This window comes from Pantherophis guttatus, chromosome 2, assembly GCF_059756535.1.
Source record: "Pantherophis guttatus breed Tessera chromosome 2, ASM5975653v1, whole genome shotgun sequence".
Lineage (NCBI taxonomy): Eukaryota > Metazoa > Chordata > Lepidosauria > Squamata > Colubridae > Pantherophis > Pantherophis guttatus.
In genome coordinates this window covers 159,674,450-159,735,203 of record NC_142064.1, presented here as the reverse complement: position 1 = coordinate 159,735,203, position 60,754 = coordinate 159,674,450, and the positions used below count along the sequence as shown (strand labels likewise).

At 37.7% G+C, this 60,754-nt stretch overlaps 3 protein-coding genes across 14 annotated transcripts; 1 reads left to right on the top strand and 2 right to left on the bottom strand.

The window, feature by feature from the left end:
* Nucleotides 1-473: 473 nt before the first annotated feature.
* Nucleotides 474-14,893, bottom strand: ANKRD40 (ankyrin repeat domain 40). Of its 3 annotated transcripts, XM_034412990.3 has the most exons (6): nucleotides 12,305-14,869; nucleotides 7,569-7,717; nucleotides 6,379-6,849; nucleotides 4,246-4,427; nucleotides 1,280-1,358; nucleotides 722-921 (listed from the first exon to the last, which is right to left on the bottom strand). In XM_034412990.3, coding segments are annotated over exons 1-6 (1,017 nt in total). In that variant the 5' UTR covers nucleotides 12,439-14,869; the 3' UTR covers nucleotides 722-919. The 3 variants fall into 3 exon arrangements, with proteins under 3 accessions (XP_034268880.2, XP_087743270.1, XP_034268881.2); XM_034412989.3 differs by lacking the exon at nucleotides 1,280-1,358 and having other exon boundaries at nucleotides 474-921; nucleotides 12,305-14,893; XM_087887144.1 differs by lacking the exons at nucleotides 1,280-1,358; nucleotides 7,569-7,717 and having other exon boundaries at nucleotides 474-921; nucleotides 12,305-12,679.
* Nucleotides 14,894-14,925: 32 nt separating this feature from the next.
* On the top strand, nucleotides 14,926-34,331 carry LUC7L3 (LUC7 like 3 pre-mRNA splicing factor). 9 transcript variants are annotated; one of them, XM_034412982.3, is made up of 11 exons: nucleotides 14,926-15,163; nucleotides 21,048-21,114; nucleotides 22,208-22,247; nucleotides 22,439-22,583; nucleotides 22,981-23,055; nucleotides 23,143-23,247; nucleotides 24,931-25,092; nucleotides 26,484-26,758; nucleotides 26,953-27,113; nucleotides 32,052-32,192; nucleotides 32,298-34,331. In XM_034412982.3, the coding sequence occupies exons 1-11, from the start codon at nucleotides 15,065-15,067 to the stop codon at nucleotides 32,477-32,479; spliced, it is 1,452 nt and encodes a 483-aa protein (XP_034268873.2). In that variant the 5' UTR covers nucleotides 14,926-15,064; the 3' UTR covers nucleotides 32,480-34,331. The 9 variants fall into 9 exon arrangements, with proteins under 9 accessions (XP_034268873.2, XP_087743268.1, XP_034268872.2 ...); XM_087887142.1 differs by having other exon boundaries at nucleotides 32,052-32,245; nucleotides 33,842-34,331; XM_034412981.3 differs by having other exon boundaries at nucleotides 22,978-23,055.
* A 4,910-nt stretch (nucleotides 34,332-39,241) lies between these two features.
* On the bottom strand, nucleotides 39,242-47,961 carry LOC117663071 (ankyrin repeat domain-containing protein 40-like). 2 transcript variants are annotated; one of them, XM_087887136.1, is made up of 5 exons: nucleotides 47,580-47,961; nucleotides 45,590-45,738; nucleotides 43,595-44,116; nucleotides 42,449-42,630; nucleotides 39,242-39,689 (listed from the first exon to the last, which is right to left on the bottom strand). In XM_087887136.1, exons 1-5 carry the CDS (start codon nucleotides 47,696-47,698, stop codon nucleotides 39,543-39,545), a joined length of 1,119 nt encoding a protein of 372 aa, XP_087743262.1. In that variant the 5' UTR covers nucleotides 47,699-47,961; the 3' UTR covers nucleotides 39,242-39,542. The 2 variants fall into 2 exon arrangements, with proteins under 2 accessions (XP_087743262.1, XP_034268869.2); XM_034412978.2 differs by having other exon boundaries at nucleotides 43,613-44,116.
* Between the last annotated feature and the right edge of the window lie 12,793 nt (nucleotides 47,962-60,754).

Below are 60,754 nucleotides of genomic sequence, written 5' to 3'. Positions count from 1 at the left end.
ATCCCTTGATGTACTGTATCAACAAGTGGAAGGAACCACTTCCTTAATTTCTAAATTGTACAGCCTCTGTCTCTTACAGAAGCTCTTCGATGCTTTACCCCAGGCAGGATCAGTAAAGGTAGCAAAATAGGTTTTTCTCTGGGATCACAAAATTAGCTGCTCCTCTTGCCATCAGCAATGGCAAGACACCTCACGGTATATATTTGCAAGGCGCTGCTGCAAAAAATATGTAAATGTGCATTAGTGAGATTACTGTAAAATTAATCTCGATTCAATAGGCCATTGTCCAAAGGTCCACATCTCTCCTTGCTCCTTCCTGTAAAATTCTCTGTTTCTCAAGTTGCACATTCAGATCTACTTAGACAACTAACTGCATTTGAAATATCTTGTTACCAGCATTAAATGTGTTACATATTCAGTCTTTCAATGTAGTGTGCCTCCTTTTTACTAGTAGCAATTATTAGAACAATTAATTTATTTCCCTGAGAACTTTTATTTTGTTGTACTCCAAGAAGAAACAATTTCCTTTTAAGAAAGGTCATTCATGGGTTAGGGTATTCCACTTGTCAGTTTATGAAATGCAAGTATGATATCATCACCTTTAGCATATTAAATTAAAAACAAGTCCAATTGTTTCAACTGATCTTGTTTTCAAAGATATATGTTCAGTCGTTTAATTATACTTTCCACGGTACAGTAGAAGTTAATGATATAGCCCTTAGAGCGTTCTAGGTTTAATAGTTAAATACTAGAATGAAACTTTTAATTCAATATTTAGTAAGTTAGTTTTGATGCTTTCTTGTTATAACAAGGCCTTTCGGTCAGTGCTGGTGCTGCATTTTTAAACATAAAGTCATTATCACTCATCATTAGGACAAGCTCCAGTTCTTGGAAATCTTGAAGCCTTGAGATGTCTTTGTCCTTAAAGAAATAAACAAAGAAAATTAGAAGCAATGCCTATAGTCACCACAAGGCATACAGTACCAAAACATTTGACCATTTTTTCCATGAACTGCTTGGCTGGAACAGACATTTTGCCCCTCTTTAAATTCTTTAAATTCCACAGTTCTTAATTAGATTTTTAATTATACTTCTATGTATAATTAAAGAGGTTTAAACTTTATTTTAATTGGAAAACTATAAATCTCTGGGAGTCTTGTTGGAGTGCAGCAATCTAGAACAGTGGTTATCAATCTTTGCTTCAACAACTCCCTTTAAATACTTTTGGTGCTCAAGGACCATGGCCATGGACCCCCAAGACTTAAGATTGAAATCATACATTTCTTCAGGCCTTCGCGGACCTCCTGTGACAACATTGCAGCTCCCCAGAGCTCCACGGACCACAGGTAACAACTGATCTAGAACAATATTAAGTAATTAGAAAAACATTGCTTGTTGCTTTCTTCTTTCTGTCCCCTTCTCCTTTTGCAAGTCTGCGAACTAGATTTTTCCAATTTTTAGTATATGTGCAGTTTTTGTGATAAGTTTAGGTTCTTTATAAATAGAAAGATTAGGTCTTCAGGAATTTACACTTAGATCCTCCTGAGATCAATATGAAAAACTTAGTTGGGATTAAATGAATTTCTGGGAAGTTTTCAGCGAAATTAATTTGGAGTCAAACAAATGGCAAACTTAACCTATGGTATAAGCTTAAAGTTCGAAAGAAATAAGTGAAGCAAGATTTTGGTGGTAAAGCATTAGAACGTAACCAAAAAAGGATAGTTATGCAGATATGCACTAGTTATCGTGAATGCCTTTGGGGCTCAGTTTCAGCTCTTTGATATGTTGTTCTTACAAGTTATGAGCTTTATCTGGAAGTAGATGCTTGCAAAATCTAAAAAGAGCCCTGTACTGTAAGTATCATCATGTACAATAACTCCAGATACTGCTGAAGGACAACATTTCTTTAAAAGGTGGGTGCATTGTATACAGCTTAGTCTGCACTGAGTAAAGGACAATACAGAACAAACATTATTATTCACATGACAATATTTCTCCCATGTCTGCGAATTTTTCAGCATTTGCACATGTCAGTCTGGGAATAATTGCCCAGAATTTTCATGCCCACAGGTTGCAGCATTTCGCTGCACAAATCCCTTACAGAGTTCATTGAAAATAAAACAGAGCTTGAGCAGAGAAAAAGAATGTAATATTGATGCTTAACAAATCCACTCATAAAAAAAGGAATGTTTACTGAGACTGCATCCCAATCTTTCAGCTTTTAGTCACTTTTATGGGAGAATTCCATTTCTAGACTTTATAAACTGAGGTTCAATGTGTATCACAGTCTTTTGGACAGTGACATTTGGCATTATCACCAAACATTATGAACTCCAAAGTGGCCAGTGATCACTAAAGAAGAAATTAGGTTCATGAGTAATCCATTACATTGGTATTTAATTAATCCATTTCTGTGTAGGAAATGCCTCACTACATGCAATTAATTAGGCAATCTTTGAAATACTGATTTGTTTTCCATAGCAGCAACTATCTATAAAATTCAACTTTAGGCTCCTTGTAATGACAAAGTGCAGTGTTATCTATTGTGAGACTGACAAAAAGACCAATAGAGCAGTCCTATACAAGTAGTTCATGACTTACAACCAGTTGTTTAATGACCATTCACAATCATACCAGCATCAGAACAGGTGGTTTTCTGTCCATAAAAGCATTCAGAATGGGTGCTCCACAGCTTGTAACACTTCTAGCTATTGCAAAATGTCACGCCAGGCCCTCCTTTCCGTCACAAACCACAGTTTGGGTGTTTGGCAACCTATTCACATTTAGGACCAGTTGTCAAGTGGCCTGCAATCATGTGATTGTCATTTGCAATCTTCTCTGCCAGCTTCCCCAGAAAATCATTGGGGAAGCCGGCAGGGAAAGTTGTGAGCATAAGGAACAGTGGAATGCCAAAGGATTAACACGCCTCTGTGCAGGGAGAGGATATATTCTCATGCACTGGAGGAACAGAGCTCAGATCTGGTGAAAATGCTAGCTAATGCCATTATTCTGGAAGACTCAGAATGCTGGGGTTCACTAGCATTTTCTCTTCTGGAGGTGCAGAGGCGAGAGCATTCACCAAAGCACTAGCCTTCCAAAACAATGGCATTTCACCAGCATTTTTGTCAGATTTGAGGTCCATTCCTCCAGCAGACTGCAATTTCCTCACCCTTCATCCCAATGAAAGAACTGATCTTAAATCTGTCAAAAATGCTAGTGAATGTGTTTCACTCCGAATGCTCAGAATTCTGGCATTCACTAGAAGGCAAAATGTCAGCAAATGCTATAGTTTGAAAAGCTCAGAAAACTAACATTTCCTAGCATCTGAGCAAATGCCATTGTCTTCACCCTCATGAACTTCTCATGATCCGTGGTGGTTCAGTGGTTAGCATGCAGTACTGCAGGCTACTTCTGCTGACTGCTGGCTGCCTGCAATTTGGCAATTCGAATCTCACCAGGCTCAAGGTTGACTCAGCCTTCCGGGGTCAGTAAAATGAGGACCCAGATTGTTGGGGGCAATATGCTAACTCTGTAAACCATTTAGAGAGGGCTGTAAAGCACTGTGAAGCGGTATGTAAGTCTAAGTGCTGTTGCTATTGCTATGATCATTCCCCTGTGAGCAAGGAGAGCCCAGATCTCTCAGGTGTGATTGGAGGCCTAGGTCCTCTTCCCCCTTCACCATGCCCGGGAGGCTGGGGCTCTCTCCTGCGCACTCTGTTTAACAACCTGCATGGTCACTTAATGACCACAACTGGGAAAGTCACGATTGTGGTTGCTGAGCAAAGTGATCATGTAGGATCCTATTTAACAACCCTTTCACTCAACAATCAAATTCTGGGCCCAACTGTGGTCATAAGTGGAGGTCTACTTGCACTTATATTATTGAAAAGATCTTAATAAATAAATAATTCAGAGAGATTTCCCCTCACATAAAGGAGGAATGAAATCGCTGTACCGATTCATACATTCAGACTCACATATATATTTAATGTAGCCCTTAAATATATAACAAAGGCTGCCAAATGAGATTCACTAAGTGAAATGCAGCCCCCCAGCCCCCCCCCCCAGCTAGACGTTTTGGCTAGACTAGCCAAATGCTCCTAGGTTTGTGCAATCCTCTTGAGATTTCTAAAGCAAGGCAGTTGTGAAACACTAAACAGACCAAAATGCATATCTGCTGGATTTGACTTAGAAAGTCATAAATTCTCCAAGCCACTCATAAATAGCTGAAATAAAACAAAGTACCTTTCTTAACACTGTATTTGGAAGCTTCCTGATTTTCTCCACATGTTCAGGGTTAACCCCCAATTCACAGCAGCTCACCCTAAGCAGTTCTTTGTACGTCAATTCTTGTCGATCCAATTCAATTTCAATGAAGTCATTCTCCTTCAGGGTACGATTTTGAATTCTGACCTTAAGTACCAATTCTAATTAAAATACACAAATAGAAAGACTGTCGTTAGTATCCAGTAATTAGTAGTAGTTAGACATGTAGCAGTTTTCTAACTCTGTTCTTAGTGTATAAAAAAAGGTTGCACTTCAGAAATGTGACTCAAATTTAAACAACAGTAATAAAGACTTGTGAGCTTTGCTCTTTGGAGAAATGGAAAATCACTGCAATGAATCATTGGCACCTTGACAGTCTTCAATTTAGAAGTTGGCCATAAATGTTTTATTAAAAGCCCTGAAAATTGAGTTCCTACAAAGGATGATAGCTATCTTAAATGAACAGCATTTAATACTAAGATCTTATCTATCAAATACACAATAGTACAAGTGGCTTATCTTCGATAACAAAAATCATGTCACATTCGTGCTCAGACTTTAGAATGAACTTCCCAAAGAGATTGAATTTTAACTCAAACTTTTTTCAGTACTAGCTTTTTATGAGATTGTATTGCTTGTATAATTTTTGTAAAGAAACCTGGATTTTAATATTACATTTTTAAATGTTTTAAATTATTGTAAATCTTGTAGCACAATAAAAAAAAAGTAAGCTAAAATATTTTCTATTTCTCCCCTTTGTCCCTGGCTACCTGTTGGGAGCAGATTTTAGATTAAGTATATTTAAAAGCAGTAAGCTGGATTCCTTTTTTCCTTTCTGCTATGGGATCCAATTCATAAATAAATTGCTGTGGTGCAGCAATTAAAGAATCTGATTGTGACTGGGAAGGCCCAGGTTCAAATCACCCTTAGTGATGTATATTCAATGGATGACTTGGAAATTAATCACTCCCTCTCAGTCCAAACTGCCTCCCAGAATTGCTATTATAGGAATAAAATAAAGGGAGCTCCTCACAGTAGCTGCTATGACCTTTTGTAGCAGGTAAATGAAAAAATAAACTTTAAATAAATATAACCAAATTTATTTCTACCTTCTATCAGGAATGCATCCAGCATTTTTTTTTAAAGTATGGCTTATTTTTTTGACCAAAAATCAGGGACATGCATTGAAATGACAAAAGCAATAAAATAGAATAAATAGCACACCATAAATAGACTCTGATTAATTTGAGAGGTCCAGAACCAATTCTGATATGAAGCTGAAGAGTGACATCTCATGCTAAAAGAAGATTACATTAAAGTGCTAGGCAAAGTGTCTGAAAAAAATATTTCGCAACACTAAGCAGCTGGTTTCCTGTGCACCAACCATATATACATTTCAAAGCAACCAGGCTAGCCTTGCAAAAACAATATAGATCCTCTTTGAAGAGAAGTACTTATTAATACTTAAATGTGTTATGCAGCATTTCTTTTAAATGTTTCCCACAGCCCTCTTATATAGAGCTGCTGATCTAACAAAAGAGATGTTCTGTAAATCTAAAGTAGCCATATCACTCTGTGGACACACATACACACACTTGAGCTAGTAGTATCCCAGGAAAAAGATGTTCTGAGGTGGAGCCTGTGATCGATTTCCATGTGCATTTAATATAACCCCTGAAAAAAATCTGAATGACAGATTCTGCTCACGTTGGCCTGTTCAACGGGTTCCCAATCATACAAACAGAGCTCACATACTAAGTTTTTTTTTACTTTCTAAGCTCTTTCAAGCATCATGTGAATATACGCAAAAATCAGAATTAGAAGTTGTGCGCATCACAATCTTCTTGCCTGTCACGCACATTCAGATCAATGTATGAATAGATGAATGATTTCGAAGTGAATGTTTTCTCAGCGTGTCACCAAAAAAAAGGAACCAGAAACTCTACTGGATTTTACTCACAGTTACCTAAAAGATCTTCTTACCCTGATTACAACAGCAACAAAAGTTCTAAATGAAGAAAAAAAAAATTTCTACAGTTTTGTGAAATTGTGATAATGATGCCTGTACTTAAATTGTCTGGAAACCATACAATTTTTCTACATAAGTGTTACCTTGCATATTACTGAAGGGAATTGCTCCAGTAAAGAAGAACGGCTGAAATGTTGGGACAGCTCCCGTGTAAGGGCCACTGGGTTGCTGGGTTTCTGGTTGTATAGATCCAGCTGGGGAACAGTGTGTCCTGCTTGGAGGAACAGAGAGCTGATGAGCATGGCCATTCTGAACAACGGGCTCCAGGCATTCTATAGCAATTGCCTTTGTCACGTCTCCATCACATCCTACAGAAGCCTTTCCATGTTGCAATACTGACGTGCCAGATGTTTGTACTGGAGACAAAGATATTGGAGTGTCCATGTTGTGTTTTTGTAAAGGAGGAGAAAGTCTTCCATTCAAAGAGGAAGTTGATGTGCTGGTAGTGCTGTTACTCATGGAGTTATACACATAAGGAAAAGGCGGGTTAGATAAATAATTTGGGATAATTGGCAAGTCTTTCTTCACATCCAAAAGCTCATCATCATCTTCCACTAAGGAAGGAAAAAAAAAAGGTTTGGTTACAATATGTACATAAAAATATATGTAGTTATTTATGTTTAGCAACAAAGGTTACGATATAATCAAACCCTTTTGAGAAAATAGGTATTAAATATACAGCACACATAGTATGTAATATATTTGTATGTAATACAGGGCTTCATTTTCAGCAAATTAAAATTCAGCAGTCTGATTCTTTTATTAAACATTTGAAAGGTTCAAATATAGGAAGTCCTTGACTTACGACCACAACTGAGCCTGAAATTTCCATTGCTAAGCAAGACAGTTAAGTGAATTTTGCTCCATTTTTCAACCTTTCTTGCCACAATTACATGAATTGCAGTTAACACCATTGTTAAGTGAATCTGGCTTCCCCGTTGACTTTGCTTATCAGAAGGTAACAAAAGGTGATCACATCACCTCATCAGAAATACGTATCAGTTGCCGAACATCCGAATTTTGATAATGTGGTAGTGGGGAGGCTACAATGGTCACAAGTTACTTTTTCCCATCCCATTGTAACTTACAAGAATCAGTAAATGAATTATTGTAAGTTGAGGACTACCTGTAGCCACATTACTAATAATTCTAATTCAAGATCACAAAATAAAAAGACCCCAAGAGATCACTTAGGGTTTCAATAGAGATTCAAACCACTTCCTTAGCATTCTAATTTTCTATAATATATTAGACCTGTCAAATTATATTTTACCTCCCAGCATCTTCCTAATTTCCCTTTTGGATGTTAACTGGAATGCTTTTTCTTCTTTAACAGTGAGAATGTCTTTATCTGCGCCAGCCTCTAGAAGGTATGCCACGACCTGGGCATGGTTTCGTTTACAGGCCCAGTGTAAGCAAGTCCTGTACAAGAAAAAGATACAGACTTATTGAGAAGTTTTATTAAGGGAAAAGGGAAGGACTACCACTTCCCTTCCACTAAGCAATTGTGTCACAATTTAGATATCCTTATAGTGACATCTACTGGACACCTCTCAGAAAACAAAAAGACAGTGCTAGAAATGTCATGCTTTCAGCTTAGGTCTTCAAGTAGCAAGAATAATATATTTTACGTTTTCCAATATCTGAGGCACACACACCTCATTTTCATCCCACCCCAAATGAAGATTAAAAGCACACTTCACCCCAGAAGGTTTGTTTTTATTTTGACCAATCAAAGAGTTACGGTAGTTCTGTTCACAATGTGAAACTTTCACTTGTAAAGTTATATTTTACCAATAAAACTCACTTATTAGAATGCAATTTGTTTTCAGAATAGATATCTTCCTCACAGCAAATCAATCATTCTCAGTTCAACAATCTCAAATTACGTTGGATAGCAAAATGTTATACTGCTAGGGGAAATTCCCTTTGCCAATTTAAATCCTCAATGTTTGAGCTAACTGCTAATACATACGTTGGTCTTATTTCAAAATGTTTTAAAGTAAAATGAATGACTTTCAGCATTCTCTTTCCTTAATCTTTTTTCTAAAATTATTTGGATTTAGAGTTCTTCCATGAAAACCAGTACCTTACTGGTAGACACAGATGCTACTTCAGCTAGACAATAGTTTGGAAACAAAAGGACTAAAGATAATTACAATTTCTGTCAGTCTGACGCAATAATCCCTCCAGCAACTTTGCTCCCTTTCAATCAGCCTCCACCAAAGACTAGTGGAAGAAAACATCTGTGACTCAGAACTGGATTGTGGGGTTCTTGGTGCTCTCTGAGCTTAGTTGTTTGCTTGCAGACTTTTCATTACCCAACCAGGGAATATCATCAGTGCTAGTGTCTGTGAGTTTTGCATCCTGTACACAGTACAGATAGTAGTTTGCCTTGTTGTTCTAATACTATTTTGATTGTTTCTGATCTGCTCTTGATGTATTGTAGTGTTATCCTTTTCATAGTTGGTGTTAATTGCATTATAGCAGGTTGAGTGGTCAGGCACTTTTTGATAAAAGTAGTTGGGGTATCCATTTTGTTGGAAGATTTGTTCGGGGTCTGTTTCCTTTTTTTTTTTTTTTTTTTTTTTTTTTGATGTTCTGGGTGCTGTAGTACATTTGTACTAATTTAAATAATGTTCTTACACAGCTCCCCCTGTAGGAAATTTGGCTGTTACTTTTTGTAATGGAGCATTTGGTGAGTGTGGATTGTTTTTGATAGCCTTGCATTTCTAATTTGCCCTTTTTACTCTGCTGATGACAATATCCAGAAAGGGCACAGTATTATTGTTTTCTTCTTCCCTTCTGAATTTTATTCCTCTAAAGATGTTTCATGTGTCTTCTCTAGCTGTTCCTTTATAATATGACAAAGGTGTTGTCTACATACCAAATCCATACTTTTGGTTGTAGGTGTGAGAGTGCTAGAGTTTCTAGATGCTGAATTACAGTCCCGGCTATAAGTCCTGAGAGTGGTGATTACATGGGTGTTCGTCTGATTTATAATTCCCTCAACACTGTCAAACTATTTACTAAGTCTGCACTATTATTAATCTTCTCATCGTTCCCATCACCCTTCTCCTTCCACTTATGACTGTATGACTGCAACTTTGTTGCTTGTATCCTTACGATTGATATTGATATTATTTCCTGATTGCTTATTTGTACCCTATGGCTATCATTAAGTGTTGTACCTTATGATTCTTGATGAATGTATCTTTTCTTTTATGTACTCCGAGAGCGTATGCACCAAGACAAATTCCTTGTGTGTCCAATCACACTTGGCCAATAAAAAATTCTATTCTATTCTATTCGTTGTTATATTTGTCTATCAAACTGAAATTTAAGTAGTGAGGTCCATGATTCTAGATATTTAAATCTTATTGTATTTGGCTAGATCAGGTGTGTTGTGTAGTAGTGCTGCCAAGGATATTTTCCCTAATTCTGGATCTATGGGTGTAAAGAGTGCTATGACATAAAAAATATAACTTCAACTTCTATTTTTAAGTTTTTGGTTTTCTGGAGGCACTTTAGTGAGGAATTAATAGAATATCTGTTCCCCACTGTAGGATGTCTAAGCTCTTTAGTAAGTTCTTTGGCTATGGTGTATGTTGGGGAGCCTTGTAACAATACACCTGGACAAAGAGGTATATCAGGTTTGTGTATTTTTGTGTGTACATAGACGAGTGAGCAGAGAGGTCCATTGCTTTTCTTCTGCTACTGTTCTTCTTTTGACAGGTGGCCTTTGAGGAAATTGTGGGCATCCTACATCAAGCTAAATCCAAAACAAAACAACCATATTTACATATCATTCAAAAGAAACAATAAAATGGCTAAGAAAAAAACTGGAACACACCTTCTTCAGCAGCCAATGCCTACATAAGCAGAAATTAACACCAGACAAACAAGCAAGCAGAAAAGAATACTCTGATCAAAGAACTACCAAACAGAAAACCACACCCCCACCAAAACTGGCAGAGCAAGCTACTGCGTATAAACAGAGAGCAAACCCACACTCAGTTGCACAGATGATGCTATCTAGTTGGTTGCTAAAAGCTCTGCATACATACAACCAAGCTCAGAGAGCACAAGTAATTATGCAATATCTGGCTGATGTAGCTGGTGGAATGGAATCACTGAGCTGAGACACAACAGAATGTCTTCTCTAATATTATCACCATGTTATCCTGAAAAATTATTTCTTTCTGAATCATGTGTACCCTTTGTCTCTCTGGAAGCTATACCACATATATTCAATTCAACAAAATTAAGATAATAGTGCTAAATGACAGCCAGGAAGTGAACTTGCTAGACAAACAGGTATTTGAATGCAATTATGTCTGATCAAAACTTAACCCTCTTTCTTGTTTACCATTACTGTATTTAAAGGGTTTTTTTGTTATTCAGCAAGAAAATGGTAAAATATAAGCTAAGAGCATTGTATATAAAAAGTTTCAAATATAAAGCTACTGTTTCATAGCAATAGGGTTTCCTTTGAGACTACCAAAAATTTACATCAACTTTTATAAAACACTAGATAAAACCATAAATGTCTAACTAATTATGTGTTTTGTAAGGAATTTGCAGTGTTATCCTTATTGTTAAATTATTAACAATTTCATATCAGAACTATTGTGCAAGGATCTCATTTTAAGGAACTCTAGGTAATAATGATATAAATGAAGATGATTAGCAGCAAGATGGATGAACTTGATTGCAGTGGCAGGTTGGAACATTTAAAGGACCAAGTTGGGAACAGATCGTCCTGGAAGAATATCGATTCAGTTGCTAAAAGTTGATTTGACAGCACATAATCAATTTATAAAGAATTACTTAATCTATCATAAAGTTTTCCAACACTTTTGATGTAATCAAAATTATCTCGGAATATTTTGTAACATATACAAATCTCCTTGTTATTTGTTCCTTCCTTTTCCACAGCTATTTGGCAATATATTACTAACACAGAACATTCTGAAATCAGCTCTCCATATATATATATATATATTTTTTAATTTGATTTATATGCCGCCCTTCTCCGAAGACTCAGGGCGGCTTACAATGTGCTCAGCAATAGCCTTCATCCTTTTGTATATTTATACAAAGTCAGCTTATTGCCCCCACAACTGGGTCCTCATTTCACCTACCTTAGAAAGGATGGAAGGCTGAGTCAACCTTGAGCCTTTGGCGAGATTCGAACCCTGCAGAATTGCAGGCAGCTGGTCTTAATCAGCTTAATAACAGGGTGCCTTAAACCCCTGTACTACCAAGGCTCCTATTACATTACAAAACTGTCACAATAAATGCAATGTATTAATTATATAAAAGACACACCGACCGAATATAGAATAGCAAAAATAGAATATATTATCTTCACATTTTCTAGCATCAAGATATTATTAAAATCAACAGAATATCAGATTCACCCACAAAACCTAACAACAGAAATCCTAACAGATTTATCTTTTAAAGTTAAGATTAGTTTTGTAAATCTAGATCTGAAACATATCAGGCACGTCTAAAAAACTCGAAAATAATTTTAAGAGCAATAAAATAAACCTGAAAATATATTTTAAAATTTCTAACAATTACTTCATAGTTTTCCATAACAATGAAAATATATAAATGATTGGATCTTACATATAACTCTTAAATAATAACAACAACAACAACCTATTATCAACAACAATCTATTATTCTAATATGGTAATATAGGATTACAACCAAATGTAAGAAACCAATTTAAATAGAATAAATTAAAACAATATTTAAATATAACATGCCAAGTTTATAAACCAGCAAAAGGCTTAATCGTTTTTTTCAACAAGTTATGCATGTTTAACATGGCAAAACTGAGCAATAATAAAAAAAAATTAATTTACTGTTAACAACTGAAACGAATTGGATGAAAATACTTCCGAAATGTGTTTTTTGGAGCAAGATTACCATAAAATAATGTTTTAAAAGACATGAACGGGAAACTTGTCAGGTAATTACTGGTCAAATACTTACCAGCCGTTGACTTCATTCTGAGAGTTCACACTCGCTCCAAAATCCACCAATCGCCGAACTTCCTCAATATCCCCCAAAGCAGCAGCTTCTCTCAGTCTCTCTTGTAGCTCCTTTTCCTCTATTGCAGAAGTCATGTTACGAAATTCTCTCCCCAGTCAACTTCAGGATTATCAACTGCCCGCCTACCTGCCTACTTAACTACTGTAGATGATGGATCATTTTATCGCGCTAGTCAATCAGAGGCCGGCTGAATCCGTCAGTTCTCCAAAAAGAAGACTCGGGTTTTATTCTTTTAATTGTAAACACGTCGGTAATTTTTTTCTATCTACTGCTCATAAATCAGCCTGACACTTCTGAAGGCCATTTTCCCTAATTGCATAGTTAGACTACATCTCGGTCGTTTCTGCTTCCGTTTTCTCTGGGGGACTCTATTAAATGAGACAACAGCGACCTGCACATTTCGTTCCCACCAGTCGTCCGACGCGTAGACCGTCGACACACAGCAAAAAGGAAAAGAAAAAAAAAAGGAAAGGAAATGGTTTCATTCTCCGTTGGAAAAACCGAATGATTGTTTAAAATGTATCCACTTTGCCACAATCAATCCTGTATATTATTGGCAAAGGAGCTTTTGCAGTTATGCATTTGTGCTTTTACTGAGACAGTAAATTGCTCAGCAGCTTCCATTTGATCTTTTACAAACTGCTTCCAGCAGTCTTAAATTGATATCGGGCAGGCTGAAATGTAAAACAGACTGGATAAATTAACAGAAAGCCATCTCTTTTGAAACAGTGTGGTAACCTTAAAAATACGTTTCCACCAACCTAGATACTGTAGTGAATTTTTCCGGGATTGTTTCCAATGCAATCAATAGAAAGAAGGAAGCTGCAGCTCACAAAAAATTATCCTTTTGTTAGTCTAAAAGAGTGCACCGTGTTCCTTTGGACTTTTGCAAGCAGAACAATTTAGAATTCCCCTCTTTATATAGATCTCTTAATGTTTTTGTTAACTGTAGATATTTCAATCTAATTTTAAATAGGTATCTCCACAATTAGCATTTTGTGCATTCAGTTTTCGGTTTTTCAGAAAAAGATCACCCAGTTTTATTGCCATTGTAAGCCCAGAGCAAAGTAGGTAATTTTAGTATGTTAATAACCTTTTCAAGAAATTATTGGAAAGAAGTCCCAGGAGTACAAGTGACTGACATATAATGATTAATTTTAGTCTTCTGATACAACATTTAACACAGTGTTTCCCAAACCTGAGTAAATTACCCAAAATTGTGATAAATTACTCAAAGTAAATTACCCAAAGTTCACAATTTTGGGATATTTACCCAGGTTTGGGAAACACTGTGTTAAATGTTGTACCAGAAGACTAAAATTAATCATTATATGTCAGTCACTTGTACTCCTGGGACTTCTTTCCAATAATTTCTTGAAAAGGTTATTAACACACTAAAATTACCTTTAAAAAATTTTCTTTGGAATATAACATAATTACCCAATCACAACTCAGGAATTTAAATAATGACTTTGTGATAAGTAGTTTTGGGTAATGAAGGAAAGTTTGAGAAGCACTAATCTTAACATTTATTGTATCGTGAAGATGCAGTTTTTATACCATTCCGGAGCAATACAGGGACAGGCAAGGAAGCATTTTCTTGGCCAAGTAGAGGGATGGGTATTAAAACCTACTTGAAAAGTGTTTTCCCTATTATAGAAAATTAAGTGTGCTTATTACCATGTTTACTCAAAAATAAATTCTATGGAATTCAGTGACACTAACATCATGGTATTTAGGACTTATAGCCTGCATCTGTAATGTACTTCGCTGAGACAATTTCTAGCAGTTCCAAGCCAAAAACAAATTGCAAGTTTTATTTTCTTCTTAATAAGGGAAAACACAAGACAAAGGCCTCAAAAATGGAAGGCAATTAAATCTATACCACTGTAAAGAATCATGAACAAGACAGGGCAATTACACACCTCTGTGAAAGCAAGGGTCACTAGTTTTATGATTTAAAAAGGCTGAATGTAAGTTAATAGTTAATAAATGTATTCAGATTCTGACACAGTTCTTTCTTTTCAAACTTTTGCTTTACTATTTATGCGGTGGTGATGCTAATTATATGCCTCTTTCTTATTTTGAACTCTTCTGGATTGAACCTTGGTGATCTCATGGGGCAAATTATTTCTTGAGTTTTATGTGAATCAGTGTAGGATTTTTCTATAAAGATCTGAAGAACGTGCGATACAAAAGGACGAAAGCTACACTGTGTATTTTTCAAGATCCCGGTAAAGTTTTGAAATGGAAGATTTGATTTTTCTAAATAACCCCAAATCCACAAATATAGTGTAGGCGGAAGGGTATGACTAATCAGCATTAAAACCTTGTTTGCAATATTTAAACTTCTTGCTGGGCAATCTGCGTTGCAAGACTCCGCAGAGAACTTGTTTGGGCAAATCTGTGATATGGTAAACAGCTGCCGGTTTCTTCTTGCCCTGCAGATGAGAAGGGAAAGTAACAGAAGACCGACCGCGCCTCTTCCATAGCGACGCGGACTGCCTTACAGACGCCTCGCGAGCCCTTGACGACAAGCCCCGGGGGCCGATTATGCGAGGGAAGCGCAGTGCATTGTGGGAAACGCCCGGGCTCGACGGTGCCGCCATTTTGTCTCTGTCACTCTCGGAGCGGCGAGGCTGCAGCGTTTTGTAAGGGAGTGGAAGCAGTCGAGGCGTTAATAATTGGGGCGACGGCACCATGATGTCGGCAGCCCAGCTTTTGGACGAGCTTATGGGCCGGGATAGAAACCTCGCCCCAGATGAAAAGCGCAGTAACGTGCGGTGGGACCATGAAAGCGTGAGTGTTGCTGAGCTTGGGCCTCCCTCTGTCCTCTCAGGTCTCCTTGTTCTCAGCCGTTTTCGGTGGTTGGGGGTGGGAAGAAGAAAACGCGGCATAGTCCGAAGTTTGCCTGGGCGAGCCTAAGCTAGGAGGAACGAGGAGCCGGACCCTGGGAAGCGTAGCGTCGGAAGAAGGCGATTGCGCGGGTTGGAAGGCGTTAGGCCTTTCGAAGGGAGAAAAGAGGGTGGGAAAACTCGAAGGGGGGTTGTGCAAGACGACGTGGGCCTGAAGATGGAGGACAAGCCAGGCCACGAGGCCCGTCGCGCGCCGTATATATTGAATCGCTGTATATTGAATTATTGTACTTAATGTCTGGAAATGTGGCGCCTAAGAACGGGGGGGTGGAGAGAGAGTGGGGGGGGTGTAGGTGCGCGCGGGAAAGGGAAGCGAAGGTTTTGAAGTCTGCGAGTCAAAAGAGTTTTCAACCCTAACCGTTTTCTTATATTGAGGAGCGGATGTTATTTCACAGTCGTAAATCTTTTTTTTTTTATCATTCTGCGTGAATTTGTACCACATTTTTAGTTCAGAGCAGAACTCTATACGGTTTGCAGAGAGTAGGAAGGACAGAGAATCATAAAGCGCATTGAATAGGGTTAAAGGGGGAGGGGGGGACGAGACTATTATAGCTAAGTTTAAAAAAAGAAAGAAAGATAAAATAAGTGGGTAATCAAACAAGACCAGAATTTCGAAGACTCGCATTAAAGAGGAGCACAGCATTTTCTCCTATCCATTATATGCCACTGTGAGGTTACCTCAGAAAACTCAGATGAGTAAAATGTTTCTGAATTAGAGATGTTCATAAGGTTATAGGCTGCCATGGAGTAAATATATTATAGTTCCTTAAGATAATGGAAAAAAGATAGCTTGTTTCACTTCAGAAATAATAACCCATGCATTTATTTTGGCGTATATTGAAAAAATGAGGTATCTTGCATTGGAGTGATTGATTTATTGATTCGATTTATATGCCACACTTTTCCGGAGACTCAGGGCGGTTTACAATGCGTTAAGCAATAGCCTTCATACTTTTGTATATCTTAATAGGCAGTGAAATACTTGCATAAACACTTGTAGTAGCACTTCTCTGGTTAAGAGTGTTGATTAAATTAGATTAATTAAATTTAAATTAGTTAAGTTATCTAAACCTAGTAGTTTTGAAGAAATTTACATGGTTTTAACTCCCCACTTTAGGCTTAAAACACTACTTTAGACTGGATAAAGGGATGGGTTTTGCTTTTTTTAAAAATCAGTACCTGGAATTAGTTCTAATGCACATTAAAAAAATTTAAAAGTCGTGTTTGCTTGTAACTGCTTTACTGTACTACCTATCCCATTCTCTTTTCCATCAAGTAAGAGGGAATGCTGTGGTGCCTGTTTATTTTAAATCTTAAATGCTAAATGTGTCATTTTATAAGTTTTGACTTTAAAACTGTGCTATCAAGTTTATCAGTATATCAAATAATCAAAACCTCAAAAATATGGAAATATTACAAATAGCTTGTTCACAGAAGTATAGAGTTGGAGGGAACTTTAGGTCATCTCTCGGAATCTAGATAGGGATGAACAAACTTCAGTTCAACTGTAGCAATATGGAGTAACTTTGATTCTTCCTTGGATTCATGGCTCCTGTTCAAAGTGCTGGGGGGCTTTACATACTATATACCTTCATGTGGTGTACCAATTTTGCCCTTTCCTGGATCAGGAGGCACTGTGATCAGTCATGCTTTGGTCACCTCCTGAGTGGGTTATTATAATGCATTCTACATGGGGCTGCCCACAAAGAACATCCAAAAGCTTGTGTTAGTCCAGAATGCAGTAGCATAGGCAATTGTATGTCTTCATTTTTTCCACCTTCTACCTTTGCTTCCCAAACTACACTGGCTTTCAGCTTGCTTCTGGGTGTAATTTGGGGTATTGGCTGTTACCTCGAAAGCCCTAATGGCATAGTACCAGGGTATTTGAGGGAATTGCCTCATTTCCATCATTTGTACCTTTCCCATTAGGTTGGGCAGGGGGGACATGCTCTGGGTCCCATCTACTAGGGATTCTCACAGGATCCAGAAAGCAATTCTTTTCCATAGTGGGCCCTGCGTTCTGGAACGCCACACTGCTCAGAATTCATCTAACCCTGACACAGCTCACCTTAAAATCCTTGACAATCTTGGCTGCTTTCACAGGCATGGGAACCAGGAGAGTGATTGATTCCATGCTACTAGTATCTTCCAGAGCCACTTTGTATTAGTCATCTGGGAACTCTGAGAGTTTTTTTTTTTTTTAAAAATAAACAGTGTTCTTATAATGTACAGGTATTTTCCCCTTGAGCATTTGTTTACCAACCATTCAAAGATTCAGGTAGTCCTCGGCTTACTATCATAATTAAGCCTGGAATTTAGGTTGTAAATTGTGATCATTAAGCAAAATGCCCACCAATGACTGCAATCTCAGTTCTCCTTATTGCAATTGTTAAGTGACTGTGAATTGTTAATCAGACAACAAAACTGACAGTCAAAGATGAGGATGCGCAGAATGGAACTCCAGTGCTGGATTGGAGTTCCCCTTCCCTCTGTGTACAGAAGGGAACTCCATCCCAAAATCTAAGTGAGAGTCTCAGCCAAGCACACTTTTGCTGTCAAGGAGATTGAGTGAAAAGTTCTTCCTGAAATTTAAGCAGAATTTCCTGCTTCTATTTCATAATGAACTTTTTTCATCCAACTTCCAGAAACAAAAGGGAGTCCTTTGAGCAGGCTACAGCAGTTTGTAACCCCCTACTGGCCTCCCCATTGACTTTCTGGAGAAGCCAGCAGGGAGATTGCACATGGCAGTCACATGATTACAGGGCTCTCCACTGTAAGTGCATAAAGTTGCCAAGTACCCAGATCACAGTTACACGACTACAGGACTGCTGCAATAATAAGTCCAGGCATAGGTTGTAAGTCCATTCAGCACTGTTGCAATTTTGAACAGTCACTAAACAAATGGTTGTTATTTAAGGACAGGTGTGATAGCACTGAACAGTCCCTAAAGTTACAGTGCCCACATGTTCAAAATTCAGGCACCTGGCAGCCCACCCACATTTAAGACTGCAGATGGACTTCAGCTCCTCTCCCCTCTCCGTTTGGTGCCCTGCACATCACTCTTTAGCAGCACTGGAACTGAAGTAGAGGCTTGGGCCTTCAGCAGTTTCAGCCAGCCACTACTGTCCCTGAGCCTTTACTTTAGCCCCAGTGCCACTGCCTGTTCTCTTAATGCATTGGCTTTTTTAGCAGCTGTCCTGCACTATGTGCTCCTATTAAACTTGTGGTTGATAAACATATCCAGATTCCTTTCTCAGTTGCTACTTCTCAGCCAGATCTCCCTTATCTAATATTTAGGCTTTACATTCCTATCCAATACTTAGGCCTTATATTTCTCCCTTTCAAATTCCATTTACTTTTTAGCCCATGTGAAACATCACTGTTTTATCTAAGCTTTTGTTGGTCTATCTGTTTACTTAATATGATTATTTGGCTTTTATACCACTAGTCATACTTGACACTGGGTGGTTTAATGACCTAACAATAATAAAATTAAAACAATGTAAAATACCCTTTATAACACCAGTAATGTTGTGAGGCTGTTTGGTATAATGAGCTGGGCTTGAACTGCCAGAGAGCGACCATTTCTGGCTGGCAATTCCAGCATCACTAAGCCACTGTGGCACCACATCCCCTGAATCCATGGTGACTTTGAACCAGTCACACACACTCACCCAGCTCATCTCACAGGGTTGTGTTTTGGGGGAAAATAGACAATAATTATATATTAAAAAGGAGGAATAAAATAATCACCTTGGGTGCAATCCCAAAATATCTGGAGCACCAGTTGAACATGATCTGTGTTGACAAAATCACCAGTCAATTGCAAAAGGCAGCTTTACTTGGAACAGTATATATCCTGCGACAACACGTTTAACACCCATCAAACAACATCTGCCTATCCCTGGTCTTTTGAAGGACTCAGTAGGTGAATAAAAATGCCAAGTTCAGTCTAAACATCTGGCTGACTGTGCCAACAGTCATACTAATAAGAACAAATGCATATAATCCAGAATTGAGAAGACAGCAATAGATAGCAAATGCTGCCTCTGCAAAAAAGCTAAAGAAACAGTGGACCATTTAATTAGTTGCTGCAAAAATATTGTACCCACTGACTACAAACAACATGACAAAGTAGCAACAACGCTGCACATTGCAATATCTGCAAGAGATACCATTTGCCTACAAGCAAGAACTGCTGGGACCACAAAATAGCAAAGTAATAGAAAATAAAACTAAAGTGCCCTAGGATTTTAAAATTCAAACAGACAAGCACTTCTCACATAACACCCATAACATAACATAGCAATTGTTGATTTTTTTTAAAAGACAAAAATGTCTAGATAGTGAATGTGGCAGTACCTAGAAGAAAAGAGAAAGAACTGGGGGAAATCACAAAATACAAAGATCTACAAATAGAAGTAGTACAGCTTTGGCAAAAGAAAGCAAAGATAGTGCCAATAGTGATAGGTGCCTTGGGTGCAGTTCCAAAACAAGTGATGCACTACTTGAATCATCATCAGTCAATTTCCAAGGACAGCTTTACTTGGAACAGCTTGCACCCTGCAACAATACTTCAACACCATCAAACAACAATATCTTTGGGAAGGATTCAATAAGTGTAGAAAAATGCCAAATCTAGTCTAAACATCTACATAACTGAGTATGTGGCAAACCATAATGATGAAATCCAGTCATTGGCAAACAGTATAAGAATTATTAGCACAGATATAGTAATGGAAGTTGGCCTAGTGAAATGAACTACAGTTGCAATAAACCAGGGTAAAATCACAAACAGCAATGGAATGAAAATGCTGAATGGCCAAATTATCAGGAGACATTAGGATGAATTTACAAATATCTGGGCATTTTATAGTTGGGTAACATCAAGCATGGACAAGTTAAAAATGTGTGTAATAAAGAATACATCCAAAGAATGAGAAAATTGTCAGAGATGAAATTAAACTATGGAAACACCATCAAAGCCCATAATACATAATACACTGCTGGAATTATTAACTGGACATAAGCTGAATTGGAAAAAAATGGAACAAAAAGCATGATAATCTATGACTATGCATTACATCCCCATAGTTATATTGCTAGATTGTACTTGCAGTTCAAAAAATGGATGCAGAGGTTTACTTCAAGTCAAACTGTTAAAGTAGAAAAGTATGAATTGGCTGATAAAGACAGCCAAGAACAAGCATTGATGCAAGTTAAAAATTAGAACTTAATGTACAGGACAGAAGCTTGAATATCAGAATTATGTAATAAATAAGATAGAATCCTGGCAAGAAAAAGCATTAATTTCTACAAAATATCTAGGGGAAAATAGACAAAAATAAAACCAATGAGTTAAAAGTGGAATAATACCTTCCATTTCCATGTGGGACAGAGCCCAGTAGGTGCTTCTATTCAGTAACATGAGCTTCTATAGAATTTAGAAAGTTGTTTCTGTCACATATATGTGGGTATATGCATAAGTTTTTATTTATTTATTTTGTCATACTGAAGTAATGTATATTGGAGATGGTGACCTTTTGAGAGCTGTATGCAACAAATTTTCATTTTAATGTATGCCAGTTAGTGAACATTTAAAGTGACAATACAGTTATTCTAAGTTTTCTAATAGTATCTTCTTAGAAAATGAGAGCAGCTCTCAGTGCAAAAGGGGAGGGGTGTGGCACTGGTACATTGTTGATATTTTTATTTGAGTAAATTTAATATTGGCAAAAAATAATTATAATCTTATTCTTACGTTTCAGGTTTGTAAATACTATCTTTGTGGATTTTGTCCAGCTGAATTATTCACAAATACTCGTTCTGATTTAGGTGAGTGTTCCCTTTATGCAGTAATTTGTTTAAAATTTAATGATAGGTATAATTTCTCTATCTCTTTAGAATATTTTAAATGTTACTTTAAAATTGATTAAACTCTTAATTATGCAAATGTTCTTAATTATATTCTAAGCTTTTTGTTTATTTTTAACATGCATATTAGGTTTCAGAATAACAAAATGTAGTTTTTTTAGTTTTGCAAATACCATTTAGCATTAGCTTTTCAATCTCTCTTTCATAACCTTTCTCCATGTACACTATGTTCTGATAGATTGCCCTATTCTTTGAATCATGCTTTAGATCTAACAGCCACAAAATTATATCCCAGTCTTAAGATTTGATTCATCAGTATAATAATTTGTAATATGGAGATGCACACAGCTGTTTTAATAAATTTGTTGATTAATTTATTTAAGAAGCTGTTTATTATATAATAAAAATAAATATTAACTATAAAATATAATAAATGACTCAGTATAATAATTAGAACTAAGACATTGAAAAATATCTATTTCTGTATATATTCACAACTATAGCTTTATCATTCTCATAATGATACTACCTTTATTATAGGTAGTCCTCAATTTGCAACAATTCCTTTATTGACCATTCGAAGTTACAATAGCAGTGAAAAAAGAGACTTAAGATCATTTTTAACTCTTACAATGCTTGCAGCATCCCCCTGGTCACATTATCAAAATTCATATACTTGGCAACTGATTCATATTTATGAGGCTTGCAGTGTACCGGGGTCATGTGATTGCCTTTTGTGACCTGACAAAGTCAATGGGGAAACCAGATTCACTTAAATGTGGCAAGAAAGGTTATAAAATGGAGCAAATTCACTTAACTGTCTTGCTTAGCAACAGAAATCTTGGGCTCAATTGTGGTCGTAAATTGAGGACTACGTGTATTGTTTAAACATTGTGCTACCAAAAATGTAACATTGCTTAAGGAAGAATTTTTTGAAATTTTGTTGGTTTTTGTTTTGCACAGTATTAACACTTTCCTATTAATAATAATAATAATAATAATAATAATAATAATAATAATAATAATAATAATAATAATAATAATTTTTTTTCAGGTCCATGTGAAAAGATTCATGATGAAAACCTAAGAAAACAGTAAGTATATGTGTAATTTTGCTTAAAAAGTTTCTAATAGGTATAGCTAAAAATAATTTCAATACAAAAGACCCATCCAATATTAATTGAAATTGAATAGCTCATAGTTTCTTTATGTATCTGCCATGTATTTTGGTTAAACATACACTGTCTTTATTATTAACCTTCAGATACATTTTGGACATTGATAGGTATGAGAAGAGTTCTCGATTCATGAAAGTAGGCTATGAAAGAGAGTTCCTTCGCTATTTACAGAGCTTGCTTGCTGAAGTTGAACGTCGAATTAGAAGAGGCCATGCCCGTTTAGCATTATCTCAAACCCAGCAGTCCTCGGGTGTAAGTATAAAAATAATACTTTTATTTTTATAAAATAAAAAATTTTTAATTCACATTTTTTCACAAGTTTAAGGTAGCATTATGTTACATTCAATACAGTACATATAGACTTGCCTGAGGCTAAAGCATAATTATGAAAAATCATTTAATTTATTTATATGACTTCCTTCTAATTGTGTTGAATTTATTAGAAACAGATTAATATGAAAGTTTCAATTAAAATACTTATGCTCATCTATAATCATTATCCCCGGCACCTCTCATTTTTGAATAGATATAAATAAATCTATTTTTATTGTTTTCAGTTTATGGCAGCTTTGTATTGCAATAGATATAGGAATCAATAAAGCAAAGGACTGTTTTATTTGGATAATAATTACCTTTTTATATTTAGCAGGCAGCAGGACCTACTGGCAAAAATGAAGAAAAGATTCAAGTCTTAACTGATAAAATTGATGTACTTCTGCAACAGGTAGAATTATCTTAACTATATGTTTAAAATAAAAGTAATATGTAGGAACCTAAATTAAAACTTAAAAACATTTTTGCTTTCTAATAGATTGAAGAACTAGGTTCTGAAGGAAAAGTAGAGGAGGCTCAAGGCATGATGAAACTTGTTGAACAGTTAAAAGAGGAGAGAGAACTGCTCAGATCTACAACTTCAGTAAGTAAGAGTCACAAAAAACTTTTGCTTTAAGGTTAAAAACCATTATCAGATGAAATCAAATCTTAGTTATTTGATAAAAAAGTTTTTTTCCTGCATTTTTGTAAAATGTTTATGTGTGCGTTTCATATAAATATTTTTATTCTTCACAAGTCACACTATGTATTCTGTAGTGGGTGGGCATAGAAAGACAATATAAAAGTAATTTAAATTCTGTGATAAGTAATAATTCATAGATAGAATAAAGAAAAATGGAATCATTTTAAAGATTTAGTATTTCAAATCCCACTGAACCTACTCACATTAGTGACAGCATTTCCTTCCAAAATATTCTGGAATTTTTTTCCAAGTTCAAATCGTTTCTTTTTTACTTGGTTTTCTTCTCAGACTTAGCCAAGCCATGTTATTTTTGTTTTTAATATAAAAAGGTAGTCCTCAACTTACACTTGAGCCCAAATTTATGTTGCTGAGCCAGACAGTTGCTAAGTGAATTTTGCCCCATTTTATGATGTTTCTTGTATTTGTTAAGTGAATCACTACAGATGTTAAGTTAGTAACATGGTTGTGAAGTGAATCTGTCTTCCCTGTTGACATTGCTTATCAGAAGGTTGCAGTAGGGGATCACATGAACCCAGAACACTGTCATAAACATGAATCAGTTTGCTGTTCTAATTATTAAATTGTCAAATTTGGAAGAAGGCCAGTGAAGTAGAATTTGTGTAGATTGCAAGTGCAACATGTCAGGTTTTTCACAGCACTAGTACACAAAGCCCATTTCTCCTTCAATTATTGTCTCATAATTGAGTTTTCTGGCATCTTTGCAGGAGCTTAGCCCAGTTTGCTATGATTGGACTTGGATTGTCTCAAATCCTAGTGCTTTTCAAAAAAACTCCTGACTCCAAGACATCCAATCTCTTTCAGTGCTATTATTGCTGTGTTTTTTTCCTTCCAAGTCTCTTGACAGTCTGCTAATTCTTTGCCCTCATTATTGCTGATCTTGAATTTAGGTCCTTACAATTTCCTTTGGGGGGGGGGCATTTTAAGCATATGGGAAAACTAATGCCTAGCCTTTGGTTACCATACTTTGAAACCCATGAATTTTAAACTGATACAATATATATTTATATTGTGGAGATTGATTCTTGAATGAAGAATCAAGTACCTACTGATATTGTGTGGCTCTTGAAATTAATGCCTGGGTGTTTCTGATTTCATGAGACTAAAAATAATATATATTCTATATTGAGCTAAGAACTGCTGAAAATATTTATTTCCATGTCCTTTACCTGTATTCTTCTGGACATCTTCATCAAATGGTCTATAATATATCTTCAAAAATGCTTTGGAATTGGCTCACATAGCCTAGTAGAATTGAACATGAAGAAACTTCTTCATGTTAAAATACCTGTTGTAAGGGAGAATTATTATGGAATTAAATTTCTTATGTTTGGGGCCAGCAAGCCCCAATAATATGCTGGTCATGTTCTTAGGGAAATTATGTTCAATAACTTCTGATTTAAATTTTTAATGTAAAATTTTAATTTTGAATTCAAATATCAGTTCATAAATAGGACACCTGTTTTGTTGTAATTTTAGAGCACAGAAATGAAAAAAACTGAACTCTATGCTTGAAATAATTTGAAATGTCTTTGCATTTATTTAAAAAAAATCTTTATTTTCCAGACCATTGAAAGTTTTGCAGCCCAGGAAAAGCAAATGGAAGTTTGTGAAGTCTGTGGAGCCTTTTTAATTGTAGGAGATGCACAGTCCAGAGTTGATGATCACTTGATGGGGAAACAACATATGGGTTATGCTAAAATTAAAGCTACTGTAGAAGAATTAAAAGTATGTTGTGCTATTTTTTCATAGATATACAAACAATGTGTTTATATATATATGAATATATGAAACTGTGCTGTTCAGTGAAAATTGTGTTTGGACTAGTCACTATTGCTAATATCTAGTATTTCCAATATATTCAGGTAATCCTCAATACCAGTTGGGACTAGAATTTCTATTATTAAGTGATGCATTTGTAAAGTGCATCACTTAGTGATGATAATCTCTGCAGGCCCAGTTGCCTTTGTTAATTGAAACCCACTGTTGTTAGGCAAGGAACTTTCTGCCAGTTTCCCACTACCAGGGTCAGTGAGGAAGCCAGTAGGAAGCTCCAAGTTCCAGTCCCTCAAGCAGCTAATTAGCTTCTGCTGGGTGGAGGGGAGAGCATGGGGATGCAGGGGAGGGCCAGGGAGTGTAAGGGGATGTGGCCAGTACATCACGAGTGCAGAGGGGTTGAGGTAGGATGCATGGGTGTGGGAGACATAACCGAGCAACCTGCCCTGCCAGCATCCCTATTGGCTTTCTTGGGAACCCAACGGGGAAGGTTGTAAATGATGATCATGCTTGGCAACCAGTCATAAGTGCAAATGGGTTGCCAAGCACTCAGATCGCTAATCATATTGGCTGCAGGGTTGCAAAGATAGCTGAGGACTTGTAATCACCGTTCATTTGATGCCTTAGTCACTGAATGTTTGTAGGTTGAGGACTATCTATGGGAATACCATTAGAAAAATAGTTTTAGCATACACTATTTTGAATATTGAACCTCAGGTCCTTGTAATAGGTGAATTGGTGTTTCTGTATTCTGTACTATACATAGAAAAATTTGTTATTTCTATTTTAATCATAATCTAGAAAAGCTGAAATATCCAGCATTGGAACTGTTTTGAAATTTTGAACATAAAAATAAAGCGTACCCTGCATAAGTTGTGAAAATCAGTCCAATAGAAATCACTGGGTAGATATATATTTTTGTTCTTCAGGAGCAACTGTTTACTAAACTAACAACAAAAGTTCACACTATTCTATGAAAATTTGTGTGCATCTTATTTTGATTATGAAATATAATATAAGTCTTAACTCTGTATTATTAGAGTTGTAAATCTGATAATGGAATATTCTGGGTTTGTATTTCATACACAATCTTGCACAGTGCTAGAATAATGGTGATTCTCTGCAAAATAGAAAGGTTTTCCTTGTTACATTTAAATTGAAAACTTTTAGCTTTGTAAGCAATGTTACATCAACCTATATTTTACCATTCCTTGTATTAGTTTCATTTAAAACTAAGCCATGCCCTTTTCAGCTTCTTTAAAATTAAAGATAAATATATTATCTTTAATATATTGTAGTCAAATTTTGTTCTGGTAACATTTTGGGAAAAATTCTTTTTCAAGGAAAAATTAAGAAAAAGAACTGAAGAGCCTGAACGCGATGATCGATTAAAAAAAGAGAAATTAGAACGAGAAGAGCGAGAGAGGGAACGTGAAAGGGAAGAAAAAGAAAGGAAGCGACGACGTGAGGAAGAAGAAAAGGAAAAAGAGAGGGCTCGTGACAGAGAAAGACGAAAAAGAAGTAGATCACGAAGCAGACATTCGAGCAGAACTGACAGGAGAGGTAGTCGGTCAAGGGACCATAAACGGTCAAGAAGCAAGGAGAGAAGACGAAGCAGGTAAATATCTAGGAAGTGGCTAAAATCATTGCAGTGATAGAAAATGAGGACGTTACTGATGCCAAATGTTTGGATGAAAACTGGCCTAAGAAATAGGATCCAGTTTTCTGAGAACTTTCTAAACCCTCTTGAGATGCCAAGTTTTTTAATTCTTGTGATAGATATTTAAATACAATTACATTTTTTATTATTAGAAGTCGGGATCGACGCAGAAGCAGAAGCCATGATAAGTCAGATAGAAAACACAGGTCACGCAGCAGAGATAGAAGACGGTCAAAAAGTCGGGATCGTAAATCATACAAGCACAGAAGCAAAAGCAGAGAGCGAGAACAAGAAAGGAAATCCAAGGAAAAAGGTTAGTTCACCTCGGTGCTATTAGAATTGGCTGCAGAACTATGCCGTCTCCAGGTGGACAGATTCTCATTTTCTCATAACTTTTTCTGAACTGTTGTAGTAAACTCTTAAAACAATTTTAGCCTTATTCCTAGCACTGCCATATATTGCAGATTGCAAGTAGATAAAATTAAGTTAGTGTCATATGTTGTAGCCTCTTGGCTAGCCAACAGCTAGCTTTTACAATCTCCCTCAACTTTTATATTCATCAGCATGTATACCTATTTTGTTGAATCTTGTGTTGCTATTTGTCCTCTATACGAATGTTAATAATACTGAAATCTATTGAGGTATGGGATTTGTTTTTGTTTTCTTTTGTTTTTTAAAAACCTTTTGTATTGGCAAGGAACATCTATTGTTTATCTTTTCACACAGATTCATTTTTTTCCAACACCTCTCTTTTTTCATCCTAGTCCATGGCATTCTAAAAAAAAAAAAAAACTACAATAGACTAATTGAAGAATCTCTTGTTGGATCTTTATAAAAATGAATAAAAACAAACATGGTAGCTTTCCTTATGGTGAAGACAACATTCCATTCATTTCTTGAAGGCACACTGTTTATACTTTTTCCAAACAAAAATTAACATGAACTCTTGATTTCTCAGAGTATAGTATAATTTTAAAAAAAACCCAAGTATGACTACTTTTTTTTTTAAAAAAAAAGAGGTACTTTCCTTCAACAATGAACTTGTTAATTTTTCTTCCCCAAGGTAGTTCTCTCAGTTTTGAGATTAGGTGTGCTTACAATTTGCAAGTTTTTATTTTTTCAAAATAATTTAGAAATAGCCTCCTGCTATGCCATATCTTAATTATATATTCACCCTATTTTGTTCACTAGTCTGTCTTGGTCATTTGCAATGCAGTTCTGCAAATATATAAGTAGACCCCACTGAATAAAATTGGGTAGACTTCAACTTTATTGATTACAGCCTTTAGTTGTGAGCAGTATTGTTTACTCATTGTATAAATTGCTTTGTAATGGTTATATTAAACGTCTGTGAATTTTGGTTCTTTTCCTGTCATGTGGAATTTTCATCTTCAGGTGAAAATTTTTCTTTTTCTTCCGATTGGGTAATAGTTAACAGAAATTTAGCAGGTTTACTTCACTGGATATAATTTTGGCTTTGCATTGCCTTCTGGTTCAGATACTGATTAGCCCAAAAAATTAACTACTTGTGACAGTACTATTTTAACAATGGCTATAATTTGATAAAATTGTCCACTATTGGTCTCAAGAATCACTGTGTTTGGAATTGGAGTCGCCTGTATTAATCACAGTTTTCCAAAGAAATCAATAGCAACATTCTCAAATCTATAATGAACCAAAGCACCAGCCACATATTTATTTGGTAGTAGAGTATTATCTGCAGGAATTCTAAAAGACTTTTCATCCTAGTACCAATACAGTTTGTAAAATTTAGCAGTTGATTCCCTTACTAAAGATACTGGTGAACTGAAGCAATAAATGAGACTTACGAGAAAGGTCTACTAGTTCTACTTACCGTAGAAATATTTTTGACTGCTTCATTCCCTGTCAAAGGTGAATTTTTGTTCAGAATTTGCAAGCACTGTCAAGTACTTGAATTTGAATTGTTTCACACTTAATAAAGCAGTTCACAGTATTAATTGAACAAAACATTAGGTATTTAAATAAACTACTAATAGAGTTAAGAAGTTGATTATTTTATTTGTTACTGTAACTAATTAGCTTCCTATTAAATATGAGTAGTGTGACCAACCGTTCTGCATATATGCAACTTCTTACTCCTGTTTTTCCACACATACCCTTTTTTCCAGCTTACTATTGTGGAGACATTTCCCAATTGATTTCCTTCCATGTTTTATTGAAGCACTTGTTAGTCATTGCTATGCTAAGCTGTTTGAACGTATGTCCTTATTGCACTTACTTTTTAAATATATATATATATAGCAGTAGATTTTAGTAAACATTGTATGCAGCTTTCGGTGGAATTTTTTTTAACAAAGATAAAAGAACACAGAAATATTCCATTAGTTTTGAGTAGAAGAACTGAAACACTAAACAAAATTCTCTATTGGCTTATCTAAAAATGTAACTATAATTGTTCCCCACCACCATCCCTGCAATTTGAAATCCTTCTTTACTAGAAAGGCTAGTAGAAGCAGAAAAATAAAGTCACGTGTTGATAAATATGCATGTATCTATTACTAAAACTGTGATGTCTAAATTTTAACTTAGCAAAATAGTGCATCATAGGACAAAACCTTCTGAACGAAGATAATCTCAAATGGGTGAATTTAGAGAAGTTGTCCAACATCCAGGACCAATGACTCCCATGGAAATGAAATTTTATAAAACATTTTATGACATAAAATTATCATAATGCAAAATGTCCCAAAACCTTTGCTGTGATCAACTCTTGATGTTTAACTGTGCTATACAGTTCAACATGGGTTACTTTCAAGACATATATATCTGTGAATATGTCCCTGAACTTTTAAGAACTTTACAAGTACTTTAGAAGCTCTGCCATTGTTGAAAGGATTGAAGAATCTGATAAGGAAATATCTCTGAAACGATGGCCCAAGGGGTCATGCGTTGTCTAGTATGTGTATATGAATGTGCATTTATTTTAGTTTAATTAATTTGATAGTAGGATTTTCATTCCTGTCCCTCAATTTGAATACCTCCAATGAAATATAGTACTGGCATTTCTCTTACTTCATCAGAGACCTTTGGAACATAGATGTTCTCATAAGTTTGTTTTTAAGGAATAATGTAAAAGACATCTAGTCCCTGTAGATACTGTTTGAGAAAAGTCATTCAGTCAATGGTCTGGAATTCTAAACATCTACCGTAGATATTTTAAAAGCACAGTTTCCTAATCTAGATTTATCTTCAGCCCTGATGTTATTAACTCTTATATTAACCAAAGGATACTTCTCCACTTGTCCAAACTCAAAGCAACCCTAAAACAGCTCCAGGAGACTTGTTCTACCCATTTTTGAATGGCTATTGAACACTATTTAATCTACATATGATAGAAGATAGGATTATTGAACTGGCTGGACAAGACTGCTTTTCCTTAGTGGATCTACATTTGACTGCTAATAAAGCAAAAATGAATCCATTAATACAGCCTACCCCATACAATTATCACTACAAAACAGACTAGTTTTTAAGAGTTTCAATGATAACTGGACTTCTGAGGCTGTTTTTCTTCAGGTTTCCATTCCCCTTAGAAAAAGTTTCATAAACATTTTTCTTAAGATTTTTGAAAGTTACCTATGTAATAAAGTTGTTTTAAGGTTTTTTTAGCAACGGATTGAAGTCGTCTTAAGGTTTTTTTTTTTTTTTGTTTGTTTGTTTTTTTTTTTTTTGTTATTCCTTTGTGAAACCAGATTGTTCAGTTTTTCTAGAAGCTTCACTCAAAGAATAGTTTTTATTTGTCTCCAGATCTTTATTAATAAATAATTCCAAACAACTGCATATTCCATTTGGCCATTACAAAACTTTTGTGTGTGTCATGCTAGTAGAAAAGGTTGATTAAACAAATTACAGTGTGGTCCAGATATGCCAAATGCATTCTTACAGAAATATTACTTTAATTGGGTAATAATTCAGTAATAATTTCTCATCTGAAAACTTTCTTGGGAGTGTACTGAGCATAATAAGAATGCAGTTTATAATAAGAAACAGAACTAAATTTTATTACAATTGTTTAGCAAGTGGTACATGCTTGCTTCTGGCTTTACTAATTTTACTGATGACTTGACAACATTCGGTTGCAAGAATGCCTCCTATTAGTCCCTGACATTTTGACAACTGCTTGCAATTGTTTTTTTAAGACCCTATTGAGTTCGTATCTCCGTTCAAATACGTCTGCTGAGCCCTAACTTGTACTTGTTTTGCATGTGAAAATTAGGTACAAATTTGCAAATAAGATGAAAATAGCAAACCTACTTCTGCTTTGAAGGTTACTTTTTTTGCTCCCCACAGTCATGGATTATTAAAATATCAGCCTGATGGTGCATCCACACAGACTACTTTCTCTCTTCCTGGCAATGGTGCACATAGGGAGATACTCCCCAGCTGTTGGTGAGGTGATGGGGCATAGCAGGCAAATAAAGGTAAAACAGATGGGCTGGGCTGTGGAAGAGAGTGCAGAGGAAGCAATCGTTAGCAGTTGGGGGTTATACATGAACCTATGGCTACTTCTGGGAAAGCTTATCACCAAAATTACTGATTATTAAAACAATTAGCATGCATATCTACTTGTTACTGCTCTATAAAAAATAATGTTAAGCCTAACACAGTGATATGCATGGCTGATTTAAATAGCCAGATTGAAAATTTACATCTGTATGTTCCTAAAGGACAGGAAGATTTATCTACATGTTAAAGTTTTGCCAAACTGTTTTTGGCATTTCTAACATTTTTGGATTTCTAAACATTTTAGAAATACGGTCATTTTGTTCACAGATTATTGGTGGTGTTTCATAAAAATAAGTCTCAGATAATACTTTGGTCTGAACTAGACATAAGCAATTTAAGTGTGGTAAGATTTGGTTCATTTTTATGCTAACTATCTTGAAAGTTGACAGTTTGGATTAGATAGCATATCTGTAAGCCCATGACTTTGATACAAACTTAACAAACAAATCACTGCTCCCTGCAGTGTAACTAAAGCAGTACTATCTCACCTCCTTGCTTTTATTCTGTCCACTTTTCCTGAGCTCAGCATTTGTTCTTTCTGAAGGAATGACTCTTTTAACATTTGCACTAAATTTTTACAGCTAGCTGATATCTCAGCATGTACTTTTGCAACTATAGTTGATGTCTCAGCATATACTTTCACACCAAAAGAAATGTGTGTGATTACTGTGAAGTCCATGGTCAATGTCTTCTTTCATGGCAGAAAAGAGGGGATCTGATGATAAAAAAAGTAGTGTGAAGTCCAGTAGTCGAGAAAAACAGAGTGAAGACACAAGCATGGACTCCAAGGAAGGCGATGCTAAGAATGAGGTCAATGGGACCAGTGAAGACATTAAATCTGAAGGTGACACTCAGTCCAATTAAAACTGATCTGATATGACCTCAGATCAGACAGAGGTAAGTGCATTATTTCAAACTTTGATTAGGGCTTTTTGTTACTGTTTAACAGTGCAGCGTAAGTATGTACAGATGAAGATGGATCTAAGACAAGTAAGAAGAGATACTAAAGCAGCCTCTGAAGGAAAACACAGTGTAGTCCTGCAAAATCTTTTGAGGTACATTGTTTTGTATCGGCTATTTTGTAGCAGATTCATATCCCCTTTAGTGTGCCTCTTGGGAACCTATTTGTAATTATAGTCACTATAGAATTTAATTATCCTATTTTTATTTTTAGGGGATTTGTTATCTTTTTTAACACTTGATCTGATTTTGTAATTAAGTCCATATTGTGTTCGTGCATCAGAAACATTTGCTTTAATACTTAATATTTGAGGCACATATTGGACTATTTTGTTTTTATATAAACTGCTAGTATTTCTTTGTCAAGGATGTTTCTAGTTTTTTTGCTTTGCCTTGCATTCTAATGCAGTTTGTTCTGTAACTCGAGAGCCAGTAGCATTGGATTGATGGAAGTGTAGGGTTTATGAATAATTGCAGCTGACTACCATACCTCACACAGCGTTGGTGTTGTGAGCGGCCCATGAAAAGCCAAATTAAAAATCAAGGATTCAGTCAAACTAAGCAGGTACTCATGCCAGGTACTCCTTTCTCTACCCACATCCATGTTTGAATGCTGTTGCCTGTAATCTTTACGCTTACTGTTGTGTGTTTTATTTACAAAAAGTGAAAAGGAATCTTTGTGAATATTTTGTGAAAATTGTTAACCTGATATTAACTTGATTGGCATTTTCTTTCAACTGTGTGTAGGGATGCACTGCTGCCCAGAATTAGGTATCTTTAAAGAGTATTAAATGCAATAAATACTACCTTATAACCGCCTTGTTACATTCAATGCATTTCAAGTCTTTAAGAGGTATGTGTTTATAATTTCCTACTGCGTAGGAGAATTGCCAGGCAGCCATGGCATACAGCAATATATTACTGGCTGATACCAGACTTGGGAGGCAAATGAAATAAAGGCCAATGTCAGGAACACTCAATAGGTATATATAACTGGCAAGAATATTCACACTGCTTTGTTAAATGGAACTCAATTTAAAATATAAATGACCTATTTTCGATTTAGGATTTTTCAGGGTCTTTCCTTTTAAAGAATAGACCCAAATAAAAGAAGAAGCCAAACATTCACTTCCCTTACAACATAGCTTCAACACATCTAAGAACTAATCAATTACAAAGCGGGCCTATGCATGTTTACACAGAAGTAAATTCCATTGTGTTTTATGGGCCTTACTCCTAAATAAGCATGCATAGGTTTATAAACTTAAGAGGTATAGTCCTCCAAGCATTGACGTTCAGTCTCTAATCATACTTGTACCTGAACCTCCATGGAATTAGATGAAGCTTCCCAACAGCATTGATTGGTGAATTATGCTATCATTTTGTCCTTCTCTGTCACCTAGGAGCTTTAAGTGTATTAGTTATGAGATTTTTGAAGGTAGAGAGGGCAGCAAACAGGCAGTAGGAGTGGCTAAACAAAAGTCACCTGTTCACATGATCTGACTCTCTCTTCCCAACATTTTTGCATTATAGGACAACCATGTGACAAGCCTGCGAAGAATCCTGAAGACTGCTTAATATGAAGATCTGCTTTAAAATGAGGTGAAAGAAAGCTGTAGTGGCATAGAAAAAAATTAAAGTTCTGTTAGATTGTTTTTTTAATTAAAAAAATAATAATTCAGGACTGTTATGACATCTCAAAATGCAAAGAAGTTAATAAGCAAGCTACTGAAAATTTAAGTCTTTTTATCATTTTTTTTCCTATAAGACTTTTAAGATGATAAAGCAACATAACCTGAACAAAAGGCTTGCTCAGTGTTTAATTGCGAGTTTTCATTCTTGAACTACGAAATACAAAAGTAAATGTTTAGTATTTGTGTGACTGAGATTAAAACAAATCCCATTTTTACAGGCAAGCTATATATAGCTTCTTGATATATTCTAATGGAAATAAAGTATCTGAATTTCTGTTACACATTTGATTGTCATTGAGTGTTTAATATTAAATAGATTTCTTTCCACATAAGTGTGTTCTAGTTTATTCTCTGTTCCCTGTCTTCTGATTAGGAGAAGTTAAGTATTTTCTCAGCACTATTCAAAGGAATATTTTTTTAAAGATCTTACATAAAATTATTCCTCCTTATGAACAAAAATTACAATTAACAGTCATTAATTAAAAATGGAAAAGTAAAATTATATACCAATAAAGGAGAATATTTGTAGTTCAGGGTTGAAATGTGGGGTTCTTGAGCTTGATTATTTTCTTGCAGACATTTCATTATCCAAATTAGGTAACTTCATCAGTGCAAATGATGATGAATGAAATGTCCAACAAAACAACCAAGCTCAGAGAGCACTAAGGACACCTCAGTATTTTATACACACTTTCTAGAGTAGTCCTTAGCCTATAAAGGTGTGGCTTCAGGGTTCTTTTTCTTAAATAAGCAGAACAACCACTAATGGACCATGAATAGGTTTATCTAACTAATCTTTCTTAACACCCATGTTGGTGGAAGGCAATATTTATAATCTAGGTTCTAAGTTGTTAGAGACTTTGTGAATACATGTTAATACATTAAATAGGAAATTATGCAATAGATTGACCTGTGTATTGTTGATGAAAGTTCAACAAAAAGAGGTTACATGTGGAAGCATATTTCTTAAACTATTCTAAAGACCATGCTTATCGTACACAAGAGTAACATGTCAATAATGCCTACGGACACATCCAATAACATTCAGAACACATCATTGTTGAATGTTTGTGTGTTTTATCTTGTAATCTGCTTAGAGTCACCTTGACTTGCAAGATGGGTTGCAAATTAATTTGATAAAAGAAAATTCACACAAATTATAGCTGTTCCAGCATCAGTAGCTTCAGACTGTATTTCCCAGAAACCTGTAGGTTGTGTGACACAGGAGAAGATAAGGGGTGTACCCCTCCTTTCCCACTTCCCTCTGGCCCCTGCGCCCATTTGGCTGGTAGCGAAGGCACAATAGGTGAATATAATTGGCTGCTGTGGAACCAAGGCCACTTGTGTTCTTGATCCATGTCCCTCCTGGCTAGACCTCCCAGAAGGTAACATGGTTGGATCCAAGCAGTGTTTAATGCCTGTGCAGGAGGGGATGGTACTGCCTGCCCTGAAGAAGGTAGTGGTCCCCTTCTCAAGTGGCCATTTTTGGACCCCACAATATTGGGCAACTTTCGTCTAGTCTCCAATCTTCCCTTTTTACAGGTTATTGAGAGGGTGTTAGCATGTAGCTACAGAGGACCCTGGATGAAGTGGATTATCTGGACTCTTCAGTCCGGATTCAGGCCAGGGCACAACACCAACCACATTGGTCACACTTGATGACCATTGGAGGGCTCGAAATGGAGGTAATAGTATAACTATTCCGGCCCTCCTGAACCTGTCAGGCTTTTGATACCATTGACTACCCTGTTTCCCCCAAAATAAGACATCCCCTGATAATAAGCCCAATCGGGCTTTTGAGCGCATGGCAATAAGGCCAAGCGCTTATTTCAGGGTTCAAAAAAATATAAGACAGGGTCTTATTTTCGGGGAAACACAGTATGATATTAATTTGGACTGGCTTTGCGGGTTGGTTGTAGGAGGCACTGGTTTACAGTGGTTCTTATCTGCAGTGTGGGGTGCCTCAGGGCTCAATCCTCTCATTGCTCCTTTTTAACATCTATATCAGGGGTGACAAATTCAAGGCCTTTGGGCCGGATCCAGCCCATGATGTGGTCTGCAGAGCCACCCTGGAAACAGCAAAGGACCGGCCAGTGGTGCCTTGGACTGGCCCAGGCCAACCAGGTGCTGATCTACAACCCAGTGGTAACCATCCAGGCCAAACGCAGTCAACCTTAGATCCGTGGGGCCTCTGGAGCCAGTGAGGGGCCGACCCACTCCCTAGGTGCACAGACAGAAGGCAGTGAGTGCATGTGGGACCTGGTGTCCCTGGGGATCGTCTTCTCCCACAGGCTGGCTGCATTTTGAGTGCCTCCCTTTCACCCAGGACGCCAACCCATGTATGCTCACCGCCTCCTATGTGTATGCACAGGGCAGAGCCAAGGCAGCTGGGCAGTCCCTCGCTGGCTCCAGAGCAGTCTTGTGGGTCATATCTAAGGTCGGGCATGGGAGCCAATGCCATCCTTGGCTGGGGTGCGCTGCTTGCTCCGGCGTGCAGGTCTTCCTGTTTGAGTGCAGGAACGAAGCCTTCAAGTGACTGAGTTGGCACCACAGGGCCAGGCTGCTCACATCCGTGTCCAGTTCACCAGGGAAGGAATGAGACCCCATTATCCCATGGAGCCTACCTGAATTCAAATGAGGCATTTGCGAGCAAATGGGCACAGGCAAGCAAACAGCGCACCTGGGCCACAGATGGCATTGGATCCTTCCCCTGCCATTGGTTCCTGTCCCCGGCCTATTCTGATTCCATGATGGCCTTGCTGTTTTAGTGCAGGAACAAAACCTTCAACTGAGTGAGGAGACACTGCGGGGCCAGGCCACTCACATCCATGTCCAGCCCACTACAGCTTGCCGCGCCAGGGGAGGAATGAGAAACCCCGCTGTCCCGCAGAGCCCATCGCTGCTTGACAGGGGAGGAGGAGGAAGAGAGGAGCAGCAAGGCTTTGCACCAGCTGGCCTGGAAGGTGGGGCCGGCTGGGAAATGGGGAATCATGGCTGCTCAGGTGGCTCCCGCTGCTGCCGCCAGTAGCTTGGGTGCCCTGGCTGTGTCCGATCTGAAGAAAGCAGAGGCACAGCAGCAGGATTGCCTTCAAAAGATCAGTTTTCAAGCACCCATTTACACAGAGACATCCCATTTGAATGCTGGCGGACTCCATGGGACAACGGGGTCTCATTCCTACCTTGGCGCATTGAACTCTGGCAGGCTGGATGCGGGTATGAGCGGCCTGGCCCCGCGATGCCTCCTCACTCAAAGGCTTCGTTCCTCCACTCAAACAGTAAGGTCTGCTCACATGAGCGAGCAGCACACCCGGGCCACTGACATTGTTGGTTCCTGCGCCTGGCCAATTCCAAAACAACCTTCCCAGCTCCAGCCACGGGATGGGGTAGAAGAAGCTCCATACGCAGCAAATTTTAGTGGGCAGAGAGCATCTCTGCCACAGCAGCGGCGAAAAGGAGTTGGGAGGGGCAGGAGACAGGCACTGCAAACACTTTTCGTGCTGAGAATGAAAGTTTCTGGGTCCCTGATTCTCTGCAAAAGATGGGTGCTTGGACCCACATGATGATATGGCACCCAGGAGCGTCCATTCTCAGCGCAAAAAGCCAACTCTATTCTCCCTCCCTCAAAGGCAAAGAAACTGGCAGAAAAGAGACAGATCTTTGCAAGATAAGTGAGTCCAGTGTGGCAGGAAGGGAGGATGAGGTATCTCGGTGGGTCGGGAAGGCCTTGAGGGCCTGTCCATCACTACCCCCCCACACCTTCCCCATCCTGAGATATCTCGTGCACTTAATAAAAGGCACATTAGATTAGCATTCATGTATACATTGGTATTCTTGAATTGTGAGCTCTTAGGAAAGTATCCCCTCCTTGTAAGTTGCAAACAGCCATTTCCAGTGAGGAAAACAGGACAGAGCGGAGTGGGAGGAAAAGGTTTTCCTTTGCTATATTTCCAATCTGAATTAGACCATGGCAGAGCGCTTTTAAGGATTATGTATTAATAGAAAAGCAACTAAATGCTAAAGCTGTTGCACATAAAAAACAGGAACTCTGAACAACTATCACAGCACCATTTTGACAGTTTTGCTGTACTGTTGTCTGTGGACGCCCCCACTAAATGCAAGCATGGGATAAACTGAGCCTGGTTTGTTCTCAGTTCTGTTAAGTGGCCACAAACTACTAGCAAAAGTGGCATTTGATCAGAAGGCAAGGAGGCATCGAGAAATGTTTCTCCTTTTGCATTTGAGCATCCAAGAAGGGTCAGGAAAGGGAAAGGAAAGACAAAAAGAAGGAAAGGAAAAAGAAGGGGAAAAGGAGGGAGATTATAACGAAAGGGAGGGAGGGTCTGAGGAAAGTTCTGCCTTAGCACTTGGCCACCAGCAACCCTGTTGCCCTTTCACCATCCCCTTGTCCCCTCCTCCTGACCTCTCCTGGTGGTCTCCCATCCTATCACTGAGGATGCATTGGTTACAAAGCTGGGTCTCCTCACAAGGAGAGGTAGTGGGCCTCCCTCTGACCCACAAACTTTGCCTCCCACACACCATGAGCAACTTGGCCAACAAGAGCGAGCACAGCAGTAGCCTTGCACAGCAGTAGCCTTGAGGAGGTAAGTGTAGCCAGGGGCCCTTGGGGAAGCTGGGCTGGGCTGGACTGTGGGGTCCCAGTGCCCTGAGAGCTTGAAGGCCGACTGGGTGCTTACCCTCTGCTGCCTGGGCAGCCTGCATAGCCATCCAGGGGTCCTCCACATGGCCTGACGGGGATGGCGAGGCTCCTCTGGTGTACAAGGGTTTGATGCTCACCCTAGTCTCACTTTTCCTACACTGGGGACAATGATCTCCTCCCCACTCCCACCATCCCTGCCCAGGCCACCACAGGTGTCCCCTGACACACAATATCAACCTAGCCATGCTCCCCAGTCCCCCCCACCCCCCGAGGTCAACCACAACCCTGATGTGGCCCTCAATGAAATCGAGTTTGACACCCCTGATCTACATGAAACCGCTAGGGGAAGTATGGACTATATCATTGGTATGCATTTTTGCATTTTGGTGCAAAAAATTTGTCCTGTAATTCATTTGTTTGGTATTGGGTGCACAAACTAGAACTTGTTGGTGTTGGCTGCCTCATGACTCACTACTATTTCCAGCCGAAACAAAGGATGACACGTTAGTCACATGGTTTATTTGATACTTATTTTTAGTACTCTTCACACCTCCCAGAACCAAGTAATGATGACTACTGGAGTACCACTGTATAACAGATTTAACTTATGCCAACAGGATCAGAGTAATTGTCTAAGGGAACAAGAACCTGCTAATGAAAGAGCTGTGATCATTTTAGTCAGGATTTTTTGGTTTGCATATGGAGAAGTAGTTATGACAGATTTCTGGTGTGCTTACACTGATTAGGAATTTAGTGTTAACTCCAACAATATTAAGTACAAACACAAAGTACTGCATCTTAACTGAAAATATATAAAACTTTAAAAATTAGCTTTAATAGCTTAAAATAGAATATTGACTATCCTTCCTGTAAATCCTAAACTTCAATATATCAGGTTGGCTGCCTTGATGTTGTAGCAAGTTTTTTCTATCAGTGTTGTTACTGCAGCATTTCTGAGAGAAGATGTGATGCTTCTCGCTAAAACTAGCTCCAGCTCTTGAAAATTCTGAAGCCTGGCCACATCTTCATCCTTGGAGGAGAAAGGAAGTAATATTTTTTAAAATAATTAAAGCAGCTTCAAACTGTGAAACCTAATAATAAAATAGGTAATAGAGACTGCATTAAGATGATGGATTACTTTAATACTACCTTAAGAATCTCAGTTAATGAAAAATGTTCTTTTAAGCTTCAGGAACTGTTCAAGCATTCCATATTTATTATACTAATCCATATTACAGACTAAACCCAAAGAACTTTTATGAAGCTCCCTTTCCACCACGTCCCTGGAACTAGTATATATTTAGTGTGAAGAGGGATGCAAAATTCTCTCATCTGAATGTACTTAAACTCAATGAAATATCCCAATTACCAGTGCTATTCTGAGAGCATGGAGTCTGTCTAGACTTGTCATTGCTTTACTTACACCTTGTCAATTGATGCAAATTCTTCATTAGAAATGGAACATTAAAGGCTAAGAGTTATATGTGCTACCCTTTATATAAATTACTGAAGCACCAGACTTGCACACTGCAGTGATAAATTATGCAGTTTGCTCAGTTTTGAGTTTAACATCTAGGTAGGAACTGGATTATTCTGGCTCAGAGACCAAAATTGTAATATGTTTTGTCAACCTTTCTGCCCTCAGGTATGACCAGTGTGTGAAAAACTCTCCCTCTAAATCACCCAAATTTTGTGAAAGTCTCACAAGAAAATCCCAAATCCTTATATCAGTAGCATTTGATCATTTTCACATAAAAATCTCACAAGATTTGTTTCATAATAAGTTTCAGGTTTATTGGGGGTGACATGCAGGCAACTCATAAGTTATGACCTGCAGTGCTAGATGAACCTGGATAATTGAATCAGTGCTGCTTAAGCAAATCAGCTCAATGCAGAAACAGCTAATTACTAGTATTAAAACAAGGAATAAGAAATCCTGTTTGAGAAGTTTGCTTGCATACAGCTCTATTTTTACCGAGTCTGCAAATCCTGGGAAGAGGAGATAAAATCTTGCAAAAAGATAATTTAGCTCCTTGGTTTATGATATGAGTTAAAGTTTAAGTATAAAAAGTAACCAAAAATATTTAGGTATACATATTATATACATATAAGCAGTGAGCCAGCCAATTTTATTTTGCATGTGCCTGTGCACATAAACAGATGCAATCCTGTAGATATGAGAAGGTTGCAGATCTGTCAGATTAAGGAGGTCAAACAGTGCTTCAACAGTAAAAAGGGCAAAGGGCATTGTAAAATCAGACAAATAATCTATATCATCCTGGTGCAAAGGTACTTTTACTTCCTGATCAGGCAGATAATAAGGATAGGGGGAGGAACCGCCAACCATTTTCCATGCTTCCCTTATTTTACTCTGCTGAAACAAGCCTAGCAGTTTCTGTTTGATTTTTCCATCCGTCCTCTTTATTGCTCTATTGGCTATAGTTACAAAGCTCTACATAGTTAAAGCACTACTCTGAAAACTGTTTCTGAGAGCTGAAGTGACTGAGGATGAAACATGGGATAGTATAATTGGAAGAGCATTGGCAGAATCTCAGAATGAGAAAGAAGACCAATGGGGTTTGCTCATCTAAAACTCTTTACTGCATGATTCAAACTTGGCTGGGTACGCTTTTCAAATTGGACGAGCGAAATATTTTCCAACATGGATTTCAAGTTACTAATTAAACCCATAATGCTAAAAACAATGAAACAATTGTTCAGAAATGATTGTTTTTGCAAGAATCCTTAACTGAATCTTACCTCAACTCTTGCTTGTACATACGAAATAGGTGGTCTGTGAACAGCAGATGCCATACAGGCCTTCCCCCCTCTTTGGCATGAAAAAATAATTGTTGGTTGGTTTGTTTTTATTCCTGGCCCTTGCTAATACAGATCAGCCAATTGCTTTAGATAAATGCTGATTATGCTCCTAGCAACTAACTGGTGGAACGCTCTGAGGTGCTCGTTTGGGTTTACAAACTTGTATTCCACATTATGCTGACTAACAGCAAGAAGCATTTGGTACAATTCTTATCAAAAACTATTGATTCATTACATGCTTCGATCTTCTATACAAACTTTACATACAATAATAATAGCAGCAGGGAGAAAAAAACCCACAGCATTCAGGGCAGTGAACTGTGCTGTGAACAAGTGCTTAAATCTTAAAGTCCATATACTGTAAACCAACATTTAAATGGTCAGCTCTTACTTCTGTCCCAATTGAGCACCATCCAGGTTCTCCATGGTATGGAACTCTTAACTGGCCTGTCTCTGGACTGACACTCCAGCCAGAATTGTGCTACATGAATTGCATTAATTTTAAGCTACAATTTATGCTCATTTCCTGAAAGTAAACTGTTCTTCTCTACTGAGAAGTCTGAAGGCTTTCATGCTGAAAACCAGAGGCTGAAGGAACACTCAAAATATTTTTTTTTTGCTGATTCACAAACATGCTCATGCACATAGAGCGAAAGATTCTGTCTCTAATTGTTGTTTGAAGGATTTCTTCTTGTATTGTTATCCTGGCAAGGAATATTCTTGCCCGCAGTAGCTGTTGGCATGCATGAGAAATTCTGAACTGATCCTAAAGTTTTTTAGACAGCAACACATTAAAATGTAGGATGTTAATTCTTTCTGCACTATCTAATTAATTAAAAGAATCAATTGTACGTCACAATAATAACAACTGCTAGTTCCATGTCTCTTATGTACTATTTTGGATAGTGAGCAATTTTTAACACTTAATGTCACCAAATAAATGTTTAAAAGAGAATCTTTGTGTTTTACCTTTCTCAATAATGTATTAGGTAATTTTCTAATTTTCTCCACTTGTTCAGAATTAATTCCCAGCTCACAGCAACACACATTGAGCAGATCTTGGTAAGTCAGTTGTTTTCTGTCCAGTTCAATTTCAATGAAGTCATATTCTTTAGGATTTTGAACTCTTACTTTAAGCACCAATTCTGTGTCTTTATATGGGGAGGAAAACATATATATTCACATGAAATAAATAAGCTCATTAAGAAGTACAGGAACTAAAGTGATAAATTCTCTGTAATCCCCAAATCATTTTCTTTGAACTATGTCCTTCATTAACAGAAGAGAGAAATGATTCCAGAAAATTATGGTTAACAGAAGAGATTAACTGCAGATTAAATTAGGAAACTGGAGATACTGAGGGCAGGGCTTCCCTGAAGAAGGAAATGCCAAATACACTGCTGTATAGTGGCCATATCCATCATTGGGGGTCAAACTTGATTTGAGACAGACTTTACCTTAGCATGTAATGGGAAAATGAAGACCGAAATATAGTGCTGATTGTTATGGCAAACTGATAATAAGATTGCGGACAAAGGAAAAAGGAATTCACCATCAATACAGGTAGTCCTTGTATTACAACCACAATTGAGCCCAAAATTTCTACTACTAAGCAAGACACTTGTTCAGTGAGTTTTGCCCCATTTTATGATCTTTCTTGCCACTGTTGTTAAGTGAATCACTACAGTTAAGTTACTAACACAGTTGTTAAGTGAATCTGGCTTCCCCATTGATTTTGCTTGTCAGAAGGTTGCAAAAGGTGATCACATGACCCCTGGACACTGAAATTATCATTAGATACAGGCCAGTTGCCAAGTATCTGAATTTTGATCAGGTGATTGTGGGGATGCTGTAACTGTCATGAAAAACAGTCACAAATGTGAAAAACGATCGTAAGTCACTTTTGTCAGTGGGGTTGTAACTTCAAACGGTCGTTAAATGAATGGTTGTTAAGTCAAAGACTACCTTGAACTCCCAAGGCGCCCTGAGATCCTAGAACTATTGCTGCCTCTCCTAGTGCCCATCCAAACCCCCCTGCTTTATCATGGTTGCTTGCCCACTGGAGGAAGAGCAAACCTGCTAAACAACCTATGAAGAAGAATAAAGAAACATTACTTGAAAAGTTTTCAGTACCATGCATATTGCATGGAAAAGTTCCGTTGAAAAACAGTGGCTGTAACGCTGACTCTGCCTCCACTGTGGCACCATTTTTTTGGTTAGGCATATGTTGTGTAGATGGACATGAAGTCAAGTGATCTCTGTTCTGATGTGTAGATGAAGAAAATGAGGGACAAGAGCTTTGAACTCTAGACTTTATATCTTCGGATGCTTCCGCAACCACTGATGAAATGAGCTCCTCAACCCAAAAGTGTTTCCCAGGGAGTTCGGTTTCTTTGTGCAAAGAAATGGCCATGCTATTGTTTTCTGCCTGAACTGTTGATAAACAAAGGCTAGTATCACCAGCAGATAAATGAGGTATGGCAGCATTGTTTTCTTTGGGTGGAGCAGCCATAGGAGTGGCATCATCCCCTTTCTGATTGCAAGTCCCTGGAAATGATTCATTGGTTTGATAGTTTGCCATACTCAGCAGCTTTAAGTTATTCACTTCTTGATTATCACCACCTTCCATTTCAGGAGCTATTGGGAGAAAATAAAATAAAACATATTTTAAACCACTACCTCCTATGAGAATAGTTACTCCCATGCTTTCCAGAATCAGCAGAACTAATTATACCTCAACTTCGAGCGACACATTTTAACTGCAAAGGAACAGCAAACAGTTTAAATGCAAGAGAAATACAGGTAGTCCTCGAGTTACGGCCGCAATTGAGACCAACATTTATGTGGCTAAGTGAAACATTTGTTAAGTGAGTTTGCCCCACTTTACGACTTTTTTTGCCACAATTGTTAAGTGAAGCATTGCACTTAAGTTAGTAATGTGGTTAAGTGAATTCCGCTTCCCCCACTGACTTTGCTTGTCAGAAGATCACAAAAGGGGATCATGTGACCCTGGGACACTGCAGCCGTCATAAATATGAGTCAGTTGCCAAGTATCTGAATTTTGATTACATGATTATGGGGATGCTGCAGAGGCCGTAACTGTGAAAAATGGTCATAAGTCACTTTTTCCAGTCCCGTTGTAACTTTGAATGGTCACTAAATGAACTGCTGTAAGTCGAGGACTACCTGTACAGGACCCATATATAGAGCTACAGTGGCAAATGCTTGGTTAAGAATAGGAGTCTTGCACTGGTGTATTTTAATTGGAAGCAGAGGATAAAACAGAGAAATATGCCCATGTATATAACATCCAAATGTCCAGCGGCACAGAATTGTACCTAAAGTGTCACAGAATGCAATTCAGGAAGCATGCCTTTAGTGTCTGAATGCCCGGCTTATGGAACACCATCCCTCCCCAAGATTCAGAGGCACTGCTGATTGTGCTGGTGTTCAAAAACACTTGGTCATTCCCTCTGGCATCGTGCTGAGACATTAAATGAACCAATTGTACCACAGAAGCATGTTACATTGAAAACCTCTGATCATTATATTAATGTTGTTGTGGTTATTTTTATCTTCAGGAGAAAGGGTTGATTATTATGGCTTTAATTAACGTTTTCCACCCAGAATCACAGAAGTGAGACAGGGAGCCATATACAAATCACTGAAATAAATAAATGGAAAGATAAAATCATTTTCCCAGGTAGGTTAATTTCCAAGGTAATGTTTAGATTAAGGATCCAAGCTTGCCCAAAATGCCAAAAGCATGTTTGGAGTACAGGGCTTTGGTTGCACCTGTGGCATAATAATGGCCAAACATGCCAGGCTGATAATCTAGCCTACAACTTTTCTAATTTATTGAGAAGAGGAACTCATGAGGGAGGAAAAGAATCATAGGGGTGACATTAAACCAATATTTTAATGAAGTTTAACAGTAACATCAGTGAACTCTTTTTAAATTACTTAAGACATAAAGCAAGAATAAATCTTTTCTCCTTATCTTACTCCTTCATTATGAACTTCACTGATACCTCAGAATGCAAGCATTATGCTCTAAAGACAGATCCATGGAATATTTTTAGAAAGAAAAATTCAAGTTATCAAGCACACCTCCAAGAAGTTTTCTGATTTCTTTTTTTGAAGTCAGATGTGCTGCCAGATCTCTGTTCTTTGTAAAAATCCCCTTATCTGCTCCATGGTCTAGCAGGTACTTAACTATATGAGTTTGGTTACGCTTGCATGCCCAATGCAAGCACGTCCTATATAAGAGAAAAGTGAATTATCAAGCATTTCTATCACTGTGACAGAGCATATATTACCAAACTACAGCTCCCAGCAAATCTGGCAATGGACAGGAATTCTGTGAACTGCATCTCTGTCTGGCTCCCTGACAGTCATCCAAGAGAGGCTTTCTTGCCACAAATCATCATTTTCCTATGAAATCAATGGGGGTGCCAGCAGGAAGTCAGAAGTCACAGTCACATTACATTTCACTTTATAACCATGTTGTTTAGCAACTGAGTTGCTGGTGCCAATAGTGGTTGGTAAGTTAAGGACTATGAGTAGTCCTCAGATTACAACAGCAATTTGAATCAGAATGTCTGTCACTTAGTGCAATGTGACATGACTGTTTCACTTAGTAATGGCAATCCTGGCAGCCCCTACCACTATGCAAGTTCCCATAGGTTAAGTGAGCAGTGGTGGGAAGAGGCAGGAATCCAGGCAAGCAGGCCAGCGGACAAGAGCTATAGGCGGGCAGAAGCCACAGGTGGGTGCTATGGAATGTGGGCAGGTGCCAAAGGGACATGCTACATAGGGCAAGTGCTATGGAGTACAGATGGACATGCCACAAAGCAGCTAGAATGAGATGATTTGGACTTCCCTCCAGTTTCCTCATTGACTTTGCTTATGCCAGCAGGGAAGATTGCAAATGGTGATCACTGCAATTGTAATTTTGAGCCAGTTGTTAAGTTCCAAAATCATGGTCATGTGGAGTGTTGTGATAGTCACACCACCAAGGATCATACCTAAGCTGCTCTAATTCAGCACCGTCATGACTTTGAATGGTCATTAAACAAGTAGTTGTAATCTGAGGACTACCTCTATCTGTATGATATAATCTTGACAATATTGGGGAATTTATTATATAGTGATCCACATTGGAGCCATAAAGCACTCTAAATAAGACAGAATGGTGTTATTCTTAAGAATGGTTGAGATGGGTGGCAACCATATAGATATGGTTAGGGTGAGTAACCACTGTACAGGTAGTCCTTGACTTACAGCCACAACTGAGCCCAAAATTTGTTGCTAAGTGAGGCACTTAAGTGAATTTCGCTCCATTTTACGACCTTCGTTACCAGTTGTTAAATGAATCACTGCAGTTATGTTAGTATCATGGTTAAGTGAATCTGGCTTCCCCATTCTGCTTATCAGAAGGTTGCAGAAGGTGTCCACATGATCCCAGAACATTGCAACCGTCATAAATACATGCCAATTGCCAAGTGTTTCAATGTTGATGCTGCAACGATCGTAAGTGTGAAAAACGGTCATAAGTTACTTTTTTCAGTGCCGTTGTAACTTTGGACGTCACTGCTTTAAGTCAAGATGACCTGTAAGATATTCAATGCAAATTATCTTCCAGGTGTCCCTAAAATCAAACTTTTTAAGAGTCTCCTCCTTGCTTAAGATCCCAGGAACACATTGTGAGCTCAAAAAATTAGGTGAGAATTCTGCGGCTGGTTTTGGTAATCGAGGTGGGTGTTTCCCCCTTTCACCTCCGGGTGGGAGGTGGGGGACCATAATTAAGCAACCTAGTCTAAGGGAGAAAAAAAACTTCTTACTAGTCTCGCCTATTTTTAAGGGAAGGCCGGTGAAGCCGAAAGAAGGAAAATAGTGAGGGTGCTCTTGGAGGAAGCCACACGCCATCCATTTGCACGCAATTCGTTGGAGTTCCAGGGCGAATAAAGGCGAGCAACGGGCATGTTGCTGCACCTTGGAAATGTGGGGAGAGGGGAGCCCTTAGCCGTCTGCCCCCCGTTTGGAGAAACGAAGGAACCCGGCCCGGAGGCAGAGGGAGAAAGGAAGAGGGGCCCCTTACCAGCCATTGACCTCATTCTGAGCATTCAACGCCACCCCGTTACGGACCAGCATCCGCACCTCCTCGAGATTGCCTAAAGCAGCAGCTTCCCGGAGCCTTTCTTCCAAGTAGCTGCTCATCCTCCCCGTCTATTTCCCCCCCACCCCAGCCCTCCGACCCTTAGCGCTTCCCCCGGCAAGCCCAGGAATGCCCCATCCACAGGCGTCCCCTTGCAGGGAGACAGAGCGAAGGAACGAAAAGAGAAGCTGTTGCACCCCTCGCAGCTCTCTCTCTCTCGTCCGCCCGGGATGCGCGAGACTGTCCCGCCCGCTGGAGAGGCGGAGCGCGGGGCCCACAGCAAATTTCGTTCAGGCAGCGAGGCCAGCGAACAGAAAGTGAGCGCGAAGGGAGGGGGCAGATCGCAGGGCAAATTCGAGAGAAGGGATTCGGTGCTCCGTTTCCAGGACAACCAGGGCGGGCCTTAAACGCTTTTAGAACCCGAGCCGAACGACCAGCGGTGGCGGTTGCTTCAGCGAAACGTTGAACCTTCGCGCAGGGTGAAAGTGTCTATGTCTCTTTCTGTGTCTGATTTGGAGATTTCCAGAACTATGTACACCATCCCTATAAATCTGGATTGAATAACTGAAAAGCCAACTAAAATTTTGTCTTCTATTTAATATATAAAGTCTATATGTGTATATATGTGTGTCTGTGTATATATGTGTATGTATATGTATATAAATATAAATGTGTGTCTATATATATATACATATACATACACACATAAACACACACACACATATATATATACATATACATACACACACATATATATTACAAACTATTCTAAAAATACGAGTTCCAGGTATATTAGTAAAAAAAGAAGCAGACATACTGCGAACTTAAGATTTTACAATTTTAAAAGAATTACAATTTTATTATACTAAGCTTTCGTCAGCCATCTGCTGACATCGTCAGAGTATTAAACTACCATTACAGATAAACTACCATTGGCATATAAAGGTAGAGAGATCTCTGTAATGGCAGTTTAATACTCTGATGATGTCAGCAGATGGCTGACGAAAGCTTAGTATAATAAAATTGTAATTCTTTTAAAATTTTAAAGTCTTAAATTCCGGAGTTCGCAGTATGTCTGCTTCTTTTATGTGTGTGTATATATATGTCTGTGTGTGTAGGTGTGTGTGGTGTGTGTGTGTGTGTGTGTGTATATATATATATATATATGTTTAAGTTAGCAACACAATTATGTGAATCTGGCTTTCCCGTTGACCTTGCTTGTTGCAAAAGTTGATCACCTGACCCCCAGAACATTGCAGCTATCATAAATATGTGCAAGTTGTCTGAATTTAAACGTGACCATGGGATTGCTGCAGCAGTCATAGATGTGAAAAACGGTCATAAGTCACTTTTTTCAGTGCCATTATAACTTCGAACAATCAATAAATGAATGATTGTAAGGCAAGGGCTATCTGTACTGATTTCATGCCATTTAGGCAGTGATCTTAATGAATCCCACTTACTTCTACTTCAAGGAGTCAGTTTCTGTTGTGTTGGAAGTAAGTCGTCTTAAACCATGAGAGGGTTTAATCTGTATGGCCAAATACAGATACAGTTTTGGGCAGTAAAGCACAAAAGTAGGCCAGAGCAGTAATACTTTGGAGGAAAAAAAGTTTGTTATTTCAAGGCAGTGTTCTCCAAAATTACAATTTTAAATAAAAAGTTTAACAGCAATCTTGTAGTTAAAAAAATCCAAAAGATACATAAGATTCCATTTTTATGCTTTGAATTTCATTTAAAAAAATTAAATGGCTGAGCTTTAGTGTAAATCTGAAGATCAGTAGTTTTAATAATTTCAAATGCTGCAATATCACTTCATTTGTTTTGAGTTTATTTTTCTTGCAGTGCCAAAACAACTTTGAGAGGCATATGTTAAGCAGCAGTACACTGAAATGGAAAAGTTCAAACGTTACTCCTCACCATTGCCTTTAAAAAGTCTATTAAATTTTTCTTTTGTTGTTTTGCTTTTTTTAAAGTCATTACAAATGCCACTAGACATTTATCAGTGCAAATGATGTCTTATTCAAAAATCCGACTGGGGATCAATTACATTTATTTCCAGGTAAATGACTAGGGCTATAAGCTAAAATACCATGGCCACAATAGAAAGATGGGCTATGGAAGCTTTAAATATTTTGTCCAACGTTGGAATTTTCCAAATTAACACTGAATGCCAAATAAAAACTGCTGCAACAGTTTTCCATAATATTCACATTTGAAGTTTTTACTGTTTTCTACACAGTATACAGTTCTCAGTTTAAGAGGGCCAGAATCAAAAGTGTTATTGACCTATCAGTTTAATCTCTAATTGAGAGCAGCTGAGGGAAGAAAAATATGGAGGAGGCTTAATTTGTGTTCTCACTTGTGAACAATGCAGGGTATTTTTGCTCTCCAGTTACACATACCAATACACTGCCGTATCCACTAAATGCAGTTCCATACCAGCTGCAATAACTTAGGAGTATTTTTCACCTTTACCTAGAGAAGGAAAACACTGAATCTCAGATTTTTTTCATTGGACTATGATGATAGTGGGCACAGTGGTTAAGATGTACTAGGAACTAGAGAAGAAACCATGGTTTAAAGCTGGCCTCAACCCTTGAAATTCACTGAGTGACTTTGGGCCAGTCATTCTCTGCAGATTGTGAGACATTCTGGAGACTTCCGCAAACTTTGGTTGTGGAAGGAGAATTATTTGTGCTCCTGGAGGGCGAAAAAGGATTTAAAATGTAACAACTAAATACTATATATGCACTATTCTTTAAAAATGAAGGCTGCCTTCTTTCCTTCTGAAAATAGAAAATCATAAATGCAACAGTTATGCACATCTTTAGCAAAGATATGCATCAATGACACAGAATGCCATAAACTAGGTAAAAACTATGATGAGAGTCAGTGTGGTAGTGGTTAAGATGTCAGACTAAGATGTCAGGTTGCAAAGAAACTTAGGGTTCTAGTCTGGAGGTGTCCAACCTTGGCAACTTGTGGACTTCAAGTCCCAGAATTTCCTAGCCAGTCATGCTCCCTGGGGAGTCCTGGGACTTGAAGTCCACAAATATCCTTGTTAAACTGCAATATAAACTATAGAGTTGCTATCAAAACACAACAGGAGCCAAACTGATGCTGTGGAAGAGGCATGTAGAAATTGTTTTCTACATCTGGCAGAATTGCAAAGCTTGGTGTCATGCCACTAGAGGTCACAGTAGAACAATGAAAAGAGTGTTTATAATATGGTAGTTTCTGCTAAAATAGTATGTTCTGTTTGTGCCTTTTTTTGAGGTAAACTTATGCTGAAAACACTTTGCAAATGTAATCATTATGGTACTATATATTGTAAAACTGATGTCAAGATGATTGGAGCTTTAGAGAGAACTCAAGCAGGCTTAGATGAGGACTGAGGTAGGTTGGGAATAGCCAGGACTTCATAGCTTCCTGAATGTTAGCAGGTTGAGAGCCATGATCCACACATCTTTTTGTTCTCAATTTTTCCTTTTAGTTAAAATTGGTTGCAATTGTGCCTTCGGGACCTCATTTAGCTGGACACTTTTCTCCATTAGAATTTCAAATTGTTGGATCTGAAATACTGTGGTTGGTTTCATCAAAATCTATTTTGAAATGCAATGTACAACTCTGACTCCCCCATTTTCCTCTTTCCTTAACCTAATGAATTCAATGGTGTGATGGGTTCCAAACACCTTTACTTCTTCAACCAAGATCCTGAGTTAAATCCAAGATAGCAGATCTCCCTTGTTCTATTTTCCAACTTCTGACATAAAATTGTCAGCAAGAGAAGTCAGAAAGGAGTTTGGAAGAGTTAAATTCCCAACAGATATCAAAGTAATTGAAATCTCCCATTTTCAGATTGTGTGTGTCATTGAAATTTTAGTCATCTAATGGAGAAAGCACTTATCCATGCCTTCTGTCTATAAAAGCAATTTAAAATAAACTCCCCCAGCAATATCACATTTGTTTCATTGTCCTCTTATTCGTACCAGAACTCTCTTAACAACATTTCTATGTTTTCTTCATATATAATGTAACATTTCCTCCCTTTCTGTAGATTCTATTTCTTTTAAATAACTTGTGATCTTCCAGGGTTATGTTCCAATTGTGTATTGCCACAAATTTCAGTGACGCCTTTGCTATATAATATTTGCTCTCCTGTGTTAGGATTTCAGGTTCTGTTTGCTTCCCACACTGGTATAGATATATCTGGGATTGTGAGTGGCACCTCTTACTACCTTCACTGTTGTAATGTTATGCTGATCTCTAATTCCCTTTCAGTCTACAGGCTCCATTCTTTGTCTCCTGCACTTTTGGCTTCAGTCCTTGACTGCATATTTTATTTTGGACATTCCCCCTTTTAGTGTAGTTTAATAGTCTCTTGATAAGCCCTGCAGAACACTTCCAAGTCTATGTGAGTCTGTTTTTTTGGCAGGACTTCTTCATGTAGATAATGCAGTCCATGGCTGAGAAATCAAAATCTTCTCACCATATACAGAACTAGTTTATTCCCAGGAGCCTGTTTTCTGTTCTTATGCTATAATGCTCAACTGGAAGAAGGATCAATTAAGACACTACTTATGTTCCCAGTTTCTTTACATCCTAAGGGGGGGGGGGGCGCGTAGGGGGGGTTATTGTTTCAGTGATCCATTCAAGTTCTTTTCTGGCATTCAATCCCATATGAATCAGTAGAAACAGATATTGTAGTTATTGGTGGATTTGGAGAATCTGTTCATTGCATCCTGTATATGGGCAGTTGAAAGGCAATAAATCGCTCGTAATATCTTATTAGGTCTGCATGCTATGGCCTCTGTTCCTGTTAGTAGAGGATTATCCATCACCACAATGCAATACACCCTTAATGAGTTGCTATAGTATTCACATTAGTGCTATGCAGAAATGCCTTTTCAATGGAGGAATGGATGATTTGGAGTATGCAAATGATACACACACACACACACATCATATGAAGACCCTGTTGTTCCGCCAGGCCGGGCTATCAACACAATAGTTTTAAATTGGGATATTTAAATTTCTGGGGTTTTAAATTTGAGCCAAATCTATTTAATTATTTTAAATTTTAATCGCTGTTTTGTCTTGTGTTTTTAAATAGGCTGTACACCGCCCTGAGTCCTTCGGGAGAAGGGCGGTATAGAAATAAAATTATTATTATTTATTATTATTATTATTATTATTATTATTATTATTATTATTATTATCAATAACTTCATGCAGCAGTGTGATGTAAGATGCCAAAAGTTTAACCCCCATGTCCATGTGGCTCCAAATCACCTCTCCCCCTGTGAATGAAGATCTCTGCACAGCCTTCAAATATATACCTTGCTGTGCTAAGTGCAGGTAAAAGGAGACCAACACCCTGGAGGGACACTTAACCATATTGGTTAATTTTCCCTTGTCCTTTTTTTAGACAATGATTTGCCACTCGTGTGACAGAATAATGGAAGGTTTACTTAATTTCAAGCACCCGCCTGCTACTCTAATTTTCTGGCTGTGATCCTCTGAATGACACTATATTCCCCAAAATTTAGAACTCACAGTACATTTGAAAAGTAAACAAACTATAGCACACTGTTTATTTCTTTTTTGAAGTGTTCTATCCCTCACCCTTTCTATTTTCTGCTCAGTGTACAGTCAAGTCCACAGTCCTATTCTCTATTTATTTCCCTGATATCTGTACTTCTGAGTGAGGTTTAATCCAATGAAAACAAATAATATAACCTCTTTACTTTGAATATAGAACCCAATTTGCTTTTTTTTTTTTTCAATCTAGACTAAAAACATCAGCAATGTAAAGTTTATTCTTTGAAAGACATATATCAAAATAAAACGTAATGACGACTGACTACAAAAGAAGGAAAATTGCTGGACTTCAATCTAGTCCATTTCTATTATCTCCAGTATCATCATCATCATCATCATCATCATCAAATACCAAAAAAAGGAAATACTATAAAATGCCCTCTTAATCTAAATCAGACAAGCAGTTGTATTGGTGTTTAGTTTTAAATTTGCTTATGAAGCTCTGGGAAGCTAAAGAGCAAAATAGTCAAAAAATTTGATCATTCTTGGAGAGTTTTATTTAGGTCCAGGTGACCTTGGCCCAATTCCCTATTCAGCTATGAAGCTGACCTTTGATCATTCATTATGTCTGAACCTAATCTAATCTCTAAAGATAACTGTCAAGATAATCAGGAGACTGTATGTTCTTTTTAACTCCATGGAGTAAAAATCAGACAGACTTCATGGCAACTTAGTTAATGAACTCTTTCTCTGCAGACTATTTTCCTACTAAAAGCCTCCTCAGCTGCTCTAAGAACCTCCTCAGCTTCTGCCTAAAACAGAAAAAGTGAGATACTATTATTGTTTTTCCCAAGGGGCAAAAAGCAACATCTAAAATATTTGCCAAAAAAACCTTAGAAAGAGGCACCCATACCCTTTTTCCGCCATGTGAGCTGCTGCAGGTTGCAACTGTTCTGAGTGAGGAAATAAACTCAGGGAAAATATTGACCTAAAAGAATTTGTTTATTTTTGTGTGTGTTTGTTTGTTTGTTTGTTCGTTTGTTTGTTTATGTAGCATACAGCACACAATGTCAGGGAAATCTACACATGCTAGACACAATGCAGTCTGGACAGTCTAAATTGCAAGTTCATTCAGTTCGGCACTTGCGCCCCTATTCCTGGTGCACTGCAGAGTATGAACTAGCTTTACACCAGTTTATTACCCATGCTCGGGTTACCAGCTTTTTTGCACACACAAACGCAGTTAGGTTATTTTTCCCCACTGAAGTGGTACTCATTTATCTACTCACAATATTGCATGCTTTCGAACTGCTGGGTGGGCAGAAGCTAGAGATCGAGCGACAGGAGCTCACTCAGTCTCAGGGAGCCAGACTCAAACTGACGGAGTGCAAACCATTTCTGGTCAGCAGTTCCAGTGTCGTTAAGCCTCTGTGCCATTGCCAAAAGAGTATTAATGTGATTTTGATCCCAAATCTAAAAGTGGAAAAGCTGAGAATAAAACAAATTACTGTTGGAATATGTTGATGCATAACTGCTATTTTTCAGCCAATCTCATTGGAAATGAAATTATCCTCATGTCCTCTGCATAGAACAGACCTATGGACAGGGTTATATCAGTATGCCAAGCAAGAGCTTAATCAAACTTAAGGTGGCAAACATAAACATCTTCCACATCAGATTCTTTAGTGCTGCAACTGTGCTGCCTTTTTCTTTTTTAACTCAAAACAGAATTAAATGAAGGTTATCTATATAAGGATTACCATATCTAGGCTGCAAAGATCCAAACTTCCTTCTAACAGTGTTTTTCAAACTTGGCAACCTTGTGTGGGCTGGTTGGGAAATTCTGGGAGTTGAAGTCCACTGTGAACTTCAGTATATTACAAATGAGTCCACTGAGCTAGATGACAAACAAGAGAAACCCTTGCTGTCATCTAGTGATTATCTGGATTATTGCAGTCTTCCAGCACTTACTTAGTATAGCATTTTGTCATCCAGCGCTGTCCTTACCAATAGCTGAGGTCCTTCTACAATGTGTATGTACTCATAATATTTCCCATTCGGCAAAGTTTTTCCAGTGAAATGAACTTTTGTATTTGCAAATTCATCTGGTATTATTGTTTCCAGATTAATAAGTATGGGAGAATAAAAATTAATTGCTTGAATACCCTCTCTCAATTGTTCCAGTGTCCTTATTTTTTTCCCTAAAGGGAAATAGTGATAACTCAGAAAGAAAGATGTATCTTCTATATGACCCACGTTTTGCTTCTGGTAGCTGAACGAGATACCTGGGGATCAAGAAAAATGTGTAGCAGCTCTAACACATAAGTCTAGGTACTCAATTTCATTGATAAAAGATTCCTCTTCCCAGAAGTCTCCAATTCTACATGTACCTTTTTTAAATATATATTTTATAGATTTTATCCACTATGCCTTGACTTTTACTATAAAAAATTCTGTCTGGAGATGTCATGGATTGTATCAACAACTTACCTATTTTCCAACAAATCTAGAGGCATCAAATGTATTTCTAAGAAATCCTTTGATTAAGCATTTTACTTATTTACTACTGAATCAGGTTTTGAGCAATAAACATAGGGCCAAGGCATGGTTCAGAAAGACGCGTGCAATGACTGAGAACAGTTGCTTTGGCTTGGATGTCTCTGTCCTTTACTTGTAGTCCCTGGGCTTGATGACTCAATTCTCTGACCAAAAGCTGCATTGCATGATGCAGGAGGCCCTAAAGAAACATGGCCACAGCTGGGAGTTCCGCAGCCAGCTATTAATATAACGAGGACACAAACACAACCTCTCACAGGGGCCCCCTGGCATTTGGTACTGAGAGGCCTGTTTCCCCCTTCTGTTTTGTAGCCCTTATAATTGTTTTGGCAGCAACCTGACAAGCCATCATAAAATCTCAGCCTTTAATTAAATCTTGTCTATACAAGCTATACAAAATAGCTTTGTATCGCTTAGAAATGTGTATATCTGAATACCAAAAGATGATCCTTTCTCCCTCTGCTTCTAAAAGTAGATTGTATGTTAATCAGGGTACATTTTTTTCAAAAGAAACATTTTCAAAGGTCAACAGGTAAAAACAAGACATCTGTTATCAAGAGGCACCTAGTAGGTTCAGAAATGTATTTTAACTACTTTGAGTATGGTGGGTTAAATCTGTTGGAAATCTAAGTTGCCTATTTCTCTTTGTTGCCAATCTTAAAATAGCACCTAAAATCAAGCAGCTGAAATTCAGCAGTTTGATAATTGTGACATGGGGAACTTGTAGAAACGGGAGTGTGTGTGTGCGGGGAGGGGGGGACTCACTCTTTGCACTTCAGTCAATGGACTAATACAGAATTGAGGATGGGAGAAGTCTGTATTGTCAGAAAATATGTTACACTGATGGTCAATAAACCACCTGCAGAATTCACTTCTTTTTATAACAATACTGTAGAACCAGGCAACTCTTAGCAGTACTGTACAACTTCAGTTTCAGCTTCCTTACCTTTATCTTTCTGGAAAAGGTTCTTCAGGCAAATCACCATTTGTATTTCATTGTCTACTAAAAAAAACTAGCAAGGAAGATATGGTCAACTGGACAGTGGTCTATCAACATGAGAACATTTTTTAAAAATTTTTTAGACGAGAGGTAAATTAAACATTGTTAAGTATGGGGTGTGGGTGCAGTGACATGAATTTTTGCAACCTGCAATGGACCTCTCACACCTTTAACTGAATGAAGGCTGGAAAGAGACTTTATAGGCTGGTTTTGCAAATGCTCAAGTTAATCCTACTTAGCTGAAGAACAATGATGTAGCTGGGGCCAACCGACAGACTGGGTTATGGCCACACAGACGTAGCCATCTGGTTCAAGAACTCCAAAAATGAAGGCAACATGTTGTCAAAACTACTGTAAGTTATCCATAGCAGAGGCAAGAAGCAGATTTGATCTCCACAAGAGACAGGAGGCCTATTAAGTCTTGTGGTTGGCATGGAATTCCTAAAACAATATGAATGAGGAACTAGGTATTCCCTGTGTTTTGGTTCCTTTAATTAATTTCTAACTTTTGTGGTTGCAGAGGTAAGCTAGCCAGTATGTATCTAAATTCAGAAAATAAATTCTTCACTTTTTTCAGTCCTATTATTTTAAGTCTATTTTAAGAGGGCTGACTCATATTTCATACTGGAGAGTTTAGCAAATGGAATCTGCTCAACAGTTCTAGCTTGTCATCTATCAGGTTGAGAAGTAAAATGTAAGTATACAACTTAAAAAAAAGAAAAGATTGCATAACCAAGGAAGTCTGATAGAAGATACAAGAATGGAAAATATCTATGTTACAGTAAGAGTATTTAAGAATTAGCTAGGTTTAAGATTTTTATTTACAGATAGAAAAACAAGGTATGTGTGAGAAGATCAGGAAAAAAAATCAGTGTTATATTTGGGATTTGGCTTTGCATAGTTGTAGAATTCGGAAACAGAAAGAATCTTGAATTTTCTTTGTTACATTATTCCCCATTGCACGGACTTCACTTTGCCAACCCAGAGCTCTAAGAATGTTAATTAATTACAGAATCAATTACCATTCTCAAGATTCCTAATCCTGAGCCTGGCAAGCAGTTTCCGTCTTGCAACATAGCTGCTGGACACACAGCTCACCATCATGCCAAGTTCAGAAGCAAGGAATAAGACACTAAATTTTACCTATGCCAGGCTTGCTGAAGGCTGTGCTTAAGGCAAAATGTGCAGAGCTTCCAAGCTAAGTGAAATTGCAGTGCTGCATTGCCAATTGCTCTGCTCAAGAGCCCAATTAGTTAATTTTAGTTGTTCATTCATCATATTTATATACTCACAATCATCATTCTAGACTATATACAATAAAAAAACCATAAAATGGACATTAAAAATCCATAATTTAAAAATACCTGTATTATTAAGAGACTAGAAAGAGCATATTTGAACTTACAGACAATGTAGTCATTTCACCAGTTCGCCATTTCCACAAATGCTTGAAGCAACATATTTAAGAAGCCTGGTGTTCTCAGCTCTTTTCCCACCAAGTTCTTCTTGAAACTTCTGAATTCTTGCTACCAATCTGACAATTGTGGGCAGCTTTTTGTCTTTCGCCCTCATGCTACCCACTTTCGGCACACCTTGCATTCTAGGCTGAATTTTATTCTAATTCTAAACCTTTTTACAACATGGAACAGAAGCTATCATCTACAACATGGGTGTGAGAGGAGCTTCAGACTAAGAACATATTTCTGGAGTTTAATCATGGATGTGGGTATCCTCATCTTGCCATTTCTTAAGAATTGTTTGGCTGGAATGATAGAAAGCAGATTTCTTTTGTAATGTGTGAGCTGAGACAGATATAAAAATTGTCCCATGAAAACTGATCTGACATTTGAAGTTCCTGGCCTTGCTAATTGTCAGGAGATGCTGGACTAGCTAGTCTTAATCTCTTTATAACATTAGTTTAAGTGGCTTAATTTAAATGCATAATTTATATATTTACCTAGATTCCATCTGTAGCCATTCAAAATGTAGTATGCAACTCAACAAGATTCAATTGTTGATGCATCTTTCTGGAGGCATTCAAACATACATAACTGAGAGCTTCAAATAACTTTTGCCTAATCACATCCACTTATGCATCATATTAAACATAAATTGTTGCTAGAAATGTATAATAGAAATAATTTTAATCCAGCTTCAAATTCCACATGTGGATTCTTTATAACCAAATATGACCTAAACACAAACCTTAAAACAACACCATGATGAACATATTTTTTTCTCTCCAAATTAGGAATAACATTTGTATCTAATACCTTCCTGGTTTTCTTTGGAGAATGTTGGTTGTACCAAGGACAGGATGGAAATGATTAACAGTAGATACTTTCATAACATCTAATCCCAATGACAAAATTACTTTTGTGCCACCAATATAACATGTATACATAGCATGTAAAACCTTGTGATTTTGATTACGTTTCTATAATGCAAATTAATCTGAGTGTTTGGTGCTAACCTTTGTAAGCTTCTAAGCAGCAATAGGTATTTGCAAGTGACAAAGAGGTGCAATTCTTCCTAATTTGAACCTCAATCATGTATTTTCAGGACTGTTTCATTGGCTTATTTATTTCCTCTTTTGGTCCTACTCTCATCTCCTTTCATCTTTAACAGGCTAACAGGGTTTGTGGCTATAATTTACCAGTCTGTTAAATCCCTACCCTGGCAGGCAGTCAATACTGGGACCTGAATTCTTGTGCCATGTGATAAACACAGCAGAATGGTGAATGGATGGTAGACAGCTATGGATCATACTTCATCATTTGAAGATGCCAATTGCTTTATCACTCTTCCTGATAACTGTTGCCCTGATACATTTTTACAAGTTTCTGGCGATGCTCTGGGCTACTTTTAATTCTAATGATAGTAACCAGTGTGATCCCCAGAATCACAATTGTTCTCTTGTACAGATATGTTAGAGTAAGTTTTAACTGCAGAATTTCATAATCCGCTCCATGAATAGTGTCTATATAAAATTAATACTGATGGATTCATACTGGGCTCATGCAAATCCATATCGTGTTGCACTTTCTGTGGTCCCCAAACATGTCCTATGATATTTAATTTTGAATTCCATTGGACACATAAATGTCACCCATAAAATGGAGAGAAAACTATAATTTCATGATGCATAATTTGACTGATGCATAATTTGACTGATGCATCAGGACATGCTTGTTTATTTGTATTCAATCCTTTTTACTCTATAAGTATCTCAAGGCAGGAAACTTACGTAATACTCCTTCCTCCTCCTATTTTCCCACAACAACAATAACCCTTGCAAGGTGAGTTGAGCTAAGAGAGAGTGGCTGGCCCAAAGTCACTCAACCAGCTCTCATACCTAAGGCAGGAGTACAGTAGATCTCCTGGTTTCTGGTAAAAGGGAAAACTATATTGTGCTGTTACAAGCAGTCCTTGACTTACAACCATTTGTTTAGTGACAATTTGAAATTACAAGAGCACTGAAAAAAGTGACGTATGACTGTTTTCCACACTGACGACTATTGCAGCATCCCCAAATTCAGACGCTTGGCAACTGGTTCATATTTATTATGGTTGCAGTATCCAGGGGTCATGTGATTATCTTTGGTGACCTTCTGATAAACAAAATCAATGGAGAAGCTAGATTCACCTAACAACCATGTTACTAATTTAATAACTGCAATGATGGACTTAACAACTGTGGCAAGAAAAGTCATAACATGGGGCAAAGCTCATTTAACAACCATCTCGCTCAGCAACAGAAATTTTGGGCTCAATTGTAGCCTTAAGTCAAGAACTACCTGTAATTTATTTAGGACTGAGCTTGCAGTATGGACCAGCACCGCACTTACAGTTCTGCGGGGAACTAGTGCTAAATAAAATCTGTATGGACTGATGGGAGTGGTGGGAATGCATCAGCTGTGATGCTCATGCAGGAAACGTTTCTGCCCTTTTTAATTGCATAACATTATGGTAAAATGCTGGTATGAACAAAGAACTCGGTGCTTCCCCATTTTCCTTG

What these genes read in the sequence shown, in the direction of transcription:
- ANKRD40 (XM_034412989.3), bottom strand. Translation starts at nt 12,438, where the DNA reads ATGACTTCTGCAATAGAGGAAAAGGAGCTACAAGAGAGACTGAGAGAA. An exon ending in TCCCTTCAGTAATATGCAAG is followed by an intron (nt 4,428 to 6,378) that starts GTAACACTTATG and finishes TATTTTAATTAG; the next exon opens with AATTGGTACTTAAGGTCAGA. An exon ending in CAAATACAGTGTTAAGAAAG is followed by an intron (nt 922 to 4,245) that starts GTACTTTGTTTT and finishes TATTTCTTTAAG; the next exon opens with GACAAAGACATCTCAAGGCT.
- LOC117663071 (XM_087887136.1), bottom strand. Translation starts at nt 47,698, where the DNA reads ATGAGCAGCTACTTGGAAGAAAGGCTCCGGGAAGCTGCTGCTTTAGGC. An exon ending in CAGAATGAGGTCAATGGCTG is followed by an intron (nt 45,739 to 47,579) that starts GTAAGGGGCCCC and finishes TCTCTTATATAG; the next exon opens with GACGTGCTTGCATTGGGCAT. An exon ending in AATCAGAAAACTTCTTGGAG is followed by an intron (nt 44,117 to 45,589) that starts GTGTGCTTGATA and finishes TTCTCCCAATAG; the next exon opens with CTCCTGAAATGGAAGGTGGT.
- LUC7L3 (XM_034412979.3), top strand. Translation starts at nt 15,065, where the DNA reads ATGATGTCGGCAGCCCAGCTTTTGGACGAGCTTATGGGCCGGGATAGA. An exon ending in CTACTGTAGAAGAATTAAAA is followed by an intron (nt 25,093 to 26,483) that starts GTATGTTGTGCT and finishes TTCTTTTTCAAG; the next exon opens with GAAAAATTAAGAAAAAGAAC. An exon ending in AAGGAGAGAAGACGAAGCAG is followed by an intron (nt 26,759 to 26,952) that starts GTAAATATCTAG and finishes TTTTATTATTAG; the next exon opens with AAGTCGGGATCGACGCAGAA.